Consider the following 71,883-nt stretch of genomic DNA (forward strand, 5'->3'; position numbering starts at 1 on the left):
TAGCTCCAGATTAGCTAAATGGACAATTAAAAAACCCACAACATTTCATCCCATGTTAATACGACATTCAGTCACACCTCTTTTACACCATATTTAACTTCCAAAGTAAAAAATCTGCAAAATCATGCATCTGATTAACATACTCCTGTCCATCAAAAAATTAAAAGCATGCTAATCATCTCCCAAAAGAGGATACACATTCCTATATGTCACTTTATTTTCAGGTGATGTTCAAGCCTTTTCTAGTGGGTCAGAACCCTCTTTGGTATCTATAACACATCTTATCTTAGACAGTAGGAGAATGAGATGAGAAAAAGAAGAACTAGTTGATACATACCTGACAGATTTATAATAAAATAAGGAAGAAATACTCATAACTATTATAGTCCTCATTTCTACAACTAGTCATGTGACCATAAATGTTATCTATAAATTCCTTCTTCCTTCTTCCACTACCCATTCCATATTTCCTTTGCCCTCTGCAAGTACCTTGGAGAGTCCTGATTCCTTGCCTGATGGAATGACCCAAACCTTCATTCCTGAAGAGTCTGGACTATTACTAATCCAGCCTGCACTAAATTGTTGTAGTTTTCCATTAACTTTTATCACTTTATATGGTAGTATTAAGAGCAGCCCCAGGAGATCTACTGCACTCCAGACAAAGTCTTACTTACCTCTTTGTGTAATCACAACCCAATTGCCCCTTTCAAATTAGGATCAATAGTCACAAAGCTGCCCAATGGTTGGTTAGCATGAGAAGCCCAAAGTGGACAGAAGCCTGGTGTGGCAGGCTCACTTTGGAGTTTAATAGAACTTCTGCTGAGTTCTCTGGAGGAAGCATTTCTCTCTTGGGAATTAATACCTCTGGGCCAGCAGAACCCAAAGGTGCCTTATGACTTGATGAGTCAGGCAATGTCCAAGGGTAACTCAGGTTACACGGTGACTTGGTAATGCCTGGTGGTCAAGAGTTCAGTTTCTACTAAGGCCCAAGAGCAAGCCAGAAGCTGTTTTTTTGTTTTGTTTTCTATAAATTTATTTATTTATTTTTGGCTGCATTGGGTCTTCGTTGCTGAGCGCAGGCTTTTCTCTAGTTGTGGCGAGCGGGGGCTACTCTTTGTTGCGGTGCACGGGCTTCTCATTGCTGTGGCTTCTCTTGTTGCAGAGCATGGGATCTAGGCACGCGGGCTCAGTAGCTGTGGCATGCGGACTCTAGAGCGCAGGCTCAGTAGTCGTGGCACATGGGCTTAGTTGCTCCGCGGCATGTGGGATCTTCCCGGACCAGGGATTGAACCTGTGTCCCCTGCATTGGCAGGTGGCTTCTTAACCGCTGTGCCACCAGGGAAGTCCACAGAAGCTGTTTTTCAAAAGGGGAATAGTTTTCTGCAGAAGATAGCATAGCTTTTCTCAAAATCCTAAACGTCTGTGCTGTCATTCACCTACAGGAGGCTGCCCAAAGCTCTGTACAAGTCTATCTGCCACAGACACTTTGAGATCATTGGATCTGCTGGATCATAAGGCCCCAGTGTCAGAGCAAACTGTACTGCAGCGTGGACCTGCTGCAGGGCCTTCTCTTGTTCTGGGCCATTGTTAAAAAAGACAAAAATTCAGATTTCTCAGGAAACGACTTGAAGTAATACACCCAAATAAAGTATATATTGCCTTCAAAATGCAAAGAGGCCCACTAGGCATTGTATCTCTTTCTTAGTGGTAGAAGGAGCCAGATGTGGCAATCTGCCCTTTACCTAGAAAGGGATATTGCAACATGCCCCAGTTTATTGGACCCCTAGGATTTCACTGGGGCGGGCAGGTCCATGATTTTTTGGTGGAATCTATTTCCTGTCCTCTGGCATGCTTGAATTTTACCAAAGTATCCAAGGTAGATGCCGTATCCTGCTGTAATGTAGTGGGCCAGAGTGATGATAGCCTGTAGAATTCAGTGATGATCCGTCTCTGTAGACCAGCTAGAGAGGTAATAGAGCCCTGACACAGACCAATAAAGTGTGTTGCTGGTCCTGCCTGCTGAAAACCAACTATTTCATACAGTCTTTACTATCAGGTCTAGAGAAAGAAAGTGTTCACTATATCAGTAGCTTTATACCAGGTGGCAGGGAATGTGTTGATTTGTTCCAGCAAAAAACACACACATCTGGAACAGCAGTTGCAACTGGTATCATCACTTAAGTTTATGATAATCCACTGTCATTTCCCACAATCCATTTGTCTCCTGCACAAACCAGGTATGTGTGTTGAAGGAAGATGTAGTAGAAACCACCAATCTTTTTTTTTTTTTTAACATTTATTTATTTATTTTGGCTGCGCCGGGTCTTAGCTGCAGCAGGCGAACTTAGTTGCGGCATGCGTGTGGGATCTAGTTCTCCAACTAGATGCAGGATCGAACCTGGGCCCCCTGCATTGGGAGCGCGGAGTCTTACCCACTGGACCACCAGGGAAGGCCTATAAACCACCAATCTTGCATCTTTTAAATCTTCATTGGTGGAACTAATCTCTGCAGTCTCTTCAGGAATGTGGTATTGGTTTTGGTTCACTACTTTGGTAGTTAGAGGCAGTTCTAGTGGCTTCTATATAGCATTTTCTACCATAATATTACTCCATAGGTCAGGGAACTAATTTGGTGATTTTGCCTGTTGCTGAGGATGTCAATTCCCACTACGCAATCTAGACCTGGGTTTGGGGACCCAATATGTCAACTGTGAGATGGACCCAAGTCAAAACTCCATGGATCACTTGACCTCCATAAGCCTTTACTCTGACCTGTAGCATTTTGGGCCCCCAGTAGTCCTCAAAAGTCTGGTTATTCCCTCTTCCCCAATATATAGTCACACTAGCAAATGGTCACAAGTCCTTTTGAGGAAGGCTTCGTTTTTATTCAAGAGGCTCTGTGTCAGCTAACTGTCTCGCACCTGGAAACTTCAGAGATCAACAGACTGGCTCAAGTCAGAATTCTGTTCATCAGATCCAGAGATTTTCTGTGTATACAAATCAAGTAAAACTTTAGAAGGCTGCCATCTATTTCAGTCCTAGGGACACAGTAACCAATTAGCTAAGGACAAAGCTACAGATAAGGGACCCTCTTCAAAACTCCCGGGGAGGCCTTCTTGTTCTGTTTGTATGTTATTGCATGTTCATATTTTTAATCTTATGTATGCAATTGAGGCCTTTTTTTTTTTAACCCTGTGCCAAAGAATAAGTTTTAAAAGGCCTACCACTTTTATGTGTGTGTGTGGTTGGCGGACGAAAGGTACAAGGAAGTTATTATTTTTTTTATTGAAGTAAAGTTGATTTACGATGTTGTGTTTCAGGTATACAGCACAGTGATTCAGTGATATATATATATCTATAGATATAGATATATAGATAGATATACTTTTCCAGACTCTTTTCCCTTATAGGTTATTACAGAATATTGAGTATAGTTCCCAGTGCTATACAGTAGGTCCTTGTTTGTTATCTATTTTATATACTGTAGTGAGTATATGTTAATCCCATCCTCCTAATTTATCCCTCCCCACTTTTCCCCTTTGGTAACCATACATTTGTTTTCTATGTCTGTGGGTCTATTTCTGTTTTGTAAATAAGTTCATTTTTATCTCTTTTTTTTAGATTCCACATATAAGCATATCATATGATATTTGTCTTTGGCTTACTTCACTTAGTATGATAATCTCTAGGTCCTTCCATGTAGCTGCAAATGGCATTATTTCATTCTTTTTTATGGCTGAGTAGTATTCCATTGTATATATGTATCACATCTTCTTTATCCATTCATCTGTTGATGGACATTTAGGTTGCTTCTGTGTCTTGGCTATCATAAATAGTGCTGCTATGAACATAGGGGTGCATGTATCTTTTCTAATTATAGTTTTCTCCAGATATATGCCCAGGAGTGGGGTTGCAGGATCATATGGTAACTATTTTTGTTTTTTAAGGAAACTCCATACTGTTCTCCATAGTGGCTGCACCAATTTACACTCGCACCAACAGTGTAGGAGGGTTCCTCTTTCTCCACACCCTCTCCAGCATTTATTATCTGTAGACTTTTTGATGGTGGCCATTCTGACCGGATTGAGGTGATACCTCATTGTAATTTTGATTTGCATTTCTCTAATAATTAGTGATATTGAGCATTTTTTCATGTGCCTTTTGGCGATTTGTATGTCTTCTTTGGAGAAGTATTTAGATCATCTACCCACTTTTCTTTTTTTCTTTTTGCGGTACGCGGGCCTCTCACTGCTGTGGCCTCTCCCGTTGCGGAGCACAGGCTCCAGACGCACAGGCTCAGCGGCCATGGCTCACGGGCCCAGCCGCTCCGCGGCATGTGGGATCCTCCCGGACCGGGGCACGAACCCGTGTCCCCTGCATCGGCAGGCGGACTCTCAACCACTGCGCCACCAGGGAAGCCCCAATCTGCCCACTTTTTTTTTTTTTCTTTCTCTATCTGCCCACTTTTTGATAGGGTTGTTTTTCTGTTGTATGAGCTGTTTGTATATTTTGGAAATTAATCCCTTGTCGGTCATATCATTTGCAAATATTTTCTCCCAGTCCGTAGGTTGTTTTATTGCTGATTGTCACAGCCCCTTGATTTCCCTATGCCTCGTCCTTTACCTGCACTTAATCCCGTGGTACTACCAGTGAAAATTTGAATTGTGATGCCACCGTATACCATGAATTATTCATGTTCCATCCCATCCACCAACCCCCATAAGGAGGTTGTCATTGAGCTCATCAAATATAACTAACCCAATCCCAGAATCTCATTTTAAGAGTCTGTTTCCTGGGGCCACTTCTGGTACCAATTACTCTGTCTGGGTCCCAACAAGAAACAGATGGCATAGGAAAATTTGAGGAGAGTTTATTTACATCTGGCCTATTTACAAAAGCATGGGTGTAGGGAAAATCTATCAAGGGGAGAGGATGGTTACCAGAAAATGGAGGGAGAGAGTGACAGACTCAGCTGCAGAGATCTCCAGTTGAGAAACAAAGCAGCTGGAGGCATCTTACGGGGAGGGAATTAAAGGAATACAAACTCCTACCTCACTTTTTCTAATTTCCTGAGGGGGAATCCCTGGTGAGCAAACCCAAATGGGAGCCGGAGAGCAGAGGAAATATTTATGTGGTTCATACAGGTCAATCTCTGGAGACAGTAAAGTGAGGGAGGGTGGGACAAATCCAGAGGCAGAGAGATAGCCGTACGCTGTTCCGCGATTAGATTTACAGGATAATGGAAATGCACCTAATGAACTAGGAACAAACTGCCCACACAGCATCTACAAGAAAAATTGATCTTCGGCCAGACTGTACACATCCATTCTTTGCTCCTTAGATGAAAAGGTTGATGGCATGTCTCCCTACATTTCTTCAGTGTATTGTAGTGAAAGAACTGAATTTACAGATTTCTCGACTGCTGTAGCTTCCTGTATTTTGAAATCAGGTAATGAGTCCTCCAATTTTGTTCTTTTCCAAAACTGTTATGGCGGCTTGCCTTTCCATATGAATTTTACAATTATCTTGTGGCTATCTTGTCAAAAAGCTTGCTGGGACTGGAAGGAAATACTCTGAACCTACAGATGAAACTGGGGAACTGACAAAAATAGAGGTGTCATATTCATGGATTGGAAGACTATGTCTTCAGGCCTGATTTCTCTCATCAGCAATTTTGCAGTTTTCAGCATACATGTCTGGAACATTATTTTGTTATACTGAAGTATTTCTTTGGGGGTGGGGGGCGAGGATGCTGTATCCAGCTTTGTGTCTGGATTTCTCCACTTATTTAGGTCTTCTGATTTCTTTCATTAGTATTTCTCAGTCTCAGAATACAAATTCCATTCATATCGTTAATTCCTAAGTAATTTCTGTTCAACTTTCTAAAATATCTGAACAATTCTAGGAGGTGACTGACTACTAGCAGTCCCCCGGGCATACTGTGGACCAACATCTCTCTCCTTTCCAACTGATTATCTGTTCTGTGTTTAGGCTATGAAAACAGAGTGAAATGCCAACGGTGGGACAATGAATAAGGCTGGACAAAGGTGCTCACATAATTTATTCAGAGGAGTAGTGCTGAGAATCTTACTGCTTTACCAGAATGTGAGTTATGTAAGTAAAAATGATTTCAAAGGCAAGTATTCCTAAACCGCACAGCCTGATGCTAAAGACACACCACACACACATCTGAAGTTCCAGTGGGCTTTTATTGTGATAAAGTAACAAAAATCAAGATTTTATCAACCAGCTTTTAACTTTATAAACTCAACAGACGCTCTGGTCCATATATGTGTACATACAACATAACACATTCCAACAAAAACAGCCCCACTGGAACATCTGCCAATTAACAGAAAGCCAATTTTCCCTTTCCCCGAATGTTTTCAAAATTGAGTTCCCACTGTTCACTTCTCAGTGGAACTGGTCCCTTGTGGCTAGGGACATTAAATTCTATCCCATTTTGTACTAAACAAAAAATTTTTTTCAAGTTTTAATTTTGTTTCAAAAAAGGGACTAGCGACTTGGTTTTCTCCAGGGACCCTCCCTCACAACCACTGGGTAAAGTACAGCAGCCTGTACCTTAGCAACCCAACCCTACCCCTCCCTCCCCCCCGCCCAGTATTGTCTACTGGAGAATTTAAACACACTTCTGTTGGAATCTGTCAGCTACGGAGGGGCAGAATCCAGGTGCCAGGCTAGCGCCCTCTTACCTCATGAACTGTTACCACCTTTGGACACTGAACTCTTTACCCCAAAGATGAGTTTTTAGATCAGAAAGGAGAGTGGGTTTTCTTTGGAAGTTTTAAAAAACTACCTTTAAGGATATAAAGTACAACTATAAGCTCACCAAAGTCCACTTAAATTCACCAAAGTTGACTGACGTCAGCTCCCACAAGGCCAATAATTTTGCTTGACAAAGGTTATTTTGCCAGAAAATGATTCCACAATAACAGCTTAAGAGACACAGAACGCTGAAAAAGGAGCAAATTAAAATAACATGGCTTAATTCCCAAGAACTTATTTCATCCTTTTGTTACTCATCTATAAGGTCAGGAGTGTGACTAAAGGCAGTTACTGATGAGGTTATGAGCTTCCAAAGTGTTTCTAAATCCTTAGTGCAGATACCCTCCCTTTTGGGGCAAAGTAACCTCCCTCCCACCCCTATTAAAAAAAAAAAAAAAAATCAAGTGATCAGAATGAGATGTTTTGATTCCAACAATTTACACTCAAGGCTTTGTGCTGGGTTGTCTGGTTCTAACCCAAGCATGATGGTCTCTAACACAAAGCTCATGGCAAAGGAAAGATGCTCCCATCTCATTCTGAAAACAAATATTGATAACCAGTTGCCTCCCCCCTCCCCCCAGTCTTTGGGGCCAACCCATATTATGATGCTGCGACCAACTTGAAAATAATTTAGAGATTATATTTAGGTTTCTCTCTCCCTTCTTCCTATGGAAGATCATTTTAGAATAAATTTATTCCATTCCATTACTAAGGGAAAAGGCAAGAAAGTTTCTCCATCGGAATGTAAGGAAAAGAGGAGGACAGAGGCAGCAAGCTGTGTAACAGTCCACAACCCATTACACAACTATATAACCACTGGTTAAACCAGGTGCTGAATGTAATTTAAATATTAAAAATTAGGCAAATAGTTTTCATCCAAATGAACCAGTGGAAAAATATTATCATTACTTAATATAAACACCCAATACTGCAAGGAACACAAAAACAACTTCCAATAGTAACAATGCTCCTTATTGTAAGGGCGATTAAAAAAAAAAAAAAAAAAGACTAGGCTTTGACCTAGTCCTTTGAGCATCTTTCCATTTAACAATTCCTATTCAAGAGACAAGCACCAAAACTGGACAGCTGCCTCTACAAGACTGTGTCCAATAGTGGTGTCCCAGATAGTTTTAAGTGCCACTCCTCATCAGAGGCTGTACTTCAGTAATACTTTCAATTTAAAGTCTGTGCTTTTAGAGGGACCCACAGGCATGTGGCACCAGGCAGAGCACAGTCTGAGGATGGCAAAAAAGACTGCGCTGCTTAGTTACCCACACACTCTAGCGAGACACAAAACTTCATTTATGAGCATTCCTTTTCTTCTATAATGAATGATTCCTCTTATCTCGCCAGAGGTGGGGGAGAAAGAGAGCTGCATCAGTACAAGGGCAAGATTTTTGGTCAAAAGTTGATGCCTTTTAAATTCCCTCCCCCCACCCCTCCCCGGAAAAAGGTTACTTCCTTAAGTAGGCCTTGTATTTAGTAACCAACATTGGCTGGATAGACACATGTGGCTTGGCTACCAGATAAATGGGTTATTCTTTTTGGGGTTTGTACTGTGCAGCTCTTGCTACAGTTTTTAAGGAGTTAGGGCTATGTCTGATCAGGAGGCATCTGCAGGATTTTGATCCTCAAGGAATTCTGGGTGTCACAATTTTGCTTAGAACTAGGCAGAGTCAAAAAGCCACTCTGAATAACTGATTTCTTTTTCCAGATGAGTTAAGCATGAAAGTTTATGCAGGACACATCTTGCAATATTTTAGGGTTTTGGAAAACAGTGGCATATGGAAATCAACTTTTTTTAATTTTATTTTTTCCTTTTTTTAAAAAAAAATCCTAGATGCCTCCTAATTGACCTAGTACACTGGGTTAAAAGGGAATTAAAAACATTAAAAAAAAAGTTCACTGGTTTTGCTTCATCTCACTCCTTTTGCCTGGAGATCAGGCCAAACATCAAGCATGTTGGGAGGGGCACAATTTAAAGCAACACTATTGACTGTAACGCATTTGCCAGCAATTTACAATGCAAAATGACAGATAATTCTTGTCACAAAGCAAGAGGATGGCAAGCAGCTTTCTGTAGCATCAAAGTTAACAGCTCTCAGGGGTTGCCCATTCCTGCAAGTTTATGTATCAAGGTGGGCAGAGGGCAATACACTTACACAGTACAGGAGAAGATCCACAGAAAGTAAGCCCCAGAACTGCTAATGTCACCACAGCTGGTACTGGCTAATATTCTGAAATGCAAATCCATGCTTTATACATATACTGCTCAAAGAAACTGCCACTCAATCAAACTGCCACACTGCAAGGCAAATTATTCTTTGTCCCCTTTTGCTGAGCTTGAAGTGTTTCTCAAACTTTTAAAAAGGGGGGAAGAAACATTATCAGAGAGAGTGTCTCAAAAATAACATCTTGAATTACAGGTTTCTGAAGCTTCCTTGCTCTCTCCGTCAGGCCTCCTCCAAAGGTACTATATGAGACAAAGTGTGGCAGCAGTGATCCCAGACTTCTGGGTCCCTTTTCCAACAGAGGATGTCCCTGTAGAGGTCTGTTCTCTACAGTAAGAAGCCAAAGTACTTTTTTAGAATTTAGTGTTGCGGAAAACTGAGCCCCTCTCATCTTTAGCTGCTCCCATAATCAATCTAATCCCCTTAATCCCAGCAACCTTCATCCAAAAAAAAAAAAAAATATATATATATATATATATGTATATATATATATGAACCCAGAAAAAAACCTATTTACAAAGTTTATACAAGTATACACACCCAATTTTCTATGGGACACGCTTTGCCACAGAGGAAAGAGGGTCAAAGGCTCTGACACGTCTACACATCAAGTGCCATAACTGCTAATGGAGGTGTATGTAAACCAGTCTTTAGTGTTCTGCTATAGAGCACAAAAGGCTTGTCATATGGCTCCTGCAATGATAGACTGCTCTTTCCTTTGGGAGCAATGATGTTGCATCTACTCAGCCCAGAAGAAATTTTTACTTGGGATTGTTTTTTTTTTTAAAATACATGTATTTACAGTGCGGATGAACTGCAGTTGCATATCAACTCCTCCACATAAAGAAAAAGAAAATGGTGTTTAACATTACTAATACGTTTCATCTTCCAGCCCTGGGCTTGAGTATCGGGTAGAAAGGGAAGAGAGAGACTTCAACTTGAAACCAAAACGGAAAGACAAAAATTTTAAAAAGAAAGAAAAAAGAAAAAAAACAATACTACTGTTGATTCCTTGGGCTGTGTCTAAAAGATGATATTCTGAATGGTCTCATAGCATAAGGCACTTTGCACAAATAAGTAATAAGCTCTTCAGGCTTAAAAAACGGATGAGTAACCAGGGAGAAGTTGAAATGCACTCAAGAGTCAGCTGTTGGAGAATTTTGAAATCGCAGACAAGCTTGTGTTCATCAAGATTCTTCTCTTTTTAGGGTTTCTCCCCTTCTCTTCTTTCTCCTCCTTCCTTGTCCCCCTTCCCCAGAAAACATTTTTAAAAAACCAGCAGTTAGTGCAACTAATGTTCAGTCAGCACACAGTGCAAACAAGTGGAACAAAAAAGGTAAATTCCTTTTTAGCTTTTTTCTCTTCACCAATTAAAAAAAAGAAAAAATGTCTGAGCTCTTTTAAGTCTTCATAGTTCCAAAATAAAAGAAGATGAAAAACCCACAAAGAGAAGAGCATCCCCCCAAAATCGATGTGTCACAGATCCAAACGAGCCTTCTGTAGTTTGTCAAAACCTAAAGAAAAAAGAAGCCTAAAATTAATGCCATGAAAGCAATACGAACTAGGATACATAGGTGTTCACAATCCCCATCCCACTGCTCTCTATAACAGCTTCTACCGAGCCTGTCTGCCTACTATAGAATTCACTCAGGATTAAGGAATTTCTGCTATGTATCCCAGAGACAGAATGAAACCCTGAAAGTTCTGGTAACAGGCAGCAGTCTCTATGACAATTAAAAAAAAAAAATTTTTTTTAAACCGTACATGAACTCAACAGCCTACCAATGTATTAGCAAACATGGGCTAGTTTTATATTTGTCCAAGGGTTTTGTGTTTGACATTTAAATTAGGATAAAAAGGTTAAAGTGAGGAGAGTAATTTGAAAAACCTAAAAATAGTAACAGGTAGAATGTTCACTGCTGATTTGGAAACTAACAGCTCTCAAATTAAATCAGAGTTTCCTTAGAGGAATGTAGGCTGTTTTAGGGGTTTTTCCCTATGTTAAGCCTTGTTTTAAGCATTTCTACCAGAGCCCAACAGTCACCAAAAGATGAGAAACCATCTGCAGGAAACCAGAGTGGGCATTTAAAATAAGACAGTTATCATCATAACCTGATTACACCTTTAGCAATACAATTTTACAGGTAATTTAACATAATTTATTAAGGTTCCCATTAGAAATTAAGAGTGAACACTAACAGAGATGACCGAGTGATAAAGAGCAAAAATATTTTCATATTCAAAATCGCTAAGATTCTTTTTTGTTTCCATTATTTTAGAAGTCTGAATTTGTCTTAAGTACTGCTCACGTACTACATTACTTAGGAAGACTATATTCAAGTGAACCGCATTTATAGATTCGCCAATAAGATCACAACTACAACTTCAAGATACTTCCTGTTTACTGTCATTTATGCCAAGAGGTATTTCATCCTTTACTGCTAATTATATATCGTGGAACATCAACTTTCCCCCAGGAAAGAGGACCTTGATTTCCCTTCTTTAAACATTATGCTCACTTTGCTATTTTGTCGGGTACACACATGCTTGTTAAGGTTTCTCATCTTCTACAGGCTCGCTGTGGTATTCTGCCACATACAGGCTCTTGTCAATGTTACTCGGGATAGGTTTGATTTCTGTTCCCAGCTGCTCCTCAATACTTTTCAGGTTGAAGCGATCATCATATGTGATCAAGTTGATGGCTAAGCCAAGATGACCAAAGCGACCTAACAAAAACCAATTTTAATTAATGAAACAGTTAAACATGGGAATCAATGTACAAGCACTAGTCTATAAGTGGCAAATCCATACAGGATGTATGTTTTGGTTCAGTGCCCTTCTGAGTATATGAACTCACACACACGTTACAACGTCAGGTTTCACAGCCTCAAGTAGCACTGCTATTTTACCTTTGTCAAATGAAAAAACGGGTGCTCATTTCTGTCAAAAATTGCCAGAATATACATACTAAACAGTACAGTTAGAGAAGTGAGCTTCTCATTTGTGAATCTTAAATTAAGCATAAAGTTATTTTAACTTTTTAAAATAAGTGTTCTGGAAGAGTTGGAAATTAATTTGATATATCAAACAACTAAATTAGTTTTAATTCACTGTTCTAACTGCTACCACACTCTACAAAGGAACAAAATTTAGTGATTAAACTTCTCAAACAACCTCCACAAAGAACATCTCCTTCCTTTTCCTCACCTGATCTTCCAATACGATGGAGATAGGTCTCTGCCAGCTTTGGGAAGTCAAAGTTTATTACCACATTCACAGCTTGTATATCAATACCTCGGGTAAACAAATCTTAAAAAAAAACCAAAAACACAAAACTCCATTATATCCTTCAATTTGGTGCCATAATACTCTTTAACATGTATTTCTAATGTAACCTAAGCTTCATTCACTTCATCAGTAATTCAAAAGCATTTGCAAATTACTGGCATTATCTGTCATGCACATTACCATAAGCAGCTTTCTGCTCAACAAGTTACCTTTTCCCAGTCCTGTAACAAAGTTTTAAAAAAATGGTCTAAGGTGACTGTGCAAATCAAGGATGACTGATAAGCTATATACTCATAAATGAGTCTCAGGAGTGTAATTTTCTTCAGTCTATTTTTGAGTATTTAATCCAAGGTTAACAGAGAAAATTATTTTTAAAAATTTTGTTGTGTAACGTAGAATACTTCTAAAAAGACATAATCCTCTAGCAGTAATTATTTATGCTTTGTTTAGAATTCATTCATCCCCTTCTGCTAAATGATTTATAAGAGGCCTGAGGTAAGCTAATATGCAAGGCTATCCCTTCTAATTCTTTTCTAGTCCCACAATTATTATGCTAATTTAGACTTTGAAAAATACAGGTAGGGGGCTTCCCTGGTGGTGCAGTGGTTGAGAGTCTGCCTGCCGATGCAGGGGACAAGGGTTCGTGCCTTGGTACGGGAAGATCCCACATGCCGCGGAGCGGCTGGGCCCGTGAGCCATGGCCGCTGAGCCTGCGCGTCCAGAGCCTGTGCTCCGCGATGGGAGAGGCCACAACAGTGAGAGGCCCGTGTACCGCAAAACAAAACAAAACAAAAACAATACAAAACTATGTGTAAACGAAACAAAATACTTACCAGTGCAAACAAGATTGCGGCATAAGCCATTTCGGAAATCATGAAATACACGATTCCGATGTTCCTAGGAACAAAGTAACGCATTTGATTTGATTAAAACTCACACAAGCCCCCAAACTGCCATGATTTTTTTCTCCTACCCAAAGTTCTTTATACCCAAATTATTTTTTACATGAATGAGAAAGGAGCCAAATTCAATACACATAAATTAAAAACAAAAGGTGAAAATAATTAACCATAAACTAGTTTCCCATGGGAATAAATATGAATACATATGTATATGCTGCTTATTATCTCAATTCTTAAAGGTATTTTTCGGGCTTCCCTGGTGGCGCAGTGGTTGAGAGTCCACCAGCCGATGCAGGGGATGTGGGTTCGTGCCCCGGTCGGGGAGGATCCCACATGCTGCAGAGCGGCTGGGCCCGTGAGCCATGGCCGCTAAGCCTGTGCTCCGCAACCGGAGAGGCCCGCGTACCGCAAAAAAAAAGGTATTTTTCTTTTTTGCTGGAGTGGATTTTTAGTGATAATTTTCACCATACTTCTAAAATATTTCAAACAAAAGATGCCAAAAGTTTGGCTTGACCAAAACATCTACTATTTACCTTTTCAGTTATTATATACAAAAGCTAAAAATAACTACTTTCCAATTTAAAAACAAGAATGAAAACATACACTGACTCTAGCAAAAGCAATAAATCTAGCATCTGGTAAACATTTTTTCAACACAATGTTCTTCCATTCTGAAATATTCTCTTCAATTTAATACATTCATTTCCTGTGACAATTTTAATATTAGGGGCCTACAAGAAGGTATCTGATCCATGACACTAAGCTTCTTTGAAAACCATATGTGAGTTGATTAAGTTCTTAACCCGTTAGCCTACAGAAACTGCTTTCTTATGAAATTTCACAACGTCAGCACAAACACAAAATGTTGTCTTGTGATAGTTTTGAATTTATTTTCTGTTGAATTAAGTTCTGAAATATAGATTGCATCCTTTTCTACAGGCAAATAGTAAAAACAGATGTACCTGAGGAGGTACACAGAAAAATCAGAACCTTCTGCAATGATGGAAATGTTCTGTATCTGTACTTTCCAAAACTGTGACTGCTAGTCACATGTAATACGGCACTTCAAACGTGGTGTGACTGAAGAACTAAATTTTATTTTTTTAACATCTTTATTGGAGTATAATTGCTTTACATATCCCCTCCCTCTTGCATCTCCCTCCCACCCTCCCTATCCCACCCCTCTAGGTGGTCACAAAGCACAAGCTGATCTCCCTGTGCTAGGTGGCTGCTTCCCACTAGCTATCTATTTTACATTTGGTAGTGTATATGTCAGTGCTACTCCCTCATTTCATCTCAGCTTACCCTTCGCCCTCCCCATGTCCTAGAGTCCATTCTCTACGTCTAGGTCTTTATTCCTGTCCTGCCCCTAGGTTCTCCAGAATCATTTTTTTTTCTTTTAGATTCCATATATATGTGTTAGCATACGGTATTTTTCTCTTTCTGACTTACTTCACTCTGTATGACAGACTCTCAGTCCATCCACCTCACTACAAATAACTCAATTCCGTTTCTTTTTATGGCTGAGTAATATTCCATTGTATATATGTGCCACATCTTCTTTATCCATTCACCTGTTGATGGACACTTAGGGTGCTTCCATCTCCCGGATATTGTAAATAGTGCTGCAATGAACACTGTGGTGCATGATTCTTTTTGAATTATGGTTTCCTCACGGTATATACCCAGTAGTAGGATTGCTGGGTCATATGGTACTTCTATTTTTAGTTTCTTAAGGAACCTCTACACTGTTCTCCATAGTGGCTGTATCCATTTAAATTCCCACCAACAGTGCAAGAGGGTTCCTTTTCTCCACACCCTCTCCAGCATTTATTGTTTGTAGATTTTTGGATGATGGTCATTCTGACTGGTGTGAGGTGATACCTCATTGTGGTTTTGGTTTGCATTTCTCTAATGATAAGTGATGTTGAGCATCCTTTCATGTGTTGTTGGCCATCTGTATTACTTCTTTGGAGAAATGTCTATTTAGGTCTTCTGCCCATTTTTGGATTGGGTTTTCGTGTTTTTTGCTATTGAGCTGCATGAGCTGCTTGTATATTTTGGAGATTAATCCTTTGTCAGTTCCTTCGTTTGCAAATATTTTCTCCCATTCTGAGGGTTGTCTTTTCATCTTTTTTATGGTTCCCTTTGCTGTGCAAAAGCTTTTAAGTTTCATTAGATCCCATTTATTTATTTTTATTTCCATTTCTCTAGGAGGTGGGTCAAAAAGGATCTTGCTGTGATTTATGTCATAGAGTGTTCTGCCTATGTTTTCCTCTAAGAATTTTATAGTGTCTGGCCTTACATTTAGGTCTTTAATCCATTTTGAGTTTATTTTTGTGTACGGTGTTAGGAAGTGTTCTAATTTCATTCTTTTACATGTAGCTGTCCAGTTTTCCCAGCATCACTCATTGAGGAGGCTGTCTTTTCTCCACTGTATATTCTTGCCTCCTTCATCAAAGATAAGGTGACCATATGTGAGTGGGTTTATCTGTGGGCTTTCTATACTGCTCCACTGATCTATATTTCTGTTTTTGTGCCAGTCCCATACTGTCTTGATTACTGTAGCTTTGCAGTATAGTCTGAAGTCAGGGAGCCTGATTCCTCCAGCTCAGTTTTTCTTTCTCAAGATTGCTTTGGCTATTCGGGGTCTTTTGTGTTTCCATACAAATTGTGAAATTTTTTGTTCTAGTTCTGTGAAAAATGCCATTGGTAGTTTGACAGGGATTGTACTGAATCTAAATTTTAAATATTGTTTAATTTTCACTTATTTATTTAAATTTTAACTCTTTTAAATTGCCACCTGTGGCTAGTGATTACTGTATTAAATACTAGCCCAAATCTAAGAATATGCGGAAGGAAGGGAATAAAATCTCACATTTCTATTATGCTTGGCAACTTACAAACTACTCATTCATACATAATCTCAATCTTCCTGACAACCTTGTGAGGTAAGAATGTGTACTATTAACCCTGTTTGTAGTTAGAAAACCTAACCTCAGAGAGGTTAAAATGAATGGTCCTTTGCCTGCTAAGGAATAATTTATTCTTAAACTCACAGCATTTGGAAGAGCATTAAAACAAAACAAAATCCAAGAAATACTAAGAAAAAGGTTTTTAAAAAAATCTATACAAGTTCAAGTTTTATACTCACCTGCCTCATTTTAGCATGGATATAGAAGCAAGAATAACCCAGTTGAGAAATCTTCTTGGCTAGCAATTCAACTCTCTGAGAGGAGTTACAGAAAATGATCGACTGGTTTATCTGAAGCTGAGCACAGGGGGAAAACAAAACAAAAGATGACGTAAGGAAGGAAAACAAAAACCTTCATTAACTTTGCCAAATCTTGAAAATATCATCTAAGACTCAGAATCTCATAATATAAGAAAGATGCAAAACTGTAAAAATTTTAAGTACTATTTCATTTACATAGCAGTTGAAGATAATTTTTATTGTAGAGTAAGTTTTATTGTAGCAGAGTATTTTTCATAAGGGCTGCATAATTGCCAACAGGAGTAAAACACAATTCTCATTACTTGAGGTAGTTATGTTCTATACAGTTACTGGAAACACTGAATTACTGAATATAGGACCACTGCTTCCAGGGGAAATACAGGGTTAGGTTCCTGTGAGGAACACTTAACTTCTTCATCAACGGGCCAACAGATAACCTTGTTTTATGTGTGTTACTGATTTTATTTTTTTGGCCCTGCCACACAGCTTGCAGGATCCTAGTTCCCTGACCAGGGATTGAACCCATGCCCTCTGCAGTGGAGGCGCGGAGTCCTAACCACTGGACCACCAAGGAATTTGGTTTAAACAGTGTTACTGTTTAAAGACACCTTATTTACTCATGGCCCACAGTTCTGTAACTCATGCCTTTATGAAGTTTATCTAATACATTATCTCTGCAAGGCACATCAGTCTTCTTGTACTTAGGAGCGCTGGACAACACTTCTGCACTATGCCTAGGGGCCATTTAAAAGAGTGAAATCAACAGAAAAGCACAGAAATGTGGGAAATGTGGCACTAAATAGACGGTGAAAAGGGTGCTCATTTATAGTATGAGCTGAAACAAGAAAGCAGGGGGAAACCGCACGAGGTCTCAAATTTTTCACGTATGTCTGCAAATGACGTCAAGAGCACCTGAGTACTGACTTTGGGGTGACAAGGAAATTTTGGCAAATTTGCAAAAACAGAATCTGCCTACAACGGAACAATTATAATTACTGAGAATAATGAGGATTATCTGTAATTAAGGTCAAATTATTTTAGAATCAAATTAGAAGTGCCTGTGACTTGACAATCATACACTATCAGCTTCAGATCAACAACACAAACTACCTTTAGGAAAAACTAAGGAATTTTTTTTACACTGAAAATGCTGAGAGGGACTTCCCTGGTGGTCCAGTGGTTAAGACTCCGTGCTCCCAGTGCAGGGTGCCCGGGTTTGATCCCTGGTCAGGGAACTAGATCCCGCATGCTGCAACTAAGAGCCCACATGCTGCAACTTAAAAGATCCTGCATGCCACAACTAAGACCCGGCGCAGCCAAATAAGTATTTAAAAAAAAAAAGAAAGAAAGAAAAAGAAAATGGTGAGAAAACTGATACAACTGTTTTACTGAGGTTAAGTAGTAAGTAACGGACAACATTCAGCCGCTGAAGCCTAACAGACTTACCCTGGAGAAAAGTGTGTTGAGGCAGTGTACTTTTTGGCGCTCAGTTACATATGCGTAGTACTGGGTTACTCCCTTCAAAGTTAGTTCCTCCATCAGGTTAATCTCATAGGGTTTCTGCAAATGGGAATTCTGAAAAAAAGAAGAGTCTCATAAGAAAGCAGAGTCTATTTCTTAAACTCAGAATATATCTTCATACATTTCTGCCTGACAAACTCTTAAAGAATGGAGCCCTCTTTAAAACGTTATTATCTGTCATGGAAGAAGTAAATTACCATAAAATGGGAGATATAACATTCAGATATACAGCTAAGTTACTATTTTGTACTTTAAATATAGAATTATGCTGTAATCAATTTATCTAGAACCAATGGCTATGTCAGTCTGACACCAAAAGCTAAGTGAACAAATAAGAATCAAATTACTTTTGTATCTTAAAAAAATTTATGCACAACAAACCTTAATTGATCAGCTGAAGAAAAAGCCCCAAACTTGAAATCAGTGTAATAAAGACTAGTAGTAAGGTATAATTATGGATAAAGATATACTCATGGACAACAGAATAGTACTGCTTCCAAGTACAGGTTTATACTCACCATGAACTTCTGTACACTAAGAGGGAAAGTAGCAGAATATAATAAAATCTGTCTGTTTTTAGGTAGCGTGAGAATAATATCCTCCATTATCTGCACAAAATCCTGTGACAGCAACTTATCTGCCTGTAGTACAAAGAGAAGACAATCTTAAACACAATGAAATAATGTCTAAGGTCTTTGGTTAATAAGGCATCATCCAGCAAGTTCATGGAATGCTCCTGGTTGTAAACAGTAAGTCCTCTGCAACACTGCGTAGTCCAAAGGCACCAAGACACGTTACCAGTGATTCAGAAGGGGAAAAGTCTGTAATACTCATCCTCCAAGGAAAAAAAGTCCCAGACAGAAATAATCCTTGTTCCCATAACAAAATTTTAATGTGACTTCCATTACAGAGACATTATAGTATAGTGGTTAAAAGTACAGGCTACAGAGTCAAACTACCTGGGTTTAAAACTTGTCTCCTGGGCTTCCCTGGTGGCGCAGTGGTTGAGAGTCTGCCTGCCAATGCAGGGGACATGGGTTCGAGCCCGGTCTGGGAAGATCCCACATGCCGCGGAGCAATTAGGCCCGTGAGCCACAACTACTGAGCCTGCGCTCCGCAACAAGAGAGGCCACGATAATGAGACGCCCGTGCACCGCGATGAAGAGTGGCCCCTGCTTGCCACAACAGGAGAAAGCCCTCGCACAGAAATGAAGACCCAACACAGCCATAAATAAATAAATTAAAAAAAAAAAAAAACTTGTCTCCTTATCAGCTATGTTGGGAGGTTTCTTAACCACTATTTTAGTTTCCACAATTTAAAAATTAAGATGTCTTCTTACTGTAGTAACTACTTTATAGGATACCTATCTTATAGGATTCTTGCAAAAATTAAATGAAAAAACACGTAAAGCACTTAGTGCTACCATGCAGTAACTAATAAATGTGCTCTCATTACTCAAAGATAAAAACCTGTTCTGAATAGATCATGACGAAACTGCTCTAGTAATCTAAAACACAGACCAAACAGGAAAATAACTTTAAAAACATCAACACTGGTTTCTTATATGTATAAAACACTGCTAGGTCCTAAGGATGCAGAGCTGAATAAGTTCTTAAAAGGCACTTATAACCTGGTGAGATAACACATTATAACAGAGACGAAAAAACAAACAATACAAAGCTGTATGTTAAATGAGGGGTTAGAGACATTACATGCTTCTTAAGATGAATCACAGAATGGAAAGAGACTTTGAATGAACTTGGCTTTGAGATTATTCAACAACTTCTCTCACTGAAAAATAAAAACCTCGCTTTACTAAGAAAAAGACACAAGGCTGATTTAGTCCTATAAATTCCTATCATCTATTGTTTTTAAAGGGTAAAACATGTTTTGTAAGCAAATTACTTTGAACCGACAAGAGTCATGCATTTATTAAAAGGTCATAGGGACTTCCCTGGTGGCAGAGTGATTAAGAATTCACCTGCCAATGCAGGGGACATGGGTTTGAACCCTAGTCCGGGAAGATCCCACGTGCCACAGAGCAACTAAGCCCACGTGCCACAACTACTGAGCCTGCAAGCCACAACTACTGCGCCTGCGTGCTACAACGACTGAAGCCCGTGTGCCTAGAGCCTGTGTTCTGCAACAAGAGAAGCCAACCCACCGCAACAAAGAGTAGCCCCCGCTTGCCACAACTAGAGAAAGCCTGCGTGCAGCAACGAAGACCCAATGCAGCCAAATATTAAAACAAAACAAAACAAAACAAATAAAAGCGCATAAACACAAAGAGGTTATGCTTCATTCACTGGCAGTTATGAACAAAGCCAGAGTAGTACAGAATAGTATATTTCCAAATGAAGAGACATTACCTCATCCAATACTATCATCTGGACATGATCAACTTTTGCTACTCCTTTCTTGATAAGATCCAGGATTCTCCCAGGGGTAGCTATCACGACATGCACTACACAAGATTAGAAAACATATTTTCGTTAATTTTAGTTGGGGCAAAAAGGATATAGTAAAGGTTTATATCATATATTTTATCAGAAATACTGCTGTAGAAGCAGGAATAATACAAAGAGGCACAGATGTGTTTTAGAATATGGATTTCCATTTCATCTTTGGTTGGCTAGAGAATACCTGTTAGTTTCAGTGCTACATGGGGGTGGGGCTACAACTTCCCAAATCACCTGCTCCAAATAAGGGGCATACTTCCTTGTCTTGGGGCAACCCCCAAGGAAAAACAAAAGGTATGCCAAGCTTCTGATACAGTAGCTTGCCTTTAATCTAGATCAAGGGTCTTCCGAAGACTGTAATAAGGATCAAATAAAATAATCATTTTAAATAACAGGACAGCACAAAGAATATAATGATTAAACTAATTAAATGATAATCATATGTAAAATTTTGACTAAAATTCTATGTATAATTTTATATAAGTGGATTTCATTCTTGCTGTTTTCTTTTTTCACTAAATAATGTACCATGGAGAACTCTTCATTAAAAAATGAATACAGGTCAGCTTCACTCTTTAATGGCCGTGTAGAATTCCCTTCAGACTATATCCAATGTATTTTAGCCAAACTCCCTTGACATTCAGGTTGCTCCAAGTTTTTCAGTACTATAAACCATGCTGTAGTAAACAACCTTGCATTTGTCCAGTTATTTCTTCAAAAAAAGATTCTTAAAAATATACATTTATAATTTTGAAATATAATGCCAAATTGCCCACCACAGAGATTATATCAACTTATACGCCCATGTTGCAAGACAGCCAACTTTTCCACAAACTCACATTACTGGTTACTAATTAGCCTTGCCAATCTGAATTAACCTTGTCAATCAGACAGGTACAATATCACTTTACTGTTTTTATGTACAATTTAAAAAATTAGTAAGGCTGAATATTCTTTCTATTACTAAAACAATTTGTTTTTTTTGCTTGAATGAAATGGTCATTTCCTTTATTCATTTTTATATTGCAATGTTTGTTCCTTATTAATTTAAAAAACAATTTTAATAAGTTACTGAAAGGAAACACCTGTGTGTGGAATTACAGAGAGCCAGCCACCTTACATCAATCATTTCCTACCTGTATCATCAAGCCTCATTATGTCATCCCGTAAATTGGTTCCTCCTGTGGTTGCCATCACTTTAGCCCCTCCCATGTGTTTGCTGACCTGGATGCAAATTTGACTGACCTGTAGAGCAAGTTCTCTAGTGGGAACAATCACCATTGCTGGAAAATAACAACAGAGAAAACAGAAAAAAAACAGCATATATTAAGAGTTTAAGAAGCTACAGAAATATTTCCCCTTGTAATTAAGACACTCAAATGAATAAATTTCCTAAAAAAAAAAAAAAAGAGAACCTATTATAGTGTTCCAGATTTAGACTATTCCTCAGTAACAATGCTATACAATTCTTGTACTCTTATTTACAAACCCTTAAAGGGTTCTTTGAGTTGTCAATTATTAGCCCAAAGTTCATTAATATTTTAGTAAGAGATTCACTAGTCAAAATACCCAAATAAGAAACTCTTGCCACCCAGTTCTATTTACATCATATGAAAGTAAGTAACAGAGAGAGGGCAGAAATAATAATTATAGATCAAGAAAGCTGGGGGAAAAAACAGCTGAAAATTTAAGAAAAAGCTTCAGAGATGAAAACTTAACTCTATTAGCTTACTCTGGGTACAGTTATGGAAATTTGTTTCTTCCTTACTGCCTAACCTCTTAAAATCCCCAAACCACAAGGCTTTAAAGAGAAAAAGTTCATGTTTCTACAAGGAACTCTGCAGACACACAGCTGTCACAAGAAACATTTCAGTTCCATAGTTTGTAAGTATCTATGTCAGATAATTTAACTTCTCAAGATCTTAGCTTTTCCTATCTATCTATAGGACGATAATCTTATTTTGCCTATCTCACTGGAATGTTGTCATAGCTGTGTAATATGTAAAAGAACTTTGAAAACTAGAAAATCTCTTTAAAAAAAGTTAGGAATCATTTTTACAAGACAACCAGGCCAAAAACCGTGAAAAGGATAAATACGAATTCCAGATTATTTAAGTTCTGACTAAAAAAAAGATGGTAATCGCTCCAAGATTTAAATCACCATTTACAGTTTAAACAAACAACTAACCTTGTATATTGTCCTTCTTCAGGTCTAGCCGTTCAAGTAAGGGAATGAGGTAGGCACCGCTCTTGCCTGTTCCGTTTTTTGCTCTAGCTAAAATATCCCTACCAGATAAAGCAATGGGAATGCTCTCCTCCTAGAAGAGATAAGACAATGCAAATTACTTGTGAATAAAAACAGTACATAAGCAAATTCTTCTCTAAAACACACTGAAAGTATACATAGCTCTTTGGTATTATTTTGAAGCATTTTACAAGAATAAGTAGAGACCAAATAAATTAGCAGGAACAGTCCACGTCACCATCAGTATCAACTGACATTTACCAGAGCTGCTTATAAAATACATACTCAAGTAATAAAAAAAACTGTATATGTAAGTCTGCATGTGCAAATGTGTTGTCTAAGGAAGCTGAGCATCAACAACCAAGACGAGTAACTTGGGCTAACATCATGAATACATAGAGGAAAAAAAGCAAAGGACATTTCACAATTAAAAACTGGACGAAAAGACAGCACAAACAATATTCAAAGGAGAGACTGTAATAAGATATTCTGAGACTAGTAAACCAACTTGACCACAATGAAAAATTGTAAGTTGGACAATTTATCCCTACACAAAACAGGAATCAGCTGGAAAAGTTTAACCTCGGGTCCTATTTGATTTTTTTAAAAATCGTATTACATAATGTCCAATGTCTGTCTCACAGCCAACTTCCGTCCTGAGATGTGCTCAACTGGAGTCTCAACTCTATTCCAGTTATCTTGATCCATGGTCACATTACCAAGGCTGACTTCTCATTTTCATATTTGGCTTAGTTGGTCATATGTGTTTTGAAGAAGATAGTATTTCTTATTAGGACAAATTTCCTAGACAATAGCAAAGGATTCCTAACGATTACTAAATATTAAATACACATATATGGAGAGAAATTTAAAAAGTAAAACAGGTATAAACAGAGAGGAAGCAGAACATTTCGATTTCTAAAACTAAACATTTTAATTTCTAAAACTAGAAAATTAGGAAAATAAATTAGGAAACGAGATTCACAATCACTAAAATAATTAGCTCTTTCTATGCTTGAGCTAATGACCAAAAAAAGTATCTCTAGCACTTTAAAACTGTTACTGAAGGACTTCCCTGGTGGCACCGTGGTTAGGAATCCGCCTGCTAATGCAGGGAACACGGGTTCAAGCCCTGGGCCGGGAAGATCCCACGTGCCTCGGAGCAACCAAGCCTGTGTGCCCCAACTACTGAGCCTGTGCTCTAGAGTCCATGAGCCCCAACTACTGAGCCCTCGTGCCACAACTACTGAGCCCTCGTGCCACAACTACTGAAGCCCATGCGCCTAGAGCCCAAGCTCCGCAACAGGAGAAGCCACTGCAATGAGAAGCCTGCACACCGCAATGAAGAGCAGCCCCCGGTCACCGCAACTAGAGAAAGCCTGCGCACAGCAACAAAGGCCCAACGCAGCCATAAAAACCAAAAAAAACCCCACACCGTTACTGGAGAAATATCTAAATCATAAGCATCATGACTTTCATTTCCCACCATGACTCTTATTCTAGAACCCCAATCACAGGGGTCAGATGGGTTCCATATGGTCAGAATAACTAACACAGCTGCCAGAACAACTGCGAAAATGATCCAGTCATAATACTCTATTACCTTGTTCCTACAGCCAGCATTAAACAGTCTGCTTATTATGTATGGTAAAGCAGGTCAAAGAAGAAAACCTTGGTTTTGACCCTTTGGTCTTGATCTCTTCCGTCCTACTTTGAGTCAACTCTATTAATCTTTTGTTGTCCTGAAGGCCCGTTATCCCCATGAGTTCATTCTCTTCTATGGTTTTTAAACAGGCTACCTGCATACTACTCAGTTCTACAGCAGAAAAAGCTAGGTAGTCTCCCAGTGACTTCCTGAATCAGGTTCTTTAAAAGGATAAGACTTCTGGAAACCATAAACAAGACGAAAAGACAGCCCTCAGAATGGGAGAAAATATTTGCAAATGAAGCAACTGACAAAGATTAATCTCCAAAATATACAAGCAGCTCACACAGCTCAATATCAAAAAGACAACCCAATCCAAAAATGGGCAGAAGACCTAAATACACATTTCTCCAAAGAAGACATACACATGGCCAACAAACACATGAAAGGATGCTCAACATCACTATTAGAGAAATGCAAACCAAAACTACAATCAGGTATCACCTCACACCGGTCAGAATGGCCATCATCAAAAAATCTACAAACAATAAATGCTGGAGAGTGTGTGGAGAAAAAGGAACCCTCATACACTGTTGGTGGGAATATAAATTTATACAGCCACTATGGAGAACCGTATGGAGGTTCCTTAGAAAACTAAAAATAGAACTACAATATGACCCAACAATCCCACTACTGGGCATATACCCAGAGAAAACCGTAATTAAAAGAAAACACATGCACCCCAATGTTCACAGCAGCACTATTTACAACAGTCAGGTCATGGAAGCAATCTAAATGTCCATCAACAGAGGAATGGATAAAGAAGATGTGGTACATGGGCTTCCCTGGCAGGGCAGTGGTTGAGAGTTCGCCTGCCGATGCAGGGTACATGGGTTCGTGCCCCGGTCCGGGAAGATCCCACATGCTGCGGAGCGGCTGGGCCCGTGAGCCATGGCCGCTGAGCCTGCGCGTCTGGAGCCCAGGCTCCGCAACGGGAGAGGCCACAACAGTGAGAGGCCCGCGTACCGCAAAAAAAAAAAAAAAAAAAAAGGAAAAGGAAGATGTGGTACATATATACAATGGAATATTACTCAGCCATAAAAAGGAACGAAATTGGGTCATTTGTAGAGACACGGATGAACTGAGAGTCCTACAGAGTGAAGTCAGAAAGAGAAAAGCAAATGTCATATAATAACGTGTATATATGGAATCTAGAAAATGGTATACATGATCTTATTTGCAAAGCAGAAAGAGATTTGGACGTAGAGAACAAATGTATGGATACAAAGGGGGAAAGGGGTAGGGAGGGAGGGACTGGAATTGACACATATACATTATTGAAACTATGTACAAAATAGACAACTGATGGGAACGTACTGTATAGCACAGGGAACTCTACCTAATGCACTGTGGTAACCGAAATGGGAGGGAAGTCCAAAAGGGAGGGGATACCTGTATGCGTACGGCTGATTCATTTTGTTGTGCAGTGGAGGCTAACAAAACATTGTAAAGCAACCATACTCCAATAAAAATTAATAAAAAAAAAAAAAAGATAAGACTTCTGAATGAAGTAAGACAGGGCAGAATTAGATTGGGGGTATCCTAATTCCTATTTGGGGTTTATCTTTTGACTTAAAGGCCATTCACTGACTTCTATTCCTCTACTCTGACAGGACTTATGCTCTACAGAAACTGTTTAAGGACAGGACTTTAACAAAGTAAGCTAATCTGTAAGTTAAGATGCACTGTATTTCATCTCATATGGTGATCATTATGATTAGCAGTCAGGAGATCCAGTATATCCACACCGTCTCTTACTACTGTTTCCTGGGAAGATTAAGTAATATGAAGCAAGAGAATTCAAGTCCGACTCACACAGCTTTGAAACCCAAGAGGAAGTCATGGGGAGCAGCCAGGGAGAAGAGGAAGGAGGAAGGAAGCTAAATAATTTTTAAAAACTTACTGAGATGGACACTATGCTTAGATACTTAACGTTAATTATATCCTTTCAAGTTAGGTACGTTTTGTTTTACAATTGACAGATGGATCCTCAGACTGTTTTACTGAAGGTCACAAAGCAAGAAATGCTAGAACCAGGATTTGAACTTCGGTTTGCAAACAGAGAAATTGGTACCTCATATACCACTAAGTACAATGTACAGCCATTTTGGAAAACAGTCTGGCAGTTCCTCAAAAAGTTAAAGAGTTACCATTTGAACCAGCAATTCTACTCCTAGGTATATACCCAAGAGACATGAAAATATCTCCACACAAAAATTCGTACACCAGTGTTCAAAGGAGCATTATTCATAACAGCTAACAGTGGAAACAACCCTACAACTGAAGAATGGATAAACCAATGTGGTATAGCTATACAGTGGAATATTATTCAACAATAAAAAGGAATGGAGTACTGATACATGCTACAATATGGATGAGCCCTAAACACATGCTAGTCACATGGTCAAAAAAGCCAGTCAAAAAAGAGCATATATTGTATGGTTCCATTTACATGAAATTGTCCAGAATAAGCCAATCCATACAGACAGAAAGTAGATTAGTGGTTGCTTAGAGCTAGGGGAAGATGAAGGGTGATTACTAAAGTTTCTTTCTGGGGTGATGAAAATATTCTAAAATTGACTGTTTTAGTTGTGTGACTGCACAACTGTGAATATACTAAAAAACAATGAATTGTATACTTAAAATGTGTGAATTGTGTGATTTATACCCTAAGGCCACCAAAAACAAAACAACCAAAAACAAAAACAAAACCCATCAAAACCCAAAAAAACAACACAAAAAACAGAAACCTTAACCTTAAATGACCTTAAGGTCTGATTCTGCCACTTTAGCTCTCCAAAGTCCATGTTCCACTGTAAGGTCTAGGGACTGAGCCAGTATGTATTTATTGTGTTTTTATAACCCTACTATCCATCCATTCCCCTTTCTTAGTAGCACCGTAACTCTGAGGAGTTACATCCTCCCCACCCCAATGGATAGTCTAGCCAACTTCCTCAGCTGTATGGAGGACAACGACTGAAGCCAGGCCTGGCTGAATGCTCCCTTCTAAGAACTGAAATTGCTACAGTGCATCCTATAACAATTTACAGCTTCCTGAGCCCTTTAGGGCTGCCCTGGTTCTTGGCCAATGCCAAGTGTGTTTCTCCAGACTTCTCCCTAATCTTGTGAATTCCTGATATTCAATAAATTTCCTTTTGCTTAAGTAACCCAAGTTGGTCTCTGTTGCCTACAACCAAAGAATGGGATACCTTCCAATTTCCTAGTACTGAGAGGCATTTTACAAAAGTATAGTACCTGAAAAGGCTCCAAATTGCCCAGCTAGCTGCTTTTAGAGTAGCTGCTTCTTTTTACTTCCTAGGACTAGTTGAATTTAAGAACCTTAATTTCAGGGGAAAAAAATATGGGTACTGTGGAGGAGATAAGCAATGGTGACAACATCTACTGCTACCCAGAAAAAAAGGAGACGGAAGATAGTAATTTCAAAAAGAACATCTCCACCTTAAGGAACACACCCCAATTTTACCATAGTAACCAATGAAGACATGCATTTAAAGACTTTGAGAATTTAGGAAAATAATTCTTTTGGCAATAAATCCATGTTAGCAGGAGGAATGAATTATAAAAGAATTAAGAATGCTCTAATTCTTAACTATAAATTTAATAAACGACCAATTAGACTTGGTTAACAAAATAATTTCTCAAAATAATTTGAGATTCCTGACTTGATATGAAATTTGGTTGCCAAAAGAAGGAACTTCCATGTTTCCCTCAATAATGAACTACTTGCCATTCCATCATCTTCTTACCTAAAAAGTCTTCAAAAGTTGTGCCTAAGGTCTGGAAGCAGCAAGAGCTGTCACCAATCATCCCCAAGTTAATATAAGGTTTCTCAATGTTAAGCAGAATAAGACAGACTCTTAGGTCCTCCAAAGAAGTCTCTATTCCTGTAAAGCTAGGCCTCAGAATGGCATGGTTATGCTACTGGGCACAGCATTCAGACCAAGAACTAGAATCACAGATGGCTGTACCAAAGAAAAATGTGTGGAAGCAATCTGTAGTATATCTGGTTCCAGCCTGTCAGTGTAAAATTATATCGTCTCAAAAGATTTTAAGTGCCTCATTTTCTAATAATCTTATAGCCAAAGTGCAACTAAGTCAGATCTCTTAAAAAAGATTCAAATGTATATGACACCCATCTGGTCAAGAGGATTTTATATCTGGAGAGAAAAAAAAAATGCCTGGATCAAACTGTAAAACTAAGTACTATAAAGACAATAGACACGTTTTAGTAAAAGAAAAAAAAATAACAAAAAAAAAGTGAGGAAAGAAGGTAGACAAGAAGAGAATAGAAGAATGCCAGTCACGAGGTTGGATTTTACTAGAGGACTTCTAGATTTCTTTTGGTTCTAAAGGCCTAGTATTTATGGTTTGTTACACTGAATGATTCTAAGAAGCATGTTATCTTGTGTTTTCCATGGATCCTCAGGCAAAACAATAGTGCAGGAAAAAGCAATGTGAATGATAGTCTCAGGTATACAGAATACTACTTTATATTCATACTCTGCTTGCTATTTCAAAATACACCTTGGAGCATTGTGGATTCGGTTCTAGATCAGTGCAATCAAGTGAGTCACACAAATTTTTTTGTTTCCCAGTGCATATAAAAGTTATGTTTACACTATACTATAGTCTATTAAGTGTGCAGCAGTATTGTGTAAAAAAACAATATACACACCTAAATTTAAAAATAATAACCATCATCTGACAACACAGGGTTGCCACAAACCTTCCATTTGTTTAAAAAAAAAAAAAAAAAAAAAACCAGTAAAAACCCAAACGCAGTATCTGCAAAATACAGTAAAGCAAAGCACAGTAAAACGAGGTATGCCTGTACACAACCTTCGATCCTCACAATAAAAACCCTGTGAGGGAGATCATTTCTACTTTACAGAAAAACCCAGATGGTAGACTGGCTAAGTGGCTGGAGAGTTCATTATCTATATGCTATACCAAACTGAGAATGCAAATAACAAAGTGAATTTTAAAATTTAATACAAAAGTGTGAAACAGGAGTCAGCAAGGGTCCATTAAGAATTAACTCTGCCAAATGAACCAATCTCCTTTTTTGATAAAACTACTACATAAAATAAAACCCCATAACATTTATTGGGCATTTGTCACCTATTAGCCACTGCAGTAAGGATACAAACATGAATTACCTCACTTAACCTTTACAACAACCCCACGGTATACACTATTATATCAATTTTATAGGTCAGAAAGCAGAGGCTTCGAGACATTTAAATAATCTCCTTAGAGAGGAGTGGAGTTGGGATTCAACCTGCGCAGCCTCACCGCAAAGACAGTGCTCTAAAACACTTCTCTAGACGAAGTTCACTTACAGATATCCATTAACCATAATTCCAACAAAGCAATACAACTGAAGGCCTATTTCCTGCCATGCACCTTGCTAAGTACTAGAGATACAAAGTTGAATGATACAGTAGAAAAGTGCCCATAAAATGTTTCACTCCTATAGATAAAATAGATTAACATGAACTGTATTATGGAAAAGTAGATTCCTAAATATTTTTGATATCTGCACTCAAATTGCCTGATGAGGTATAACTTTATCTTGATACTTTCTCTAACCACAAGTTTGTCCTTTCAGTTTGTCCACAAAGGCACACTCTCATCCCCAGGCAATCACCATTCCAGTGTTCCCCACTTGGAACATGGATCACTTCTTCCAGGTTGTTCCATCTTCCCTAGTAGCTACATATATGTGCAATTTCAACTACATATATGTGCCCATTACATTACACTGAAATTACCTGTACAATAAGCTGTCCTTTCCACCAGACTCTGAGTGCAGGAACCCTATTTATCTTGTTCATCATAACACCATCAGGGTCTAACACTTTCTAGGTCACTTGATACATGTTTGTTCAGTGAAAAAGTACTCAATGATGTCACAGAGTTTGTCCTGAGTACAGCTTGGATTCAACAGCTTCAATTTAAATATGTGAAGACAACAATCACATTTATCAAATCTGTACATGTATAACACATGTTTAGGTCTACAGGCATGTATGTGTATACATACATATATTTCCTTGCTCTTTTCACTGAAAGAGTGCACCTAGTACTTAAATCTTGGTCCCTAATACTACTCCCCACTAATTGGAATCAGAGTTCCTTGGAGAAAATAGCTGATTCTGAGGCTGGGGAAGGGTGGCTCTACAGATAAGCTTGACATCGTGATATACCAAAAAGGAAGTGCTCAAGAAAAACGAAGGGGGAAGGGAAGGGTGAATAGGTGGAGCACGGAGGTCAGTGAAACTACTCTGTATGATACTATAATGGTGGATACATGTCATTATACATATGTTCAAACCCACAGAATTTACAATACCAAGAATGAACCCTAATGCAAACTATGGACTTTGGGTGATAATGTGTCAACACAGGTTCATCAGTTGTAACAAATATTGCTCTTGTGGGGAATGCTGATAATGGGGGAGGCTATGCATGAGTGTGGGCAGGGATTTACGAAATATCTCTTTTGCTCAATTGCTATGAACTTAAAACTGCTTTATAAAATAGTCTATCAGAGGGAAAAAACAAATGAGGCACATTACAAACACAAAGGAACCGGCCTGAAGGAGCTCACGCTGGCCAAATACAGGACAATTCGAGCACAAAAATACCACTAAAGGGACTTCTCTGGTGGCACAGTGGTTAAGAGTCTGCCTGCCAATGCCGCAGAGCAACTAAGCCCATGAGCCACAACTACTGAGCCTGCGCTCTAGAGCCCATGTGCCACAACTACTGAAGCCTGTGCGCCTAGAGCCTGTGCTCCGCAACGAGAGGCCACCACAATGAGAAGCCTGTGCACTGCAACGAAGAGTAGCCTCCCCTCACCACAACTAGAGAAAGCCCGTGCACAGCAACTAAGACCCAACACAGCCAAAAATAAAAAATACATTTATATATATAAAAAATACCATTAAAAAAAATTCATGAGTCCACACTGATAATATATACATACGTAAGGAGGAGTTAGGGGGAAATTTTTATGAAGAGTAGTATATCCGCATTGCCTTAAAATGCTCCCCAAAGACTGTTTATTAGTTTTAAGGTGGTGGTGGGGGAGCAATAATTATACAGTAGAAAAATCAAGACACCACTTTGAAAGGGTAATCAAAATTAAAATCACCCTTGAGGAATAGATGAACACTATACCTCCAAATGTGACTTCTGCAGTATTCTGGCTAAGAATGCATAACTTGAATCTAATCACATGGAAATATGAGACAAACCCCAAATGAGGAATGTTCTACTGGAGGAAAAAAAAAAAAGGAAGGGGGCCATATTTTTAACATGTCAATGTCATAAAAGACAAAAAAAGAACAGGGAAATGCTCACTACTAAAAGAGATGTAACCATTATATGCAATACCTGATCCTAGGATGAATCTTGTATGGAAGAGAAAAAAAATGCTTTAAGACAAAATCTGGGGGCCAGTTAAAAATAAGACTACAAATGACAGATGAGATAGAAATACTGCATTAAAGTTAAATTGACTGAACATAACTGTACTATGATTATTCAAGAGACTATCCCTATTCTTAGGAAATACACACTGAAATATTTAGAAATAAAGCGCCATGATTTTGTAACTTACCATTTAAAGGTTCAGAAAGTGTGTATGCCTGTGTGTACATATATATATGTGTGTGTATACAAACTGGAGAGAACTGTTGTTTCACTGTATCATTCCCGCAGATCAGAAAGTGTGTAACGCTTAACTCATAACATTATACATATGATAAAAAAGGGGAAACATACCTGAATAGGAGATGGCTTTTCCCAGCCCATTTCAAAAATTCCCATCAGCAACTCCCGTTTCAAACAGTAATCTTCAAACTCATTTCCTTTTGTGGAGGTCACATCCTGGTCAAACAAAAACAAACAACATCAGAAGAATGAAGTACAATTGGGTTCCTTTGGTAATTAGCATGCTTAATAAAGTGTTGGAGAGACTAATTCTTTACCCCATTTAAAATATAAATATGCGCAGATTAGTTCTGTCTTGATCTATAGTTCAACTGAAAAATAACCACTCTCTTTAACACACACAAGCCATTTAAAAACTATGTTTTGGGGAAAGATCAGCCACCCTGTGGTCATTTTTCTCTAAGGACTGATGGAATACTGTTATTTCTATGTAAGTATCAAACCACAAGATATGAAATCAAACCCTAGCTCTACCATTCACTGCCTACAAATATCCTAGTCTAAACCAGGGTTTCTCAAGTCCAGCACTATTGACATTTGGGCCAGAAAATTCTTCGCTGTAAGGGGCTGTTCTGTAGCATCCCTTCAGCTGTGATAACCAGCTATTGCTCCAGCTATTGCTAAATGCTTCCTAGGGGACAAAAATTGCCCTTGGTTGAGAACACTGGGCTAAGAGAACTAACCTCTCAACTTCAGTTTTCTCATCCACAAAATGTGGACAATACCTACCCTGAAACTTACTGTGCTGCTGGAAACAAGAGAATTTTGAGAAAACGCCTTGAAAACCATAAAAGCATTCCACAAAAGAAATAAGATATATATACGTATAAACACGGTATTTAATATATAAATTATATATGAAATACTGTATATATAGTAATAATTATTGTATTGTATACTGTATATTAAATATTACATTATATATTGCAATAACATGTATACATACACATTATGACTAATTCCTCCAAATAGTGGAAATTCTGGGCAACTCATCATACATGAGTTATACAATTTCAACCACTTCAACTTACTTAAGAGTAAACACAGTGCCTGTTATCATTAAATAACTACTTCACTTTTAGAGTTTCAGGATCATTTTTCCACTTCAATGTTACAACCAACTTACCGAAGTTTTGATTCTTAGATCCTTTGGAGGGAGTTTTAAAGTCTTTTTCCAGTCATCACCAGGTCTAGAGAGAATACAGTAAAATTGAAGTATCAGAATTCACAGCATTAGTATTGTAAAATACAAAGATAATTCATCTCGATTATAATTCTAAAAAGCACACTAAGTTGAACATATTGCCGTTTACTTAAGAATACAGGTAACAAAAGAGATAAACAACTTTAGAAAAACTGTTTTCTTACAAAGCACAACAATCTAGGGAGAATTTTAAAAAATCAAGAATAGCAGGGAGTAAGGTATCCATCCTCTTAAGAAAAGCAGAGCTGTATACAGTCCAACCATTTTCAAAACTAGTAACCCATATGTTTTATTTGACCTATATAGTGTGTGTGTATGTTTTTTGTGGCCTCTCCCGCTGCGGAGCACAGGCTCCGGACGTGCAGGCTCAGCGGCCATGGCTCACGGGCCCAGCCGCTCCACAGCATGTGGGATCTTCCCGGACCGGGGCACGAACCCACGTCCCCTGCATCAGCAGGCGGACTCTCAACCACTGCGCCACCAGGGAAGCCCATAGTGTGTGTTTTAAATTAGTGGCCAACATTAAAAAATTAGGAGATTTTGTGTAGAAGTCCAGATTCTGGATTTTCTTGAAAAAATCTGGAAGCTTTAGTAACACTGGTTCCAAATTTCTGCATGGCAACAGTTTGATAGAGCTTAGTAAATGGAGTTTAAAATCAAGTGGTTGATGCCTTTTAATAGGGCAAGTACCCTCTAATCTGGCAGTCCCCTATAGGCATCTGAGTTTGTAACTCTTGGTGACTAGTTAAAGCCAAGGAATCTATAAAGTTTCAGACTTGAGTTCAAGCCCTGACTCTTCTACATATTAGTTCTATGACCTTGCAACAGTTACTTTTCTAAACCTCCATTCTCTCATATATAAAATGGGATAAAAATTACATAAAATAATTTCTATAAAGCACTCAGCACAGTGCCTGGCAAAAGAAGAACTCGATATTAGCTGTTAGTAAACATCTCTCTTAATCTTTTTTACTGGGGATGCCTGAAACCACGAAAGAAAATAACAAAGAAAATGTAATAAAAAATTTTCTTTTTGGTCAGGTAAAAACTTCAAATAATATAATATCCAAAGCATCTAAGAGAAAAAAGACTGTCAATAAAGCAGACAATGCTTTCAACTGTGTCTTTAAAATAAATAAGCTTTCACCGATTTAACTGTAACAACTCATATAATTAGAGCACCTCAAACATCTCAAGTCTTGATTTAGAAAGATAAGCACATTATTTTACTTAAAGCTAGGTCCCACATAATCCAAGATACTGTAACACAGGCAACTATTTGCTACCAATCCAAGGGTACTAAAGCCTTTCACCCCAGTCTATACCATAGCAAAGTTTGGTATAAACAAAAATGTCAACTGAACATCCTAGTAAGCCAGCTTGCCACATTGCCAAATTCACTAAATCGTGGATAAAAATGCAGGAAGATACAAGGCAAAATCTGCCTACAAAAAAAATTTATAATCTTAGGAGGTTAAAAAAAAATTTTTAATGAGAAAACAAGTGATAGAAATAGGTATTAGAAGAGCTCTGAGCCATGGGATCTAGAAGTCTTCATAAAAGAGATGACATTTAAACTGAGATTTAAAGATCCACAGAATTGAAAAAAAACATTAATCCTAGGAAAAGCAAAAAAAAGGTAAAATCCACTGTTGTCTCAAATCTGAGTTCAAGTAGAAAATACTCTCAAAATGAAATGAGGGCTTCCCTGGTGGCACAGTGGTTGAGAGTCCACCTGCCGATGCAGGGGACATGGGTTTGTGCCCCGGTCCGGGAAGATCCCACATGCCGCGGAGCGGCTGGGCCTGTGAACCGTGGCCGCTGAGCCTGCGCGTCCAGAGCCTATGCTCCGCAACGGGAGAGGCCACAACAGTGAGAGGCCCGTGTACCAAAAAAAAAAAAAAAAAAAAAAGAAATAATGTAGTTTTATGTTTCTATCATTAAGAATTAAAAATAGCCTAAATACTGCTAGCCTATTCATATTTTTTTCAAGACAAGCTACAATTTAGAAAATATTCTTGATTTCTATACTAATTAAAATATTCATCTCAAAAATAATAGAGGGCTTCCCTGGTGGCGCAGGGGTTGGGAGTCCGCCTGCCGATGCGGGGGACACGGGATCGTGCCCCGGTCCGGGAGGATCCCACATGCCACGGAGGGGCTGGGCCCATGAGCCATGGCCGCTGGGCCTGCGCGTCCGGGGCCTGTGCTCCGCAGCGGGAGGGGCCGCAGCGGTGAGAGGCCCGCGTACCGCAAAAACATAAAAATTAAAAAAACACTTAAAAAATAATAATAATAAAATAATAATAGAATATGTATTAATGCCAAATCTCCCAGTGACCAAACCAATTCTGTTGGAAGTTAGGGCTATTTTTCTTTAGTAAGTACTTTTTAAGCATGGAAAAGATCTAGGTTATAATAAAACACAAGCTTTGGTTCCCTGAAAGAGTTTTATCATCTTATGAAGATTTCTAGAGGTTAAATCAACTTACATGGCTAGATTTTTAACAAAGACAAATCTCAAATGGGTCAAGATTCCTGAATGTTAATTTTCTATTAACTGATTCTTTGGAGTCATAGTTACCACTCAAATACTTTAAAGTGTACACTTAAAGATGATAGCCTACACACTTTTAAATTTAAAAGAAAAAATATTCTGTAGTAAGATGAGGCTCTTACGTTTTTAAAAGTCGTCAAAGGGGTATGGGACTCTTCAGAGATGTGTTTATAAGAGTTCAAAATCCTGAGTTCCCTATGACATAAACTGCTTGTTATTTTGTGTGTGTGTAAAAGGAGGAGAAAATATATTTGAAAAGTAAATAAATAGGGCAGAAAAGCAAAGTGTCACAAACTAAAAAAAAGTTATGGATAAATTTTCTATGAGTATGTTTGAAGTTCAGAAGGCTGGGCAAGTCGTTAAATTTAAAATGTGAAATTGGCTATAACAGCCATTCAAACTAGGATAAGGTCAAGTTCTAACACTAGGGAAAAAGCCATACTGGCAAAAACAAGATGAATCTGAGCTCATTATGAAAGCCAGAAATGTTTCAAAAAATAGTCTATACAAAATTAATATATATTAATCTGTGCCAATCTGTTACTTAATAAACCTGAATTAGTTATGAAAGAAATACATTCTTCTACTGCAAATACCTGCTGGCCATAAAACGAAGTCATCTGTCCTCTATTTGCAATCAAAATGGTTAAACTAAGGTATACACAAAGTAGTCAACAACTAACAAAATAAATCTCCTTGGTCCCCCAAGTGTGTTTATTATTTATTCTAACACTTACTTAATAGTGGTGGTCATACTCTGTGCTTGCTGCTGAGTGCCATTATTGATTGTGTTGGTGTTTTTCAGCTGGTTCATCTGTTGCTGTGTCTGTGTGCCCCCTCCTCCGGGGCCACCACTGGGCTTCACAGGGCCCCTCAGCTGACCATTTTGACTGGACAGACCCATTATAACAGGGTTCTCTGTTCTGGCCGTGCTCATGCTGTATTAATTGTAAAGATGTCTCTTTCAAACTTCTAAACTTTTGAAAGTCAGTAGAGAAACTGTAATAACAGTTTATTAAGCTCTCCAAAACGAAGAGATAAATATAAGTCTTGCTCAATATATGAGTCCTTTATTGCAATGCAGGCAAGCACCTGTAAGTCTCTGAACGGTAAGCAGCAGTAACTTGCTCTCATGCACGGAATCAACTCTTTATTTTTTAATAAAGCCCTCTAACAAGGTTGAGTTATATATCTGAATTCGCTCACTTCAGTCTGAAACAAAGAAAAAAGTTAAATTAGCAAACAGAGTAAAATTAGAAAAAAACTTTTTTGTTTCCCTTTTAAAGAACTCCCTTAGAAGAACTCTCTTCTTTTAAATTAAAGAATTAAGAATACAGCTGCACTGAGACCAAATCACTAGCCAAGCTAGGAAAAACACAAAAAGATGAATTGCCTCAAAAACCAAACCTGCACCGAGACCCATCTCAAACATTTTAAACTGTCAGTTCAAATCAACCCAGAGAATACAAAGTAGAAAGATACTGTGATTAAGTTAGCATTAGTTGTCAAATGACAATCTCTTCCCTTGTTTCCACCCTGATGAATTCTCTGAAGTCCCTGCCACCTCTTAAAGTCAATGAGTCATTACATTCAATTGCATTACAACTCAGTGAAGTATCGCACAACTTAATGTAAATCTACAAATGAACAAGGCAAGACAATTCATTAATTTTTTTTTTATTTCTGACAACTGAGAATCCTTGAAGAGTTGAGCTTTTGGCTTCACCTTATGCTTTAAAAAGAACACATTTATGCCCTTGTGAATTTCAATGACAGAAGTTAAACTTTATAAAGAAAAATACATTTTCTTTTTTCCCTTAAGTTTTTGCCCTTTAAAACAGTAACTGAAGCATGTCAAGGGATATAAATATGTCTACATGTCAAAATCTTCTGCTTGAAAAACAGCCAAGAAAACCTTTAGCTACCTTAATTAAATCTGAATACTAAAAAAACTGCTACGTTTTTAAACATAACACTTTTCAAAAAGTATATCCCAACTTGAAGTAGCATTTTTTTAAATTACAAAAACACAAAAAGGAAATGAGCTGTGTTAAAAAAATCTGTTAAAGGGTAAAGATACTAGTAACTTTAATCAAACTTTCCAGGAAACCCAGAGTACTAATTAAGTTAATTAAAAAAATTTTTAAATTATTCCCCAAATAAAATTATTTTTAAAGGAAGTACATGAAAACGTAATTGAAAACCCAGGGGGAAAAAGGCCAGAAAATAAAGGGCTGCTCTGTTTGCTTTGTTCTTTAACTCCTTTACATTTCTTACCAAACATACACTAGCTTATTAATTAGCGTTTCTGCCATACACCAAGGTTTCTCAAACAATAAAATTTTTTTAAAAAACCTCTTTGATGTCTTTTTTTTAATTGAAAATAAAGTTGCTCACAAGCAAATCCTGATTATCACGTACACAAAGCTGTATATTTCCAAGTCTCCCAGGAGCTGAGTGACCTCTTAAGCAGAGGGTGGTTAAGAGCCATCCAATTTCAGTGCAAGGTAGTAATTGGTTTCCTGTATTGACAGGTTTATATTATGATCAGCGATATCACCTACTTCATACCAGAAGACTTACTTATTTGCAAACACTAAGAAGATGAAGGTGGCAACTTCTAAAAATTAAATGGTATCATTACTGTCCATCATGCACGTAAGACCTCATACCTCCCTGCATCCAAAATGTGACTATGTGATAACTGCTCCCCTCTCAATTAAGCTACAACCAGCACTGCAGCTCTACGTCTCAGGAAAAGAACTATTCCTCCTACCCCTTCCCAATTTAGATTTGCAAGTTATATTTCTACATTTTCAAAAATACGAACGAAACAAAGACGAGTTGGGAGGAACCCCTAGCGGAGTTAATTACAGCACTTCCCAGATCGTAGTTAGCAATTGACAGTTTCACACCCAAAACAGTATCGTCATCTCCAAAAAGACCTTTTGTGTGCGAATGCAGCGCAGTTTCTCTAAGCTCGGTCTGCAAGTTGGAGTGACCGTTCTATTTTGAAGGGGCGAGGGGACTGTTGAAGAGAAAGGGGAGTGAGCGATAAGGGAAAGAATCACGCCAGTGATTTGAGCCCTATAACCGTAGGCAAATAATTTCTGGTTCCCCTACCCTTCAACACCCCCCCACCAAACCCACACATTTCGAGTCAGCTCCCTGGGCCCATAAACACAAATGGGTTGGGGCCCTGAAATCGTATCTGCGCAACAAGAGCAGGGAACCAGCTCCGCGGGTAGGAAACAATAGGGGCTCCCGCAGAAGGCCCCAAAGAGAAACCCTTAAGTCAGACGGCCCCTCCTTTCTCCATGACTCTGGGGCTCCATAATCACCCCCTTGTTGTCGACCTGCAAGGCCTTACTCCCTCAAGCAGCCGGTCCTCTTCGAAACCCAGCCTTCCGCTACTGCATATCCCTGCCGCCCCCTATAGGGCCGCCTCGTACCCTATAACCTCCACGATCTCCCTAAGTCCTTGCCGCCCCCTACGATCCCACCTTCCCTTGTCTCCCACAAAGCTCCTCCGAGGAATTCTCCCGCTCCTCCTCCGGACCCCGCCGGGCACAACAGTGCTCTATCCCACTCCTCCCGGGCGCCCCCGCCCCACAGCTGCCGCCCGCCTTCCTCCCCCGGGCCCGACCAGGCCTCAGGCCTCCGCCTCAGAGCGCCCCCCACGCCGGCCGGCGGAGGGGGTAACTCCCCGCAGCCCCCGCTGCACCGCCGACCTCCAACCCCTCACCTCACCCCACTCCTCGCGGCTCGGGCCCGAGTCTTACCACTGAGGCCACTCCCGCTCTGTACCCTCGGTCCTTTATTGTTGACTCGAAGCTCCCAAAATGGCGGCGGCTCCTTCCTCCTCGGAAACCTCCGCCCGCCCCCACCCGGCCCCTCACTTCGGCCGCCCCCCGCCCCGCCCCGTCCCCCGTCCCGCTCCACTCCGGGGGCCTGGGGGCCAGCCTGCCGGCGCTCGCCCGCTCCCCGAGCCGCGCAGCCCTACCTCCGCCGCTGCCCGCTCTCGAGGCGCCGCCGAAGCCGCCGCCCGGGCCGAGCTAACTCGGCTCCCCGCCCCCTCCCTCGGCCGCAGCACCCCCGCCCCTTAGCTCTCCGCATGGCTGCCGCCGCGACTCCTCCTCCGCGCAAGATGGCGAGGGCCCAGCTGCAGCCGCTGAGCCCGCCGCGGCGCCTCTGCCTCTCCTGCTTCGTGGCAGGAGAAATCCGGGCCGAGGAACCTCCCTGGGGCGAAAATGGAGGGTAGTGCTTTCCCACCGACTGGGGGCCCGCGGGGGCCCAAGTTGAGGGAAGTTGAAGGGAAAATACGGGTCCCTTTCTGAAGAGAAAGGAGGGCTGCTTTTTCCACAGCTGAGGAGAAATGATCGGGGAATAGTGGCTGGGAAGAGTACCCCCAGAATGGATGTCGGGGGCTTGGGACCCGAGAAGGATCTGCTTATTCCTGACCAAGGACCGGGTAGCGACTCGGGGACGGGAGAGCTGACCTGACATCTCCCGCGGGCCGGGGAAGCTGCTGCAGGACCAAGGGGGTCGCGTCCGTTCGAGCCCCGCGCCTCCGTGCAGGAACGCGCGGAACCACTGGTCCAGAGGCGCCGGCACGCGCCCGGGTGTGGGAACCGGAAGGGGGGCCGGCCGGGACCGGTGCGGCGGGGAGAACCGGGGAGGACGCGGGGCGGACAGGGGACGCTGTGCGCGGGCGGGCAGGGGCGGGGGTGGAGGACGCTGTAGGAGGATTGCGCGGGGGTGGGGTGCTGGGTAGCGGGGGTGCGACCCGGGCCGGAACCCGGAAAGCGAGCTTCGGGAAGGGAAGTGGGAGACTGGGGCAGCGATCCTCCTCTCTCGGCCCCAAAGGGCAGTCCTCAAAGAGAGGGAACCAAGGAGGCCGAGCCCCCCCCGACCCCGAGGGAAGGAAACGCTGCTAAGGAGTCAGTTATAATGGTAATAGGAGTTGTGTACGGAAATGGGCAATCAGAGGACCGAGGGTGATTCTTTTTCCAGCCTGACCCTCATCAGAAAGACACTTATGTATTTGTTCCCATAAATACTTTCCATATCCTAATGTCTCCGTTTATCCTTAACAGAAATAACAGGAATGCAATCTTGTTCCAGGTAAAACAAAAATCGGAAGCTTGAAAGTTATCCAGGTCAAGGGAAAATAAAAACCTGGGTCTCACCCAGTTGACAGAAAATACACAGGGCAATGACGGGACCATATGTTGACAACAGAACTCCGACCCACAACCTCTGCTGCAACCAACACGGGAAGCCAAACCACAGCCTCTGCAGTGATCAGCTTAGAACGAGCAGGAGTCGGTCATTGACTGCCAGCTTCCCAAATTTTTGCCCCTGTTACCAACTCGGGACCAATCAGAGAAAGCCAAATATGTTTTTCCCCCCCCCAACCAATCACGTTAGACGCCCGGCTTCTAGTTAGCCCGCCTCCAGCTTCCCCGAGTTAACCTCCAATCAGAGCATACCCTGAAGCCTACTCCACCCACCCCCTTTTTTTTTTTTTTTTTTTTTTTTTTTCACTGCCGGCCTGTAAGTCCCAAGCTGGGTGAAGGTGGCTGCCTCCCTTGCTGTAGCAAGCTTTGAATAAATAGCCTGTTCTCACTTGGTGGTCTTTGTTTATTTACACACAGCCAATGGAAAGGTGGTAGAGAAGTGTGAAAAGGCTGTTCTTAAGATTTAAAAAAAGGTTCCTTTAACAGTTTTTGAATTAAATTTGTAGCATGGGGTCTCCCACCCAGCTTTTTAAAAACCCACTCATCTAAGGGAATAACCGGCATCTTGTGCCCATCCTGGTGAGAGAATGGCTAAGTGGTTCTTTAATAAAATGTTGAGGTATGAGGCCCCACTGCCTTTCCATGTAGCAGGAATGTGGAGGGGAGAAGGGCAAGGAGTGAGAGGGAGAGGAACCTAAGGATTTAAAATAGGCCACAGCCTGCCTCGGTCTCTTTCCCTAGACCACTAAAAAAATGAGACCAGCCGAAGGAGAAAGGTTTGTGTTCAGAAATAAACCTTCAAAGGGGGCCTGGTTGAAGTCATGACAAAATCCAAAAGTGAGGAGGCCACCAAAAGTAGAATATGGTATAGCTGCCTATTCTCACCTAGGAATCCTGCCAGGGCTAACACCTTTAAAGATTCTGCATAATGTTTTTATAAGATAGTCAGATATCCTTCCAACTGAGTTATTTATGTCAGCCCTTATCAGTTTTCTGGTGAGAAGTATGGATGGTATAGAATTAAACTATGAAAACTTGGATCTTGGTTCAATTTTAGTGATTGATGGATCCAGTATTCAACTATGTCAATACCTTTTTTTCTCCCTAGTTCAAACAGATTAACAAGAACGATAGAAAATATGACACTTTAGAAATACAGATGAATTATTTGATAATACACACAGTATCCTTATATTTATAAAATGTAAATTTAAAAATATTACATAAATCCAGCCCTTTGACCTTATTGAATATAATAGTTTGGGTGATTCGTGGTAAATATGGTTTTTGGAGAGCATGCTATCCCCAGTGAGGTCACCTAATAACTGTAGTAAAGTGTTTCCCAAAACATCTTGGTCATTTTCATTTTGTTTTTACTCACTCTCACTTCCCCCACCCTACTTTTTTTGAACTATGAAGCTGTTAGCTAAAGTGTTAGGCCTGGATTGTTGGCTGGCTCCTAGAGATTCTGTCTGTAGGAAAGATATCTTAAAAAAGAAAAAGAGTCACAAATAGAGTTGAGGTTTTCAGTATCTGTTTAAAACACAACAGGATTCGTGTGTGTGTGTAAGAATGAGATGTGACTAAAAAATACTACTTGGAATTCGATCACAATAAGGGTCCTCCCAGCGAATGTTGTTTGCCAGCCTCACATCCTATCCCCGGTTATTTAGCTAAAAATAACTAGAAGGAAAAAAAAAAAAATCACAGGTTAATTTACATTTGATTTCAACTTCAGTTTATAATATTTAAAATCTAGAATTCTGAGTAATTTGAACCTGGAATATATACATCTGTGATGCTATCTTAAAAACCCAAATATTTTCAACAGCCTAAAATGGATTTCACACTTTTGACGTTCTACACGTTTTTTTAAAGGAAACATAATAGCTTTTTTTTTTTTTAAACTCAAACTACAAGCAAATGTGTTCATTACCTAGAAGAAAAAAAGTTCGCCACACCACATCCTCAAGAAAATGATTATGTCACACCTGGCTAAGCTTTCTAGTACAGCATTTCCCCTCCTTCACAATTGGCGCATAATGTTCTGATTTTCCAAAAGAAGGTTCAACAGATAAAGTTCTCTTCCAAATACGCCTGAGCAACATCTGGTAATTACTAACCAAGACTAAAGGCTAATGAGCCCAAGGAGCCAAGTACCATTTTCTTTGGATTTCAGAGCAGGTAAAAGTTGCCTCTTCAGTTTATATACCTGAAGAACATGAAGCAGCGTCAGCCTACTGAGGGCTTAGTAAGACATCCTCAGAGAGGTGCAGGTACTACACTGAAGTTAATGCTGACTAAGCCCATGTCTTTAATCGCTGAGAGACCACACCGGCCACATTTTGTTGGAATAAATGTTCCACTTCCAGAGTAAACTCAAGTTGAAAAGTAGGAAAGCAATATTACAAATAAGGAGGGAAGTGAGTGGGTTATACACATTTTCCCCAAACTACCAGGTTTGGTTCGCAGAATTTATCTTCCCTTTGACAGATAACATCTCCCCCTTCCCAGGGTACCACAACCAGCTAGCTAAGCTCACTAGGTGTCTTTTGGCCTCATCAGGTCCCAGCATTATTTGTGCTCTGGTCATCATTCAGAGAATTCTAGCTATTCATTTTGCCTCTTCAGTTTTCCTTACTGTGCACCAGCAATTTTAATTTTCATTAATTTGAAAACAACATGGGCTGGGAAGACACTGAAATCCGGAAACTAGTTCTTTAGGTATAAATTTAATTTGGTCTACTCAAATCAGGAAAGAACTGACACCGTCCCCATTGAAGATGGCTTGGTGCTCTTGGGTACTTTCTGAGTTAGGTCAGGGACAGTTGCTAATGAGTGATGTTGATGGGGGTCCCTGACAATCCTGTGGAATTGTCGTGGTGTTGGTATGTGTACGGTGCCTCCTTTGTACCCAACACCTTGTAATAACGTTATATTTCTGAATAACCTTATCTGCAGGGGTAGCAACAATCATGACAAAGTGCCCAGCCCTGCTTTCCAGCCAGTAGTCAATCTGCAGAGCCTTCTATTGATCCTTGAACATAGAACTGTGATCTTAGGTACGATCCCTGGAAAGACAGCTTAGAGCTGAGGAGTGGGCAGTCTGCAGTCCTGAGCGCCATGGGTGGGTTAAGTCACATCTGTGGCTACCAGGACAAGACAGGGAACAAAGGAAGAAAAAAGTATTTCAGTGCAGAGGTCTCCTCAGTGACCTTCCTAGATCTTTATCTGCTTGATAAATTTTAAGGTTACTCTTTATCACATCAACCACCTCCTAAATAACCCCTTAGTATCTCCCAGTTCCTTTTTACCACATGGAGTCTACATTCCATTGACAGATTGGGCCTGTCAGTGTGCCTATCCAATCTGATTTCCCACTCTCCCTCCAATGCCCAGGACCCATTCCCTCACCTTCCATCGTTTCCCTCAGAAACCCTCTCATCTCCTTTCCTCGAGGCCCATCTCAAGCCCATTCAAACCCAGCAGATTCCTACAGGCTCTTATCTTCCCTCCTTCCCACTCCCTTGTTCCTGCCCAACCAGAGCTCAGGTTCTAGAGTCAGTCAGATCTGGGTTCAAATCCCAGTTCTGCCACTTGTTAACTCCATAAACTTGGGAACCTTTCTTAACTTCTGAGCTTCGGTTTCCCCATTTATAAAATGAGGATAATAAATGAGGACCTAGAGCTCTGTGAGAGTAAATGAGAATTTGTATAAATCACTTTTTTTTTTTTTTTTTTGTGGTACGCGGGCCTCTCACTGTTGTGGCCTCTCCTGTTGCGGAGCACAGGCTCCGGACACGCAGGCTCAGCGGCCATGGCTCACGGGCCCAGCCGCTCCGCGGCATGTGGGATCTTCCCGGACCGGGGCACGAACCCGCGTCCCCTGCATCTGCAGGTGGACTCTCAACCACTGCGCCACCAGGGAAGCCCAATCACTTTATTTTTGCAGTTGGTAGCTAGCACTCAAAAAAAATTACGTGGTGTTGCTATTATTATTTTATCGACTTGCATCAGAACCTCTGCTTTTCCTGTCAGATTAGACAATCTGTGGTTGGCCAATTCTTTTCCCCCAACCTCTATCTCCTCTTACTTCTTCAGCCTAGTGCTTTACCAACCTCAGTAAACAAGAGCCATGCTCTAATTTCACAGCTTCTGCTCCAGAAAAGTTGGTGCTGGAGAGAGCCCTGTAACCAGGCTGATTGGCTCAACAACAAATTCCTGCTCCCATACCTCAGCTGAGCCCTTTCTGAGGCCCTCGAACCTCTTTCTGGTGGTTCTCAATCAGGGCTGTTCATTAACAGCAACACAGGCACTTTTGAAAACACCAGTGCCTGGGCCCATCCCAGAGCAGTTAAATCAGAATCTTTGGGGCTGGGGCTCCAGCATCATTTTTTGTTTTAAGGCTCCCAGGAAGAGCCTAATATTCAACCAAGGGTGAGAACAGCTGTTGGACAAATTGTTTCCCACGGAAGCGTTCCAAATATTTTCTTCTATCCATAAGCCCACCTTCAAATCAAAGATGTTCCATAGAAGCTTCACTGACTTTCCACCTCCCTCGACAGACTTCTGTTGATCCTGTCTTGGAGGATGAAGTATCACACCTCCTATCTAAGACTATGTTCACCTTTACATCTATCCCTTTTTAAATAAAACATTCTATCGGTAACCCCCTTTCCCTTACATTTTTTTTTTTGTTTTGCTTTGTTTTGTTTTTTCAGTATGCGGGCCTCTCACTGTTGTGGCCTCTCCCGTTGCTCCGGACGCGCAGGCTCAGCGGCCATGGCTCACGGGCTCAGCCACTCCGCAGCATGTAGGACCTTCCCGGACCGGGGCGCGAACCCGTGTCCCCTGCATCGCCAGGCGGACTCTCAACCACTGTGCCACCAGGGAAGCCCTCCCTTACATTTTTGATATCTCCCTCTCTACTGGTTCTTCCCCTTAACCTGAAACTGGATTCCTGCCCAGGTTTTTCTCGATTCTAAATAACAAACAGAAACAATCTTCCCTCACTCCCATTACCTGCTGAGTGAGAGGTGGGGAGGAGCTAGCATTTACTGAGGGCCTCCTAGGGATTGGCACTATGCTAGGCGACATCCTAGCATAAATCCTACACATTCTTGCTCTGGGGTATCACTTCCATCTCTATTTCTCCAATATTACTACCACTGTCCCAATCCAGGAGTTTTTTCTCTTGCTTGGACTATTTCAGTAGCTGCCTGGATTTCCTGCTTCAACCTCTTCCCCTCTCTAACCCACCCTATACACTAGCGCCACAGTAATTTTTGCAGTCATATCACTCTTCAAGACTCTTTAATGATTCTCTATTACCTACAGAATAAAACTGAAGTCCCCTCAACTCTCTTCACACTAAGTAGGAGGCCCCTAAACCTCCTCACCCCAAACCCCATGAGTGGGAGGTTGGGGCTGCTGACCTTCAGATCACTGCTGAGATAAGACCATTTTGGTGATTTTTTTTCTTTTTGTCTTTCAATTTCTTGATTCTTCTCATCGTTCAAGTTTCAGCTTAAATGTTACTGCCTCTGAAATGTCTTCCCACTAAACATGCTGCTTCTTTTTTTTTCGTTTTTGGCCGTGCCATGCGGCTTGTGGAATCTTAGTTCCCCGAGCAGGGACTGAACCTGGCCCTCAGCAGTGAAAGCGTTGGAGTCCTAACCACTTGACCACCGGGGAATTCCCCTGGCCATGCCTTTTAAAGTAGTCCCCTTCCCACGTCTCTTTACCCCCTTAAGCTACCAGAAATTATGTTGGTTACATGCTTATTGCCTGTGCCCTCCCAAGCAGCAAGCCCAAATTATCCATTTCTAGCACTGGGTTTCGCTGATTCAGCCCCCTGGCTCCCTTGTGCTTGGCCACCACTTCGAGCTCTCTCCTTGCCGAGGTGATAACAACCTGGGTTGTCCAGAGCAGTCTGGGTTTAATGCCTGGGTTGTTCCACGGTAATTATTAATAGTGCTCCTGTTTATTCTCAAAAGCATCCCAATTTGGACAATAAATTATACAGTCACTGTTGTTTAAAGCCCTGTATCATAGCCATTTGTACACGTGTCTTATTTCTAAGCTCAATGAGGAGAGGAACAAAGTAATGTTCCTATTTCTTTCATCAATAACACCTAGTATTTTGTATAAATATAGTAAAAGCCCAGGAAGTGTTTGTTGAATAAGACTGGATGATATATTAGAATGAGATCATGTATGTGAAGAGTCTAGCACAATATCTAACACACTGTAAGTGTGTTAGGCTAAAGAAAAGGCCAATAAATGTTACTTTCCTTTGCCCCCAGTTGACTCCAAATGTCATGTCTCCCAAGCTCTTTGATTATAGACTGTGCCACACCATTTAGTACCCTGGTACATACTAGCTAGTTTGCTTTTATTGAGTTTTTTGTGATCTTATTTCTTCTACTAGACTGGAAGCTCTTTGAAGGTAAGTATCATGTCTTATAATTCTCCATTCCACAAAACTAGTTCATATTTATAAATTGGTTGATAACTGAGATGCTCAATACTTACTGGCTGGTAATTTGTAGGAAAGAGTGAAGTGATGACAATGGTAGGAAATATCAGGTTAGGTGCCCACAGTCAGTGGCACCAGGGTCAAAGATCACCTTCCCTATTTGTAGATGCATGCCTCTGTGTTCTTCCAGCCAGCAAAAGGAGGAGCTTCGGATATCTCCATCCTAACAATTTCAGTAAGGTTTTCAGGGTACAGGTTCAAAAGATCAAATAATGGTTATGCAAAAGCATAGTGTGTTTTGGAAGTAGGGGAAGAGTGAAAACCATGCATAGTGTTGAGATCTAACTTTGGAATAAAAAGACCTTGAATTCCTAAGCTATTTAACCTCCCTAAACCTGTTTTCTTATCTGTAAAATCAGGATGATGCCTCTGCCTCTGGGGTGATTATGAGAAGAGTTTATGAGAAATACATGTAAAATGCTTAGCATAGGGCCTAACTCATTGCAAGCCTCAATAAACAATAGCTATTTTTATAGTGAGTGATCTAGGCAGCTAAAGGTTTCGATGCTAAAGGTTGGGTAGCTAAAAATATAACTGCTATCAAATTTTCAGTTAAATCTTGTTTCTAGTGTGAATGACAAGCTGTAATTCTTTACTTGTTCATTCATTCAACCATTTATTCTTTTGTTCATTTATTCACCATTCATTCATTTATTCTATACCAGATACACAATAAATGCTTATTAAATGCTGTTGAATAAGGGTGAGGGGAAGAAAGAAATAGGCGGAGAGATTAAGAGGTACGAACTTCCAGTTGCAAAATAAATGAGCCATAGGTGTGAAATGTACAGTGTGGGGAATATAGTCGATAACGATGTTCTTTGTATGGTGACATATTGTACCTAGACTTACTGTGATCATTTTGAAATGTATAGAAATACCAAATAACTATGTTATGTAACAGGAACTAACATAGTGTTGTAGATCAATTATACTTCAAAAACAACCAACCAACCAAACCCATAGAAAAAGAGATCAGATTTGTGGTTACCAGAGGGGCAGGTTGAGGGAGGAGGAACTGGATGAAGACAGTCAAAAGGTACAAACTCCCACTCATAAGATAAATAAGTACTAGGGATGTTGTGTACAACATGATCAATATAATGAACACAGCTGTATGGTAGATATGAAAGCTGTTAAGAGAGTAAATCCTAAGCGTTCTCATCACAAGGAAAACTTTTTTCTATTTCTTTAGTTTTGTATCTATATGAGATGATGGATGTTCACTAAATTTATTGTGATAATCATTTCATGATATATGGAAATCAAATCATTATTCTATATACCTTAAACTTATACAGTGCTGTATGTCAGGTACGAATAAAACTGGAAGGAAAAATAAAGCGTACAATTAAAAATGTTGAATGAATAATAGAGTAATAAGTAATGTGTGGGGATGCAGACATTTTTGGAGATATGCTCTCAATGATATCTCTGGATGAGCATAAAATGCTCTGTGACTAAGGTCAGGACATCATGCTGGTTGCTGAAGGTGCAAATCCAGGTACTTCACCTACAGAGAACACAACCAAGAATATATAATATTCCTTCAAGTCTTCTAACCTATTACTGACTCACAGCAGATGACTGCCTCCTGCTTCGTGGAAAAAATCAAGGTCACAGAGCTCAGTCTTTTTCAGTTTCCCTTCTCCACCTCTAGACTCATCTTCCAGAGAACCTGTCCTTACCTCCTTCCCTGACATCCCTTAGTTAATGTCAGTACCCCAGGCAGAGTGAAGCACTCCCACCTCAGTGCCACCATTGTGCAAATTTCTATGACTGTGCAGATCCCTTGCTATCAGAGTTAATTTGGTTGTAGGTTTGCCTTTCACAATGACTGGATCTATCTATGCCTTATTCTTTGTATGTCCAACACCTAACATAAGGCCTAGCATTTGGTAGGTGCTCGGTAAGTGTTTATTGAAAGGGCTCTTGGACTTCCCTGGTGGTGCAGTGGTTGAGAGTCCGTCTGCCGATGCAGGGGACACGGGTTCGTGCCCCGGTCCGGGAGGATCCCGCATGCTGCGGAGCGGCTGGGCCTGTGAGCCATGGCCGCTGAGCCTGCGCGTCCGGAGCCTGTGCTCCGCAACTGGAGAGGCCACAACAGTGAGAGGCCCGTGTACCGCAAAAAAATACAAAAAAAAAAGAGAATCTGCCTGCCAATGCAGGGGACACAGGTTCGAGCCCTGGCCTGGAAAGATCCCACATACTGCAGAGCAGCTAAGCCCATGTACCACAACTACTGAGCCTGTGCTCTAGAGCCTGTGAGCCACAACTACTGAGCCCATGTGTGCCACAACTACTGAAGCCTGCGCTCCACAACAAGAGAAGCCACTGCAATGAGAAGCCCACGCACCACAACGAAGAGTAGCCCCTGCTTGCCGCAACTAGAGAAAGCCCGTGCGCAGCAACAAAGACCCAACGCAGCCAAAAATAAATAAATAAATAAATAAATAAATAAATAGTCACACAGTATGGCTCATAATGGACAGGGCAAATGTAAAACATTTCGATGATCACAGAAAGTTTTACTGAAAAAAAAAATCCTTCCAAAAGAATTACATAGTATCTCAATTTCTACTTCCTCAGCCTAGATCTTTCCCTCATCTCTTATATACAATCCATCACCAACCTCTAAAATATTTCCTGAATCTGTCCACTCCTTTACCCCATTGCCTCCAATCTCAGCCAGATAGAATTGTCTTTCACTGGCCTGTTTACTGCTGTTGTGTCCTAACTTGGGCTCCCTACTTACTCCTTGTCTTACCCCAATCTATTTTCCACACAGCCTTAGTGATATTTTTTCATGTAAATGAGAGCATCAGTACCCTGCATTGTTAATAGCTTCCCAATATGCTGAGAATATGCTCCCAATTCCCTGCCCTGGTTTGCAAGGACCTACATGATCCGAGTCCTACCTACCCTACCCCTCCTACTTCAGTTCCTGCCACTCTCCTAGTTGCTCATTCTACTTGAGCCACAGTGGCCCTTGGAAGTTCTTAGATCAGCTAAACTCTTTCCCACCTCAAGACCTACTGTTTCCTCTAACTGAAGCACTCCTCTCCTCTCCTTACACAGCTGGCTTCTTGTTATTCTTCAAGTAAACATCATTCCTCAAAGACCCTCCCGCACACACATACACCGTGTCCCTTATCACAGGATCTTGTTTATTTTCTTCATACTTCTTATCATAGCTCTAATTATTTTATTTCTTCATGATGACTTGTTTATTGTTTGTCTTCCCTGTTAGAATATAGGAGAGCAGGGACAATGTATATTGTCTTCCCCCTTGTATCCCAAGTGCCTAGTACAATCCCTAGAGCAAAGAATATACCAAACAAACATTTACAAGTGAATACTGTACACGACTGAGTGCCCTCACTATTTTTGAGTGCAAACTGTCTAGCTCTTCTGATTCCTTCCTTTTAACTTGCAAATGGGTATGACTCCCCAGACAAAAGACAGACTAAAGACTAAAGACTTACCCTAGACTTTCTCTTCCCCTTGCAGCTGCAGCCCTGTTTGCTTCTTCCCTTACTTTACCAAAGAGTAGATTGTCTGTCTAGACCTCATCCACTCCCACCCTGTGAAACAGCCCTCGCTAGTACCATGAATGACCTCTTTGTTTTGAAATCCACAGACATATGCTCCAGTTCTCAGCCTACTTGACCTTTCCACAGCCACACTTCCTCAATTTGGTTCTGCAGAACACTAGTCCCTAGAGTTGCTCTGGTAAAAAAGTGAGTTCATGTTCCTCCTATTAGACGCTGCTGTAGTACCTTGTGCGTCAACTCTGTAGCATGTAGCTCAATTGCACTTAATTTGTTTAATTAGTTAATATCTGACTTTTCTGAGAAATGCACGTTCTTCAGGGCAGGAACCCTTACCTGTTTTGTTACTGAATAGCCCCATAATTCCAGCACGTAAAAGATGTTTAATATTTGTCAAACTGAAAGAATGAATGAATGAATGAATACATTTCCCTCTGGGAAATTCACAGTGTGAATATGTAAATGTAAAATCCTGCAACAGAAAAAAATTGTTCAAATTTGTTTAGCACAGGATTTTCCAAACTCGATCACCAGTTGCTCTCTTTGTTCTCTCACGTTCCCAGTAGTAGAATACTGTCAAACATCCCAGGGGAGTTCATAAAACACACACATGGGAACACGTTACTCTCCAGTGTTAGATATTGTTGAGTACCCACTATTTCTCCATATCTTCCTTCCTTGGCTCCTAGGATTCCACTTTTCCTGGTTCTCTTTCTTCCTTTGAAGATGATCTCACCCATCATGAGGTCACCAGGCATTTAGTGTGTTAATAACCACCAAATGCATAACCCCCAGGCTTGTGTCCCCATCTAGTGACTAGGTACATCTATTCTGGCTGCCTCACTAGCCTTTCATTCTGACTGTGTCCCAACCCCCCAACATCCCTGCCCTTCTTGTATTGTGTATCTTGGTTAATGGTATCACCAGCCATCTAAGCCAGAAACCTAGAAGTCTTAACCTTCATTCCTTACCCCTCTGAATTAAATTGATCAAATTTATTTCAGAAATACTGTTTACAGCTTAGCTCCTTTGTCTATACCCACTGCCATTATCTTGATGTACACATTTATTATCCATTGCCTACATTATTGCAACAGTCTTCAAGTCTGCTTTTAGAACTGGCTTCTTGAAACAATTTTTTTCTACATCACTCCCCAGCTTGAAGATTCTGCTGGTTCCAAATTTCCATAGGGTAAAATCCAAGCGTCATAGATTGGCAAACAAGGTGCCTTCTCCCAACCTCTCCAAACTTAGCTCCCACCTCCCCTCTCTCTTAATATTCCCTTTTCCTTCCTCCTCAAGGCCTCATCTGAGGCCTCAGCTGAGCTTAAAAAACATTAACATCCACTATGTGCCAGGCCTGACATTTGACTCTGGGGGAGCAAATATGAATGAAAAGGAATTTACACTCTAATAGTAGCAAAAATAAACACATTAACAAAATAACATAATAATGCATTCTATAATAAAAACATGTACCAAGCTTTAAAATAAGAAAATATGTACTAAGCCTAAGAGGAGTACAGGGAGTAATTAATTCTGCAAGGGGGTAGGGATGCAGTGCTTCAGGGAAGCTTTCAAGATGAAATTCTGAGCAAGATGCTGAAAGTTGAGTAGGAATTGATCAGGTGGACTATGGATTAAAGAGCATTACTGACAGAGTCAACAGCAGGTTGACTAGGATGGGGAGTGGGGTCCCACAAGTAGCTTAGGTGTGTAGGTGTGTGTTGGGAAAATAAGTGACTATAGCTGAGGCTGGAGAGCCTGTCAGGAGTCACTCTATAAACAGCCTGTGTCAAGCATTGAAGGTTATACATTAACCTACAGAGTTTGAAGATGAGGGTGACTTTATGGGACTATAGGAACATTACTCTCTGGAAATTCCCTGGCAATCCAGTGGTTAGGACTCCATGTTCTCACTGCCAAGGGCCCAGGTTCAATCCCTGATTGGGGAACTAAGATCCCATAAGCCGTGTGGTGTGGCAGAATAAAATAAAAGGAATATTACTCTGACAGCTGAATAGAGACGGATTTTTGAGGGGCCAAGGAGATCAGTTAAGAGGTTCCTCATCATCTCTCATTTAGACTACTGAAAACACCTCCTAACTGATCTCCTTGGTCCTTATAATCCATTCTCTACCCAGCATGAGGGTTGACAAAGAGAGACAGATTTGGGAGATCAATAGTAAGTTAAATGACAGAACATGGGAATAGATTGGATGTGGGGAAGAAAGGTAAAGGAGGACTTCCCTCGTGGTCCAGTGGTTAAGAATTCGCCTGCCAATGCAGGGGACATGGGTTTGAGCCCTGGACCAGGAAGGTGCCACATGCTGCAGAGCAACAAAGCCTGTGCGCCACAACTACTGAACCTACACTCTAGAGCCCACAAGCCACAACTACTGAGCCTGTGTGCTACAACTACTGAAGCCCGCATGCCTAGAGCCCGTGCTCCACAGCAAGAGAAGCCACCGCAATGAGAAGCCCACACACTACAACGAAGAGTAGCCCCCGCTCACTGCAACTAGAGAAAGCCCGTGTGCAGCAACGAAGAACCAACACAGCCAAAAATAATAAATAAATAAATAGATAGATAGATAGTTAATAAAAATAAATTTAAAAGAAAAAGAAAGAAAGGTAAAGGAGGTGGAAAGAATGATGTCTACATTTCTAGGCCTGCAGACTTGGGAGGTTGGAAGCAACAGCCACTGTCAGAGAGAACCTAAGAGGAAGATTAGGTTCATGGTGGGGATGGTAAGTGATACTTTCAGAGATGGCTAAGTTGAGTACTGAGTTTGACATGCCTCTTGGGCATTGTCTTAATCAGTTCAGGCTGCTGTAACAAAATACCATAGTCTGAGTGGCTCATAAACAACAGAAATTTATTTCTCACTGTCTGGAGACTAGAAGTCTGAGATCAGTGTCAACATGGTCAGGTTCTGGTGAGACCCTCTTCCAGGTTGCAGACAGTTGACTTCTCATTGTATTCTCACGTGGTAGAAAAAAGAGCTAGCTAGCTCCCTGGCATCTTCTTATAAGGGCACTAATCCCATTCATGAGGACTCCACCTTCATAACTTAATTACCTCCCAAAGGCCCTACCTCCAAATACCACCACATTGATAGTAGAATTTCAATATATGAATTTTGGAGGGAAGCAACCATTCAGTCTATTGTAGGCATCTATCTGGAGATATGGAACTGAAAGTCAGAGGAGAGGTCAGAAGTGGAAAAAGGAAAAATGTCTTCTTCGTAGAGGGAGAGTTAAAACAACAGGAGTGGGAATGATGTCCCAGGAAAGGTAGGTGGGACTGAGGCAGAAGGACGAAGGATAAACTCAAGGAAGAGCACATCAGGGGAGTCAGGCAGAAGAAGAGGATGTGGCAAAGAAGTCTGAGAAGAAGAGACAGGCCAAGGAAAACAAGGAGAAAGTGGGGAGAAAGGGAGAGGGAACTTCAAGAAAGAAGTAGTGGGCCTTCCCTGGTGGTACAGTGGTTAAGACTCCGAGCTCCCAACGCAGCGGGCCCGGGTTCAATCCCTGGTCAGGGAACTAGATCCCACATGCATGCCACAACTAAGAGTTCGCATGCCACAACTAAGGAGCCCCCCTGCTGCAACTAAGGAGCCTGTGAGCTGCAAATAAGGAACTGCCTGCTGCAATTAAGACCCGGCGCAACCAAATAAATAAATAAATATTAAAAAAGAAAAAAGAAAAGAAAGAAGTAGTGCCAAGTGTCACAAGAGTTCAGCAAGATGAGGACCGAAAACTACCCTTGGATCTGACAATTACAAGGTCATTGATAACGTAGGCCAGAGCATTTTCAGTAGAGTACTAGGCAGAATATAGATTTCAGTTGGATAATACTAATGTTTATTGAATGTTTATTATCTGCAGGCATGTGCTAAGTGTTTTATATGAATGATCTAATTTAATGCTCACAGAAACCCTCTGAAGTGAGGCAGGCACTGTTATCTCTTTTTATGGGCAAGGAAATTGATGCTTAGAGAGATCAAGCTCTTTGGGTTACTAATAGCAAGAGTCAGTTTGGATATTAACCCAAGTATTCTGACAGTAAAATCCATACTCTTAATCATTATTCTTTACCCTATCTTTCAAATGAATGGAAGGTGAGGAAGTGGAGACAAGTCTTTTAAGAATCTGAGCTGAGTAGAGGAGAAAAATAGGGTGATTCTGAGAAGGGAAAATAGGGCTGACAATTATTGTGAAGGCATGTTTATGTGCTCAGTGATATGTATTAAAAAAAAAATAGAGCGCTAAATACTGATAAGGTAGTGACTTCTCTATATTCCATGTAGGGGATGTGTGGTATCACAGCAAGTCAGTATCTGATTTTTCAGTATGTGTTGAACAAATGATGACAGTGAGCAGGACGGCTTGAAAGTAGAGGGGCTTTCAGAGAAGGTGGAAGGACAATGGTGCAGAGATGCCAGATAAAATATAAGACACACAGTTAAAAATTAGAATCTCAGATAAGCAGAGAATAAGTTTTTAATATAAATATGTCTCAAATATTGCATTGGGACATAGACAAGAAAATAATTTCTTATTTACCTGAAATTCAAATTTAACTTGGCTTCCTGAATTTTTATTTGCTAAATCTGACAACCCTACCTGGGAGAAGCTATGGGATGCCATGAGAATGCCGCTCTGTCTCCTGGCTGTGTGCACAACAGATCATGAAAGAGTGAGTGGACTACTTACAAGGGGACTGTGAGAGAGCAAGTGCCTGGGGCAGGCTAGGACTTGGTCCAGGAAGGCATGGATGGCTGTTTCCTGAACTAGACTAAAGATGTAGCAACCTAAATGGTTGGGAGCAAGGTTTCAGGATCAGGCAGACTTGTATTTGAATCCTGGATCTGTTGCTTAATAGCTATATGATTTAGGCCACGTTTCTTTATTTTTCTGAGACTTAATTTCCTCACCTAGAAAATGTGTATTATCATGATAATAATATCTACATCCAGAGTTATTGTGAGGACAAAAGGAGATTGTGTGTGTGTGTGTGTGTGTGTGTGTGTGTGTGTGTGTGTGGTATATAAATATCTATATATTTATATATAGCTTATCCCAGGGCCTGACCTATCATTAGCTACTAAATAAATGTATTTATTAATTCAGAAATATTTATTGAGGGTCTGCTATGTGTCAAATACTGAGATACATTTTGGAGATAGAACAATAAACAGGTAATTAGAATATTGTGTGATAAGTGCTATTACAGAAGAAGTAGACAGAGTTCCCTGTGAGAGCCAGCAGGAAGGGCAAATAACTGGTAGGGCTCCCCAAAGGAAATTATGTCTAAATTGAAACTGAGGTGTGAGTCAGAATCAGCCAGATGAATGGGAAGGGCAGAATGAGAATAGCACACAAAAAGCCCTGAGGCAAGATGCAGTTTGGCAAATTTGAAGTAAAAGTATTCAGTAGTTCAGGTTGGAGAACAGAGTTATGGGGAAAGATGAGGCTGGAGAGAGGTGAGCAGGGCCAGATCATGAAGGTCTTGTAGGTCAGATAAAGAGTTTGTAGTTTACCCTATGGCAATGGAAAATGGTTAAAGCAGGGGAATCAGAAGCTCAAATGCCTTTAGGGGAAGGCAGGTGGCCTAAAAAAATGTCCTAGAGGAAGTGATGGGGCCTGCAAAGACTTCCAGAGTACACACTCACCTGAAAGCATTCGAATTTGAATTTTAAAACCATGACCCTGGGGAAGTGCCACGATCACATTTGTATTTTAGAAAAAGAAATTAGATGCATAAAATGGAGCTGGACTAGAGGCAGGAAGATCAGAAGGTACAGGTGAGAAATGAAGGTTTGAGTGAGAATCAAGTGTTGAGGGAGAGAAGTAGCAGGCTCTAGAGATATTTAGGAGGAAGAATCAACAATTTAGCCTTGGGGATAAATTTGATGTGCGGCTAAGGGATGATGAAATAAAATTCATATTTTATGGCATGACAAGGAAAATTTAAACATAAAACTTTTCTTTGTCCATTTGAGCCTCCTCCTTCCCCTTTAGTATGTATCGTACATCTGCATTAACCAGACATCCTTAGGAGATAACATTCTTTCTTGATCTCATCAAGGGTCGCAACTTGGGAGATAGCCTTGCTTCTTAAATCTTGTAAGGGGCCACGATGACCCACAATCTGGATTGTGTACTGTCAATAATACCTCATTTAATGTAGAGCCCTCTGTCTCAAAAACTTATATAACTGTACTTTGACCTTTAACAGGCTGAACCATTCTCAGAGCTTTCAGAGAGGCTGTTCCCAAGTTGTAATCCTCAATTTGGCTCGAAAAAATTTTCCATTTCTTTCTTAGATTGACTGATTAATTTTTTGTCAACAGGGAGAAGTCAAGATTTCTTTATTACTGTTATTGCTGTTATTGCAATGAGGATTGTATAGGACACAGTGAAAGAGATGGCAAAGAGGTCAATGGTAAGAAGAACCAAACAGAAAGAAACACAAAGAAGTAAAAGGATGAAGGATTAAAAGAACACGCAATCCAAAAGAATTGTATTTGGGCTTTTGACCCTCGATACTGAGTCATGAAGGCAAATTAAAAGCCTGAAAGTTCAAATTGGAGTTCCAGTAAGAGATGCCAGATTAAACACACACTTAATTCCACTTCCTTTCAAAACTCTACTCAATGACAGAAAAGAGACTTTTAAAAAACACTTCTTAAGAACAAAAAGGATAGGAGAGGAGATGAATGGTAACCGGGTTAGCAGAGCCAGGAAACTGGTGTCCTAACTGACAGAGAAGTCCAAGAAGCAACTATATTTTCACCCAGAACTTTCAAAGGCTCAGGAACTGCTGACACGGGTACCTCTGGAAGTTGCGGTGAGAAGGGACTATAAACAGGAGGTTGGTTGAAAGTCCGTTTAAAATGCTGTTAGACATCCAGACCCCCTCGCTGACTCCAAGCTGCTGGGCAACTGCTCCTCCCTCTTCCCTCATTCCAACAGAAAGCTGGAGGTTTAGTTTCTGGAGCAGATAAAAGAGACAAGATCTAAAGATGTAGCCTTTGGACATTCCTCAGTGAAATAGCCATGCAAGATCAGTAAAGTGTCCAAATGATAAGCAAACACCCCCTCCACCTCCCCCCACAGACAACCAAGAATCACTAGGTATCTGAGAATGTCCTCTTATATGAAAGAGAGACCAAAACAAACAGAAAAAAGCTACTTAAAGAAAATAGACTAGGTAGAAACCTACTTCCTGTCTTCCTGTCTTCCATTCCTCTTGACTAATTTAGTCCCAAAGCCATTAGACCGGCACGAGCAAGTAGGTTATCTATGAGGGGCTGGGGGAGTATTAGAGCAGGGTGAGCAGGACTTCTGTGGGGTGGGGGTCAGGGGTGGTGGCATTGGCAGCCAAGTATGGGGAGTTGGAGTCTAAGTAGAGTGACAAGGAATCCACACAGGTATTGAGCCCAAGTGGGATAAAGAAAATACTTGCAGAGGGAGTGGGAGTGGCAGCAGCAGTAACCTACCAGTGTATTAGAGCCCAGATGAGTCAAAGAGGCCATCAGGCTTTGAGGGGTGGGTGGCAATAGCCCCAAGCTTGGTGTCAGCACCTGGGCAGGGCAAGGAGGGTGTCTGACCAGGGGAAGCAGAGGCAGCTATACAGCTCGGGAGGTCAGAATCTGAGCAGAGTAAGGAGTCATGTCCACAACCCGTGTGATATGTTGGAGCCCAAGTGGAGGGAAGATAGCATCTGTGTGGGGTGGGAGGCTGTATGTGACAGTGGCCCAAAACAGGTTATGGGTACCTAAGCAGAATAAGGAGAACAACTGGGGTCCAGGGGAGGTGAGTGTCTGCAAGTGGGGTTTTTGATACACATATTCTCTAGCTTCATCCACTGAGAGAGAGCTTGGAAACAGCATTACTCCAATGGCAATGAACACCTCTACTGCCCAAATCTTAGTCTCTAAATACCATCCTCTACTAAAAGAAACCAGGGACCCTTGGAGAAATGATTGATTCCAGGATTGAGATAGGGAAAGTACAAGATAAACCTGACACGTTTCTGTGTCAGAAATAAAGAGGTGCTTAAAGAGTGACGGAGACATATCAAAAGAACATAGAAGGAGCTTGATGGGGACTTTCATTAACAAAATTTGAGCATCGGTGGCGCAGTGGTTGAGAGTCCGCCTGCCGATGCAGGGGACACGGCTTCGTGCCCCGGTCCGGGAAGATCCCACATGCCGCGGAGCAGCTGGGCCCGTGAGCCATGGCCGCTGAGCCTGTGCGTCCGGAGCCTGTGCTCCGCAACGGGAGAGGCCACAACAGTGAGAGGCCCGCGTACCACAAAAAAAAAAAAATTAAAAAAAAATATATATAAAATGATAGTCAAAGGTCATAATCCATTGAATAAAATAGGAAGATATATGTCCATACTGATATAAAAAATGAATAAATAAGTGAATGGGCAGAAGAGAAAATTTTTCCTTACTGTAGAATGACAACTAAAAAATTAAGGAATAATAAATTGGAAAATCGCCGTTTGGCAACCATCATAGAAAAAATTCATTCAGTCAAAAAAACTAGTGAGTAAAAGTTTGATGAGGAGCAGAATATATACACAGTCTCAAAGTACCTCCTCACAAAATTCTTACTAATTACACGGAGCAAAAGAGTAACTTCACAATGGAGAAACCTAGCAGACACCACTTAATCAAGTGATCAAAAACAGTCTCAATAATGGGACAAATTGAAACCAGTTATTATCTGACAGGAGGTAATAAAAAGAACACCGCATCACTTTTATGCTATTCTTGTCCCCCAAAAGCATAACCTGAATTCAATCATGAGGAAACTCAAGGTGAGGGACATTCTACAAAATAACTGGCCTGTAAAAGAATTGTCAAGGTCATGAATGCCAAAGAAACAGTGGAATAATTGTTCTAGACTAAAAGAAACTAAAGAGACAGGACAATAAGTGCGATGTATGGTCCTAGATTGTATCCTTTGTTATAAAAGGCAGCATTGGGACAACTGGAGAAATTTAACTGGGGTGGTCTGTGGATTAGATGGCAATCATGTATCAGTATTAATTTGCTGATTGTAATGATTTTGTTAGGTAGAAGCATGGCCTTGTTTGAGGAAATACACACATACCAGTATTGGTGATGATGGGTATCATGTTGGCAATTTACTCGCAAATGATCCAAGAAAAAATTTCTTTAAACTATTCTCACAGTTTTTTGAAAATTTAAACTTCTTTCATGATAAAAACAGAAATTAAATTAAAAATCTATCACTAATATCCTCAGAGAAATAAGGGGATCAAATTAATGAACAGTATGCTATAAAAAGAAACTCATAAACAAGAAATAACTGCTGTAAATTAAAAATATGACAGAATTTTTTTGTCTAGTTACGATCTGTCACCATACTAAGATATTACGTAGTTATTGACTACATTCCCCACACTGCACATTTCACACCCGTGACTCATTTATTTTACAACTGGAAGTTTGTACGTTTTAATCTCCCTCAGCTATTTCTTTCCTCCCCCCCCACCCCCTTCACCTCTGGCAACCACCTGCGTGTTCTATCCGTGACTCTGTTTCTATTTTGTTATGTTTTATTCATTTGGTTTGTTTTTTAGATTTCACATATAAGTGAAACCATACAGTATTTGTCTTTGTCTGATAGCAGAAATTAAAAAAAAAAAAAAAACGCAACAGAAAGTTTACAAGACAAAGTTGGGGAAATCTTACAGGGAAAAAAAAAAAAAAGACAAAGATAGATTATAAAGGGGTAAAAATCAAAAACAAAATAAGCCCCAAAATAATTGGATTAGACCAGGAGATCCAGCATCTAAACAGGTACTCAAGAAAGAGAACAGAGAAATCAGAGAGGAGAAAGTTATCAAATGAACAATTAAAGAACATTCCCCAGGGGCTTCCCTGGTGGCACAGTGGTTAAGAATGCGCCTGCTAATGCAGGGGACATGGGTTCAAGCCCTGGCCCAGGAAGATCCCACATGCTGAGCAGCAACTAAGCCTGTGTACCACAACTACTGAGCCTGCGCTCTAGAGCCCACGAGCCACAACTACTGAGCCCGCACACCACAACTGCTGAAGCCTGTGTGCCTAGAGCCCGTGCTCTGCAACAACAGAAGCCACATCAATGAGAAGCCCACGCACCACAACCAAGAGTAGCCCCCGCTCGCTGCAACTAGAGAAAGCCTGTGCGCAGCAACAAAGACCCAACGCAGCCAAAAATAAATAAATAAAACTTATGAAAAGAAAACATTCCCCAGAATTGAAGGACTTACCACATTGAAATGTCCCTCCTAGTGCCAGCACAGTGAATGAAAACAGACCCACAACAAGGCACATTACATCATCAAGGCACATCAGAAAATCAGGGATAAAGAGAAGAACAGGTCCCAGAAAGGAAACAAAACTCATCAAAAGTAGGCCACATAGAAAGATTTAGGAGCAAAACTAATCAAAAATAGGCCACAAAGAAAGACTTAGGAATCAAAATTACTTCAGACCTATTAGCAGTCATACTAGAAGCTAGAAGGCAATGAAGAGATACCTTTAAAATTCTGAGGAAAAATTATTTATAACCTAGTATCCCAAATATAGCCAAACTATCAATGAAGTAGGAAAGCAAAGACATTTTCAAGCATGCAAAGTCTCCAAAAATTAATTTCCCAACTACAGGAAATTGTAGTTGTATTCAGGAAGCTACTAAGGGATGTACTTCACCAAAATGAAGAAATAAATCAAGGAGGAAAACATGGACTGGAAAGTCACAACACAGAGAAAGGTGAAGGGAATCACAGGATGATGGTGAAAAGAGATCCTGGGCAGATACTGTGCAGCTGGGGTCACAGCAACCAGTCTGGATTGGAGTGGGTCCAATGGCTCCTGGAGAGATGTTGCCAAATGAAAGCACTGGAACCCCCAAAGCACTTAATGTATTGAGTGAGGATGTAATGGCTGGGGGAAAGTTTGGAGATGAATTAGAAAACTAAGCATTCAAACAAAAAGGTTAATTATTAACTTCCGGGAAACAAAAAGTTTTGCAAGAAAGGAACACTAATCATAGTACATTATATGACTCACTTGTGAATAGCATTTACATAGCCTTAATGACTTAATAATCTTAATAAGACTAAGTAACCAAAATTATGATATAATTATATTAGGGAAAGGGGAATGGCACATATAAACCAGTGGTGATGATGGTGGTGGTAGTGACGGTGTGTGTAAAAGAGAGATAAATCTTCATCTTCATAATGGGGAAGCCAATAGATAATAATCTAAAACAGAAAAATCGGTAAGTAGCAGTCTAAACATGTTATTCAAAATATGCTGGAAAATACAAAGGAATCAGTTAAAAGAGCAAAAAGTGAGGCAAGAAAGTGGGGTGGAGGGAACAAGAGGCTACATTTTTTGTTTTTTGTAATAAGTCTTTCAGACTCTTTTCTAGAACGAAAACTAAAAAATAGAAAGAAACCAAAAAATAGAAAGAGAGAGGGAATTGCCTGGCGGTCCAGTGGTTAGGCGCTTTCACTGCTATGGACCCAGGTTCGATCCCTGGTAGGGAACTAAGATCCCACGAGCTGTGCATGTGGCCAGAAAGAAAGAAAGAGACAGACAGAGAGAAAGAGGGAGACAGAGAGAAAGAGGGAGGGAGAGAGAAAGAAAGAAAAGAAAGGAAGGAAGGAAGAGGGAGGGAGGGAGGGAGGGAGGAAGGAAGGAAGGAAGAAAGAAAGAAGGAAACAAAGAAAGGGAAGGAAAGAAAAGAAGGAAGGAAGGAAGAGGGAAGAAAAGGAAGGATGGAAGGAAGGGAGGAGAAAGAGACTTTATCCATTGGGGAAAAATGTTCAAATTAAAACTCTGTTGAAAACTTGTTTTGAGAGTCTTTATTTTTGAAAATCTGTCCCCCAGGAAGTCCTGGAGCCCCTACTGACTGGAATCTTTCATTGAATGGTGAGAGTTTCTGACATGCTGCGGGGTACATTAGATTGGAGTCTGGCCTCAGCAAATCTGTCCCCAAGTGCTCACGAAGCATTGATCACCCCATGATGTCTTACTTGTGGGCCCTTTCTCAGAGCATACTTTCTCTTGTTTTATATGCAATTTTAACACATTTGGCTATTTGAAAAGGAATTTAATATAGCAAAAAAATTTTTTTAAATTTTTTAAAAAGCTCCAGATTAAGAAATGTGAAAGTGTGAGAGTGAGACCTGGGTTGAAGTTCTTTTTCTATTTACAATGACGTGTATTCATTTATGGAATAAGTCATTAGTTTCTCAGCCTGTAAAACCAGTAATAATATCCCTATTATCTCAGAGTGTTGATGGGAAGTTTGTATTTGCCAGAATTCTTTTGGTTACAAATGAGAGAAACCCAGAAGCCTAAGTCAAGCCAGTTTAAACACAACAAAATAGAAATGAAAATGGATGTGCATGGTGGACTGGGTGCAGGCCCTCATACAAGCTGAAAAGTCCAGGATTCAGATGTTCAAACGATGTTGTTTGCAGGTCTATCTCCCTCCATCTCTCAGCTGTTCTCTCTATGTTAGGATCTTTTCATAGGCCATAAGATAGACTTGGGCAGCTCCAGGTTTACCTGATTTTATAGCATTAAGATAAACTTCAGATGAACTGCTTTCTTGATCACCCTGACAAAAATCCTAGGACAGATTCAATAGGCCCAGCTAGGGACATGTGCCCATCCCTGAACCAGTCATTGGTGAGAGAGATGGAATATTATGATTGGCCAGGCCAGGCCCTAGGGTTATGACTGACAGACAATGATGTCAACTTCAAAGGTCAGATAAGCACTTTATAATTGCTGAAGGGTGATTCAAATGTAAGTGACAATTATCATCTGCCTGTAGCAAATTAGAAACTGTATTATAAGGGAAGACAGTCTGTGATAAGTAAGCCCTACCCTAAGAGCAAAGGGAAGTGGGCGCCAATAGCACGGAAAGTGACAAGAAAAACTATAAGGGGACTACATAAAACCTTTAGGGGACTTCCCTGGTGATGCAGTGGTTGAGAATCTGCCTGCCAGTGCAGGGGACATGGGCTTGATCCCTGGTCTGGGAAGATCCCACACGCCACGGAGCAACAAAGCCTGTGCGCCACAACTACTGAAGCCCACACGCCCTAGAGCCCATGGTCTGCCACAAGAGAAGCCACCGCAATGAGAGGCCCGTGCACCACAATGAGGAGAGGCCCCCCGCTCGCCGCAACTAGAGAAAGCCCGTGAGCAGCAATGATGACCCAACGCAGTCAAAAATAAATTAATTAATTAAAAAAAAAAACTTTAGAAGTGCAGCATTCTGAGACATTTGGTGTACAAACAGTTTTACAAATTTTATTATACCCTATTGTTACCAATTTAGAAAATTTTTCTATACGTTAAAAAAATCAGTGCTTGCCTACATGTTTAACTTGTCAATCTAGAATGACTTTTCTCCAAGTTCCCAGATAGCTGGTGATTTCACAGGGACTCTGTCCTAGAGGAAAATTAATCTCATAGGGAACATGGTGTAGATTTATTACAAGACAGTGTATTATGAGAACTAAATCAGTCATTTATACAATAAGCTCTTCACAATAATTAAGTTTTCACTTCCACTCTCAAACACAGAATATTGATTGGGTGGGTCTGTTGAAGTAGGGCAATACTCATGTTTTCACGTTAAACTTGCTTGGCCAGAACTTGCTACTCTAAAAATATACTCACTTTATCTACATATAGCATGTAAATACATCTCTCACAGGAGATCTGTGTTCAATCTTCTGAGTTCTCTTTTGCAGTTTCCTCAATAGTAGGGCGTGTGTTGGTGGGACCTGCTCCTGGCAGCACAAAGCACAAGAAGGTTTTTCATGCTGACAGTGCTTATCACAGAAGATGAAATGTTTCACCCATTCTCCCGTATCACAAACAGCTCTGACATTAGGTCCACCAGTTGCTATAGGACATTCCAGGAGTTTCTGTTCAGAGTCAGATCTCCTCCCCAGCTGATCTGTATTGCATCCCATTAGGAATGTCACCATACTTCATGCAATGTCACCATACTTCACATCATGTCCCAAGTTATGACTCTATTAGGAAGAAGAGGGAGAATGAGGAGAAGGAAAGAGAAAGAATGGTTTCTTCCTCTTAAATGAAACACATAGTTCATTTAGGAACTGTCCAGACTTTGATTGCTCCCCTCAATCCATTTCCTCTAATTCTTAATTTTACTTACGTCACTCATTGTTTTGGGTCACTATTTTGTATGCATTTCTATGCATCTCACTAATTCCTTGAGGCTTTGTGCTGTTTATCTTCCTACTCATATTACTATTTCCTTATACAGCTATTTAATAGGAAACAAAATGTCAATACCCAAGGTATTCTTAATTCCAATCAGTATAACTCCACAAAGAAAATGGAAGTCTTTGCAGGAGGCAATCCCACTGGTGAGAGGTTAGTTCACACAAAGAATGTATAAGTTGGCAGGCAAATAGCTATCCATACACTCAAGAGTGCTACCACATCAGGAGAGGGAGATTGGGAGAGAAAGTTAATGGGGCAGGGAGGAGGTGGGTAGGTAGGTTGGTAGAAAAAGGCGATGGTTAACTGCAGTGTTGTGGGAAGTGGCCATGAGAGAGAAAGCAGAGGGGTAGAGCTCAGGGTGGAATTCAGCAGTCCAACTAGAAGAAAGTAGTTATGTTTGTTTATGTTTCCATGGCAACCAAAGTACCTTAGAAACAGGAAATAGGCCAGGTGGAGAAATAAAGTGAAGTGCAAATCCTCAAATTACAACATCCTTAACTCTGCCAGAGGAGAGCTTCTTGCAGAGTTTCTTTGTATTAGTTTTATAGAAATCACTTGTTTTTAGATTTAATATCTTAATTTTTTTTTTTCTGCAAGGCACCTATTTGTCTGGGGTAATGTACACTGACTTCATTTCCATTCAGTCCTGGAATTCTAGAAAGTAGATATAACTCAAAATGGAGATGCCTGGAACACCCTTCCTCCATCTTTTTTACTTCCTTCTTGTAAAAGGTCAGGATTCACCTCCTCTAAAAAGTCTACCCAGGAAAAAAAAAAAAAAAAAAAAAAAAAAAGTCTACCCAGACCAGAGAAAAATTAGTCATAGCCAAGTGACTGCTGACATGTTAACATAAATATATCCTTGTCAACTCAGAATTAAACTGTAATCTCCTAGTAGGGGACTATATATTTTCAGGTGGCCTACACTCTTTCCCTGGTCATCCATGCTTCACACTGCCACTGGAATTATCTTACACATACTCTTTAATGGTACTCCTTCACCTGCAGAATAAGGGACCATACTCTTTAGGAACATTCAAAACCCTCCTCAATCTCCTTTATATTCTCATCTCCTATTATATTCTTCATCCTTCTTCTCCATCTACTTATTCTCCAAGTCTCAGTTCAAAGCCACAACCTCCATGAAGCCTTATGTTTAGTTATTTTCATGTCTGTTCCTTCCTTTAGAATGGAAGTTCCATGAAGGCTGCTTCCAATTTTAAAATCTATCACCCTTCCGTCTTTCCCCCATACCTATAATTCATTCATTTAATCAACAAATATTTATTGATTGATTGCTCTGTGCCAGGAAAAGAGTGTGAATGAGTAATTCTCCTCTTGTTATAATAATATTGACAATAATTAAAAAAGAGAATAATAGTTAATGTTTATTGAGCACCTACTATTGTATCACGTGCTGTGAGAAGTGTTTTACACTTTTTTTTTTGCCTGTCAGTTTTATTTTCTCTCTTTTTTAACATCTTTATTGGAGTATAATTGCTTTACAATGGTGTGTTAATTTCTTTTAATAAATTTATTTATTTATTTTTGGCTGTGTTGGATCTTCATTGCTGTGCACGGGCTTTCTCTAGTTGCGGTGAGTGTGAGCTACTCTTCGTTGCAGTGCGTGGGCTTCTCATTGTCGTGGCTTCTCTTGTTGCGGAGCATGGGCTCTAGGCACGCAGGCTTCAGTAGTTGTGGCACATGAGCTCAATAATTGTAGCTTGTGGGCTCTAGAGCTCAGGCTCAGTAGTGTGGTGCATGGGTTTAGTTGCTCCGCGGCATGTGGGATCTTCCTGGGCCAGGGCTTGAACCCGTGTCCCCTGCGTTGGCAGGCAGATTCTTAACCACTGCGCCACCAGGGAAGCCCAGGTGTGTTAATTTCTGCTTTATAACAAAGTGAGTCAGCTCTACGTATACATATATCCCCATATCTCCTCCCTCTTGTGTCTCCCTCCCACCCTCCCTAACCCACCCCTCCAGGTGATCACAAAGCACCGAGCAGATCTCCCTGTGCTATGTGGCTGCTTCCCACTAGCTATCTATTTTACATTTGGTAGTGCATATATGTCCATGCCACTCTCTTCATCCCAGCTTACCCTTCCCACTCCCCGTGTCCTCAAGTCCATTCTCTACGGCTGCGTCTTTATTCCTGTCCTGTCCCTAGGTTCTTCAGAATCTTTTTTTTTAGATTCCATATATATGTGTTAGCATACGATATTTGTTTTTCTCTTTCTGACTTACTTCACTCTGTATGACAGACTCTAGGTCCATTCACCTCACCACAAATAACTCAATTTCATTTCTTTCTATGGCTGAGTAATATTCCATTGTATGTATGTGCCACATCTTCTTTATCCATTCACCTGTCGATGGACACTTAGGTTGCTTCCATGTCCTGGCTATTGTAAATAGAGCTGCAATGAACATTGTGGTACATGACTCTTTTTGAATTATGGTTTTCTCAGGGTATATGCCCAGTAATGGTATTGCTGGGTCGTATGGTAGTTCTATTTTTAGTTTTTTAAGGAACCTCCATACTGTTCTCCATAGTGGCTGTATCAATTTACATTCCCACCAACAGTGTAAGAGGGTTCCCTTTTCTCCACACCCTCTCCAGCATTTATTGTTTGCAGATTTTTTGATGATGGCCATTCTGACCAGTGTGAGGTGATACCTCATTGTGGTTTTGATTTGCATTTCTCTAATGATTAGTGTTGTTGAGCATCCTTTCATGTGTTTGTTGGCAATCTGTATTACTTCTTTGGAGAAATGTCTATTTAGGTCTTCTGCCCATTTTGAGATTGGGTTGTTTGTTTTTTTGATATTGAGCTGCATGAGCTGCTTGTAAATTTTGGAGATTAACCCTTTTGTTTTACACTTTAAAAAATTTTTTATTTTGAAACCATTGTAGACTCCCAGAAAGCTGAAGCAGTAGAATACAGAGTCCTGTTTGCCCTTCATCCAGCTTCCCCTAATGGTGACATCTCACATACTTGTATTACAATATGAAAACCAGGAAATTGACACTGGAACAATACTTTTAACTAGACTACAGACCTTATTCAGCTTTTGCCATTTTTAGTATGCATTCATTCACAGGTGTATAGTTGTATGAAATTTTTAAACCACACAGATTCATGGAACCACCACCACAATCAAGATAAAGAACTGTTCTATCACCACAACAGAACCCCCTTGTGTTATCACTTTATACTTGTGAGCAACACACAGACACACACATACACCATCCCTGTCCCCTAACAACCGTCAATCACCTCATCATCTCCATAGTTTTGTCATTTCGAGAATGTCATATCAATGGAATCATACAGAGATTGACTTTTTTCATATTTTACATTTATTTTTTATTGAAGCATGGTTGATTTACAATGTTGTGTTAGTTTCAGGTGTACAGTAAAGTGATTCAGATATATATATATATTCCTTTTCAGATTCTTTTCCATTATAGGTTATTACAAGATATTGAATATAGTTCCCTGTGCTGTACAGTAGGTCCTTGTTGGTTATCTATTTTATATATAGTAGTATGTATCTGTTAATCCCAAACTCCTAATTTATCTCCCCCTTCCCTCTTGGTAAACATAAGTTTGTTTTCTATGTCTGTGACTCCGTTTCTGTTTTGTAAATAATTTCATTTGTATCATTTTTTTAGATTCCACATATAAGTGATATCATATGACATTTATCTTTCTCTGTCTGACTTACTTCACTTAGTACGATAATCTCTAGGTCCATCAATGTTGCTGCAAATGGCATTATTTCATTCTTTTTTATGGTTGAGTAGTATTCCATTGTGTGTGTGTGTGTGTGTGTGTGTGTGTGTGTGTGTGTGTGTGTGTAGATATATATGTATACATATCTCACATTTCTTTATCCATTCATCTGTTGATGGACACTTAGGTTGCTTCCATATCATGCCTATTTTTAATTGTGCTGCTATGAACATTGGGGTGCATGTATCTTTTCTAATTAGAGTTTTTGTCTTTTCCGGATATCATATTTTACATTTAAATTCATGATCCATTTTGAATTAACTCTTGTATAAGATGTGAGATTTAGGTAAAGGTTCTTCTTTGTCTTTCTTTTGACAATGAATGTGCAATTTCTCCAGCACCATTTATTGAAAAGTGTATCCTTCCTCTGTTGAATTGCTTTTGTCACTTTGTGAAAATTCAGTTGGGCATAGTTGTGTGAGTCTATTCCTGGGTCCTCTGGTCTGTTCCATTGATCTACGTGTCTATCAGTCCACGCTGTCTTGATTACTGTAGCTTTATAGTGAGTCTGTAGCTATCTCATAAGCTTTAACATGAGACAGAGTGATTCCTCCCACCTTTCTTTTTCAAAATCGTTTTAGCTATTCTAGCTCATTTGCCTTCCCATATAAATTTTAGAATAAGCTTGTCCATACCTACAAAAAAATCTTGCTGGGTTCTTGAATTTTAATATTTTTAAAATTTTTCTTCATGTCACTAATTTTGTTTTTATTAACATTTCTTTTTATTACTTATTCTATTGTATGTCACACAGACGGTCAGAAGACTTCAATTTTCTTGCATTTCTTAGAGATAGGCCAGCCCACTTTTGACATAGTGGTCACCAAACTGTTCCATACATTATCTTTACATGTGTTCTTTAAAGTTCATAGTAACTCTAAGAGGAAGATATACCAGTACTATCTCCATTTTACAGATGGGAAAAATGAGGCATGGATAGAATAAATAATTTGTCTAACATCTCACAGCTGGCAAGTGGTGTAACTAGGATTTGAACCTAAGCAGTCTAATTCTAGAACACACACTCTTATCCTCTGTGTATGCTTCTTTTCTTTGAGAATAATTATTTCATTCAAAACATTTTAATTGAGTGCATATTATGTGCCAGGGACTGTTCTATATGCTAGGGCTATAGCAGCATGAGTAAAATAAAACAAAATCCTGCCCTCATAAAACTTATTTTAAAAGATGGGGAGAAATTATGGCATGAATGCAATAACTATTGTTTTGTTAAAGCATTACTTTATTATTGCATCTATATTAGGGGCATAGCCACTCTTGGATACGGGGGCTGGGATCTCACCCAAAAGATATGCCTATTCACTGAATCGTTTACCATAGTCCTATCAATCTGGGGTCGGGAAAATCCCTTGGTTGGGAGACAGGAACTAGCTAGAAGACCCAGGGGGGTGGTAAGCTAAGCCACCAAGGGGACACAACTGTCTAGACATTACCTCTTGTGTGGTGGGAAATAAGACCACACCTGCTCCCAGTAAGTGTTCAGGGGACAGAAGAAACAGGAACATATGCAAAGTGCCTGGGTATTTGCCCGGTCTGAGTAGGTTACAGATCATTCAAACCAAGCTCATGAGTGAGTTAGCTGTAGAATGATCAGGAAATCAGACTGTTCTATACTATTTTCTAAAAAACATTTTATTGATGTGTACTGAACATATAGAAAAGTGTAGAAATCATAAGTGAATACCTCAATGAATTTTCACCCATGTAACCAGAACCCAAATCAATGAAATAGAACATTACTAGCCCCCCAGGTGTCCCTGTGCCCTTGCAGTCACTAGTTCCAATGACAATCACTATCTTGGCTGCAAATACCACAGATTGGTTTTGCCTGTTTCGGAACTTTAGAGAAATAGAATAACAGACAGCAGATCCCCTTTTGTGTCTGGTTTAACCCTCAGCATTGCGCTGTTGAGATTCACGCATTTGTTACCTGTAGTTGTAGTATGTTTGTTGCGGTGCTGTGTGGTATTCTACTGTGTAAAGATACCCTAATTTGTCTATTCTACTGCACATGGACATTTAGGTTGTTTCCAATATTTGGCTATTACAAATAGTACTGGTATTATCATCCTAGATATGCTATGTACACAAAAAATGCACATTGGGTACATTTCCTAGGAATGAAATTGCTGAGTCCTTGCATATATATGATTGTGATTAGCTTTAGTAAATACCACCAAACAATTTTCCAAAGTCATAACAATGTTTCATTTTGCTTTCAAGGATGTCCTTTTCTTCTCTCTTATTTTTTTTAGTAAAATATTTTATTGAGAACTCTGACCAATTTCACTGATAAGCAAAAATTTTATAATCTATGCTTGGGCCAGAGTGTTAGAGAGGAAACAGCAAAGACATAGGAAACCTGATAAACAACAAGGTCCTACTTACAGCACAGAAACGAACACAGCGTTGTAAATCAACTGTACTTCGATTAAAAAAAGACTTAGCAAAGCTGAGGGAGGGGGAACCTGGGACAGAGTCACGACTCAGTTCAGCCAGTTATTCTTATCTAGATATTCTCTT

The 71,883-nt window shown here is 40.3% G+C and overlaps 1 protein-coding gene and 1 long non-coding RNA gene across 9 annotated transcripts; one reads left to right on the top strand and one right to left on the bottom strand.

Moving 5' to 3' along the window:
* Positions 1–6,190: 6,190 nt before the first annotated feature.
* On the bottom strand, positions 6,191–40,595 carry DDX6 (DEAD-box helicase 6). 8 transcript variants are annotated; one of them, XM_033434466.2, is made up of 14 exons: positions 40,395–40,595; positions 36,633–37,107; positions 33,261–33,324; positions 32,186–32,290; positions 22,612–22,741; positions 21,560–21,706; positions 20,334–20,428; positions 18,482–18,604; positions 17,889–18,017; positions 16,362–16,478; positions 13,139–13,202; positions 12,225–12,326; positions 11,561–11,743; positions 6,191–10,531 (listed from the first exon to the last, which is right to left on the bottom strand). In XM_033434466.2, the coding sequence occupies exons 2-13, from the start codon at positions 36,830–36,832 to the stop codon at positions 11,568–11,570; spliced, it is 1,452 nt and encodes a 483-aa protein (XP_033290357.1). In that variant the 5' UTR covers positions 36,833–37,107; positions 40,395–40,595; the 3' UTR covers positions 6,191–10,531; positions 11,561–11,567. The 8 variants fall into 8 exon arrangements, with proteins under 8 accessions (XP_033290357.1, XP_033290352.1, XP_004273374.1 ...); XM_033434461.2 differs by having other exon boundaries at positions 11,537–11,743; XM_004273326.4 differs by lacking the exon at positions 40,395–40,595 and adding an exon at positions 39,899–39,980.
* On the top strand, positions 39,954–41,523 carry LOC117202609 (uncharacterized). The gene is made up of 2 exons (XR_004485078.2): positions 39,954–40,152; positions 40,992–41,523. It is a non-coding gene; the product is annotated as an uncharacterized LOC117202609 (long non-coding RNA).
* Positions 41,524–71,883: the final 30,360 nt, after the last annotated feature.

The sequence above is a fragment of the Orcinus orca genome, chromosome 8, assembly GCF_937001465.1.
Source record: "Orcinus orca chromosome 8, mOrcOrc1.1, whole genome shotgun sequence".
Taxonomy (NCBI): Eukaryota; Metazoa; Chordata; class Mammalia; order Artiodactyla; family Delphinidae; genus Orcinus; species Orcinus orca.

What these genes read in the sequence shown, in the direction of transcription:
- DDX6 (XM_033434466.2), bottom strand. Translation starts at nt 36,832, where the DNA reads ATGAGCACGGCCAGAACAGAGAACCCTGTTATAATGGGTCTGTCCAGT. An exon ending in ATCTAAGAATCAAAACTTCG is followed by an intron (nt 32,291 to 33,260) that starts GTAAGTTGGTTG and finishes TTGTTTGACCAG; the next exon opens with GATGTGACCTCCACAAAAGG. An exon ending in CCGCAATCTTGTTTGCACTG is followed by an intron (nt 12,327 to 13,138) that starts GTAAGTATTTTG and finishes TTTTTTTTTAAG; the next exon opens with ATTTGTTTACCCGAGGTATT.